Source organism: Populus trichocarpa, chromosome 1 (genome assembly GCF_000002775.5).
Source record: "Populus trichocarpa isolate Nisqually-1 chromosome 1, P.trichocarpa_v4.1, whole genome shotgun sequence".
Taxonomy (NCBI): Eukaryota; Viridiplantae; Streptophyta; class Magnoliopsida; order Malpighiales; family Salicaceae; genus Populus; species Populus trichocarpa.
In genome coordinates, this window is record NC_037285.2 from 35,379,531 (window position 1) to 35,450,559 (window position 71,029).

The 71,029-nt window shown below is 34.2% G+C and overlaps 6 protein-coding genes across 12 annotated transcripts in view; 3 read left to right on the top strand and 3 right to left on the bottom strand.

The window, feature by feature from the left end:
* Nucleotides 1-13,225: 13,225 nt before the first annotated feature.
* Nucleotides 13,226-16,400, top strand: LOC7467650 (chloroplast envelope quinone oxidoreductase homolog). The gene is made up of 4 exons (XM_024602140.2): nt 13,226-13,459; nt 13,747-13,888; nt 14,727-14,821; nt 15,749-16,400. Exons 1-4 carry the CDS (start codon nt 13,394-13,396, stop codon nt 16,211-16,213), a joined length of 768 nt encoding a protein of 255 aa, XP_024457908.1. The 5' UTR covers nt 13,226-13,393; the 3' UTR covers nt 16,214-16,400.
* Nucleotides 16,401-16,721: 321 nt separating this feature from the next.
* Nucleotides 16,722-25,422, bottom strand: LOC18095326 (uncharacterized). 3 transcript variants are annotated; one of them, XM_024602101.2, is made up of 9 exons: nt 24,321-25,421; nt 23,233-23,288; nt 23,077-23,159; nt 22,843-22,921; nt 22,054-22,164; nt 18,852-18,961; nt 18,011-18,094; nt 17,273-17,310; nt 16,722-17,100 (listed from the first exon to the last, which is right to left on the bottom strand). In XM_024602101.2, exons 1-9 carry the CDS (start codon nt 25,276-25,278, stop codon nt 17,030-17,032), a joined length of 1,590 nt encoding a protein of 529 aa, XP_024457869.2. In that variant the 5' UTR covers nt 25,279-25,421; the 3' UTR covers nt 16,722-17,029. The 3 variants fall into 3 exon arrangements, 1 of the variants encoding a protein (XP_024457869.2); XR_002982018.2 differs by lacking the exon at nt 18,852-18,961 and having other exon boundaries at nt 16,990-17,100; nt 24,321-25,422; XR_002982017.2 differs by lacking the exon at nt 16,722-17,100 and having other exon boundaries at nt 17,267-17,310; nt 18,823-18,961; nt 24,321-25,422.
* A 176-nt stretch (nt 25,423-25,598) lies between these two features.
* Nucleotides 25,599-27,471, top strand: LOC7467649 (uncharacterized). 3 transcript variants are annotated; one of them, XM_052455893.1, is made up of 3 exons: nt 25,599-26,133; nt 26,214-26,368; nt 27,453-27,471. In XM_052455893.1, the coding sequence occupies exons 1-3, from the start codon at nt 25,759-25,761 to the stop codon at nt 27,454-27,456; spliced, it is 534 nt and encodes a 177-aa protein (XP_052311853.1). In that variant the 5' UTR covers nt 25,599-25,758; the 3' UTR covers nt 27,457-27,471. The 3 variants fall into 3 exon arrangements, with proteins under 3 accessions (XP_052311853.1, XP_006369940.3, XP_002300059.3); XM_006369878.3 differs by lacking the exon at nt 27,453-27,471 and adding an exon at nt 26,626-26,896; XM_002300023.4 differs by lacking the exon at nt 27,453-27,471 and having other exon boundaries at nt 25,601-26,133; nt 26,214-26,753.
* A 1,267-nt stretch (nt 27,472-28,738) lies between these two features.
* LOC7467648 (glucuronokinase 1) lies at nt 28,739-31,888 on the bottom strand. The gene is made up of 6 exons (XM_002298517.4): nt 31,543-31,888; nt 31,302-31,451; nt 30,895-31,083; nt 30,702-30,818; nt 30,041-30,201; nt 28,739-29,276 (listed from the first exon to the last, which is right to left on the bottom strand). Exons 1-6 carry the CDS (start codon nt 31,765-31,767, stop codon nt 29,033-29,035), a joined length of 1,086 nt encoding a protein of 361 aa, XP_002298553.2. The 5' UTR covers nt 31,768-31,888; the 3' UTR covers nt 28,739-29,032.
* A 501-nt stretch (nt 31,889-32,389) lies between these two features.
* Nucleotides 32,390-40,883, bottom strand: LOC7467647 (golgin candidate 6). 2 transcript variants are annotated; one of them, XM_002298516.4, is made up of 19 exons: nt 40,644-40,883; nt 40,463-40,515; nt 40,146-40,273; nt 40,006-40,058; nt 39,420-39,566; nt 39,246-39,319; nt 39,083-39,152; nt 38,754-38,807; nt 38,546-38,641; nt 37,704-37,754; nt 37,543-37,629; nt 37,299-37,412; nt 37,143-37,214; nt 36,758-36,943; nt 36,487-36,590; nt 36,290-36,338; nt 36,043-36,108; nt 33,653-34,420; nt 32,390-33,114 (listed from the first exon to the last, which is right to left on the bottom strand). In XM_002298516.4, exons 1-19 carry the CDS (start codon nt 40,665-40,667, stop codon nt 32,563-32,565), a joined length of 2,748 nt encoding a protein of 915 aa, XP_002298552.3. In that variant the 5' UTR covers nt 40,668-40,883; the 3' UTR covers nt 32,390-32,562. The 2 variants fall into 2 exon arrangements, with proteins under 2 accessions (XP_002298552.3, XP_024437465.2); XM_024581697.2 differs by lacking the exons at nt 40,006-40,058; nt 40,146-40,273; nt 40,463-40,515; nt 40,644-40,883 and having other exon boundaries at nt 39,083-39,145; nt 39,420-39,435.
* Nucleotides 40,884-68,370: 27,487 nt separating this feature from the next.
* LOC18095324 (uncharacterized) overlaps nt 68,371-71,029 on the top strand; it is a 2,750-nt gene continuing 91 nt past the window's right edge. Inside the window, exons 1-2 of one of the 2 annotated variants that reach the window (XM_006369876.3) lie at nt 68,371-68,839; nt 69,575-71,029. The exon at nt 69,575-71,029 is cut by the window's right edge and continues 91 nt beyond it. In XM_006369876.3, coding sequence (XP_006369938.1) covers nt 68,777-68,839; nt 69,575-70,675 — 1,164 coding nt within the window. In that variant the 5' untranslated portion in view covers nt 68,371-68,776 and the 3' untranslated portion in view covers nt 70,676-71,029. The remainder of the gene's footprint in view (nt 68,840-69,574) is intronic. The other variant, XM_006369875.3, reaches the window with a different exon arrangement.

A 71,029-nucleotide genomic window follows, 5' to 3' on the forward strand; every position in this document is an offset into this window, starting at 1 on the left:
TTTTAATAAAAAAAAAAAAATGAATTAAGTTTAACTTATTTTATAACTGTCTTGACAATTTTTATTTTTAATCACTATAGAAAATAGAACCTTTGATGCTTTCAATCCAATTATAAAGAAGTACCAGGTAGATAAAAATGTGTAAATTTTGACTGATCTAGTTTAGATCATATGTTTGGGCTGGATAATGTATCAAGGTATATACATTAAATTAGATAAGATTTTTCAATTTTAAAGAATTTTAAAGTCCGGGACAGAACTCGAAACTTTTTTGTTATATTATATGTCCATAAATCAATACCTAATGGGGTTGCTAAACCTTAACACAAATTTTCTACCTAACGAAACCCTAAGGATTAATACAATAAAATAGTTTCAGAAATCCCTTGAATGGAATGTTGAAATTGAAAAAATGAAAAAATGAAAAAATGAAAAAAAAAAAATTCATTTTTTTTTTTTCATTAATTTTAATGTTTCTAAAAAAATATTACATTGAATTAACTCCTTCAAGCTCGCCGATTGAATAAAAAAAGGTTATTATAATTTTGAGCAAGCCGCCATGGTGAAATCGGTAGACACGCTGCTCTTAGGAAGCAGTGCTAGAGCATCTCGGTTCGAGTCCGAGTGGCGGCATAACATTTTTAAATTATCTATTTTAAAATTATCTAATTATTAAAAGGATAGAATAAATCCTATAATGAATTCAATTCCGTATGTAGAATTATGGATAATTAAAGTATTCCCCCCTTTTTTTTATGATATTTTTGACTTTAGAACATATATTAACTCATATATCTTTTTCGGTCGTTTCAATTGTAATTATAATTCATTTTCTAACCTTATTAGTCAATGAATTCGTGGGACTCTATGATTCGTCAGAAAAAGGCATGTTAACTACTTTTTTCTGCCTAACAGGATTACTAATTACTCGTTGGATTTATTCGGGACATTTACCAATAAGTGATTTATACGAATCATTAATATTTCTTTCATGGATTTTCTCTATTATTCATATGGTTCCATATTTTAAAAAACATAAAAATTATTTAAGCACAATAACCGCACCAAGTACTTTTTTTACCCAAGGCTTTGCTACTTGGGGTCTTTTAACCGACATGCATCAATCTAAAATCTTAGTACCTGCTCTCCAATCCCAGTGGTTAATAATGCACGTAAGTATGATGGTATCGGGCTATGCAGCTCTTTTGTGTGGATCATTATTGTCAGCAGCACTTCTAGTAATTACATTTCGAAAAGTCATAAGAATTGTTGGTAAAAACAATAATTTATTAAATGATTCATTTCCCGTTGATGAGATCCAATACATGATGGAAAAAAAAAGTATTTTAAAAAATACTTTTTTTCCTTCTTCTAGAAATTATTACATGTTTCAATTGGTTCAACAATTAGATCATTGAAGTTTTTGTATTTTTAGTATAGGTTTTTTTTTTTTTAAAAAAAAAACCATATGTATTTTAAACAAAAACCATATGTATTCTTTCAGGAGCAGTATGGGTTAACGAAGTATGAGAATCATATTGGAATTGGAACCCGAAAGAAACTTGGGCATTTATTACTTGGACCATATTCGCGATTTATTTCCATACTCGAACAAATAAGAATTTCGAAGGTTTAAATTCTACAATTGTCGCTTTTATCAGTTTTCTTATAATCTGGATATGTTGTTTTGGGGTTATTTTATTAAGAATAGGACTACATAGTTATGATCATTTAAATTAATTTCTAATTGAATTGAAGAAAGAGTTTGACAAATATAACCATAGAACATCTTAATATATATATAAAAAGCTTCAAGTAAGTCATTGAGAGTAATTCAAAAGGCTCTCGCAAATGCTAAACATATCTAATTACAATATATATATGTTATTCATCATTCATTATTCCTTGATTTCTATTTCTTTCAATTTTACTCTATATTTTTCTTTTCCCTCTTTTTTATGCTTGCCAATGATTGCCTTTTCTTCTTCTTCTTCTTCTTTTTTCTTGATACTTGATTTTTTTCATTTATTTTATTTTGATATATTTATTTATTTTTCTCATTCATTTTCCACTCACTTTTTATTTATTTATTTTGTTTTGTTTAAAAGATTGATATAAAAAATAATCTAATGTGCTAAAAAAATATGAAATGACTATAATTTTGAAAACTTGATCAAATTGCATTGAAAAGATATTTTCATGGAAGTTTTGTATATTTTTTACTTGAAAATATATTGAAAAATGAGGGTAAAAAATGGGTTATGACAACTAACTCTTCTTTATAATACTCATAGTATGAAGACATTGGAGAACTCATTTTTCTTTAACTTGTTTAGTAAGTTTGCAAAGAAAAGAAAAATAATGCAAGAAAAGAAAAATATTTTTGTATTTTAAAGTTTTGTGTGCAATAATTATATAATGAAAATAAAAATGGTCATATAAGGAGGCGACCTTAAATTTAAAAGGATCAAGTTGAGAGGTGATCCATCCTCGTAAAAAAGTAAGAAAAACCATTTTGATTGCAGGATTTGGTTTGGTATACTTGATTGGAGGGTTAAGTCTCATGACTGTAGGATTCTACTCAAGATGTCATTATAACAGGGTTGAACCTTATAATTACAGGGCAGATTGAACTTGATATCTACTTATACCTTTTTTTTATATCATCATGAAAAAACAAGATAGATAATTAGAGATAAATTAAAATATGGCCAGTGACCAACGCGAAATGATTTTTAATATGTCATTTTATAAAGTGACAAAGTCAAAGTAATTTTTATCATGTCATTTTGTAAAGTGATGAACTTGAAGTGATTTTTATTATGTTATTTTATACAGTGATGAACTTGAAGTAATTTTTAACATGTCATTTTATAGAGTGGCAAACTCGAAGGGATTTTCATCATGTCATGTTATTAAATGATGAACTGAGAGTGATTTTTATCATGTCATTTTATAGAGTGACAAACTTGAATTGGTTTTCAGGATGTCATTTTATAGAGTAAGGAGTTTGAATGAACTTTTATCATGTCATTTTATAGAGTAACATACTCAAAGTTGTTTTTTATTATGTCATTTTATAGATGATGAACTCAAAGTGATTTTAAAAATATAGTCGTTGTATAGAGTGCTGAACTCAGTGATTTTCAACATGTCATTTTATATAATGATAAGCACTACTTAAAATTAAAAAGGGATAAAATTGAGAGGTGACTAATCTAGACATAAAATTAAATGGATCAAATTGAGAGGCAACCAACCTCAATATAAAATTAATAAATCAAATCGAGAGGAGATCCAACCTTTTTATGAATTTTTTTTTTTTGAAAATTCTATCATTGGAACAAATTATGAAGCATTCAACTTGAACAAATTGAAAACCAAAATTGACAAGAGCTTTTACCAACCCAAAACAAGTTAGATAATAAATGTTTTGCAAAGCACTTAGCTTAAAAAAAATTCACTACCAGAAAACCGGAGAAAACCAACGGAATTACTGACGGAATTTTTCCGTCGGTAATATATACCGACAGAAATAATTCCGTCTCAAAATCTGTCGGTATATACCGACGGAATAAACCCGTCAGCGAAACCGTCGGTATATACCGATGAAATATTTCCGTCGGTATGTACCGACGGTTTCACCGACGGGGTATACAGTTTGTCTGGAAATATGCAACGGCGTGGTGACGTCAGATGATTTTACCGACGGAATTACCGAGGGATTCAAACTGATATAGCCGTACAGTGAGGTGGCACTTTCACCGACGGAATCACCGACGGAAGTAATCCGTCGGAAAAAACCATTATATGCCCACCAATCTACCGACACTCTCTTCCTCTGTTTCTCCTTCTTCTTCTTTCCCATCCCACCTCTCCCCTCCCAAACTGCAGCCAAACACCCATCCCAACTCTCCACTATTCTCAACATGAGCACTCAAGTTTCTTATATCTTGTATGTGGTCACAATATCCGTTTCTTATAGATTTTATTATTTTTTTTGTAAGTAAATCTATCCTTTTTAGTTTTAATATTTAATTGTGAATTTTATTGTTTTAGTATATGTATTTTGTTAACGTTTGTACTTGTTTAATTGTTATTTGTCAAAGAAACTTGTAGTATGAATGTATAATTTTGTAGTTGTTATAGTTTGTTTTAGATTTTGTCAAATTATATTTGTTTATAAATTGTTGAAATTTTGTTTGAATTACACCGAATAATTAATAGCTTGTGATGAAATAAATAATTAATAGCTTGTTTAACGAGTCTTGTTTAATTGTTATCAATTCTATTTCGAAGTTGTGATTTCTGTAAATTTATATATATATAAATTTATATGTATGAACGTTGATAGTTGATAATTGATAATGAATATTTAACATAAGTGTTGTTTTAGTTTGTTGGATAATGTCGGGGAAAACCAATATTTTTGTTATGTTTTATAGAGGTTCAATAGAAGTCATGGATGATCGTTCATGGATGTATCGGGACTCACCTTAAGGATTGCGGAGGATGGATTATTGTAACGGTGTCCAGGGTTTTATTAATTTTGCAACATCTATTCCGAGGAATTTTACTGATGGCGGTATTAGGTGTCCATGTAGGAAGTGTAAAAATTTAAAGTTTTTGCATCAAGATGTTGTAACGATGCATCTTCTAACCAAAGGGTTCATGGAAGATTACTTGTGTTGGTATGCTCACGGAGAACTATTTGTTCCTGATGAGAGCATGGAAGAACAGGTGGTTGGGTCAACTTCTAGTGCTAGCAACATGCATGAAGTTGGAAATGAGAACAGTAATCCTTACAGGAATATGGTTATGGATGCAATGAGAATGAGTGAAGGTAATGTCAGGGAATGTCCAATCGTAGAAGAAGAACCTAATGCAGATGCAGCAAGGTTTTTTGATCTGTTAAGAGATTCTGACGAACCATTATGGGATGGCTGCACGAACCACAGTAAATTATCAGTCGTAGCACAGGTGTTCACTATCAAGTCAGATCACGGGTTGAGTGAGGCCGGTTATGACAAGATTATTGAATGGGCGAGAAGTATTTTACCTGAAGGGAACAGGCTGAAAGAGAACTTCTATGCTGCCAAGTCCATGATGAAACCCCTCGGTTTAGGATACTAGAAAATTGATATATGCCCTAACTTCTGCATGTTATACTACCTTGAAAATGCTGAGATGACCGAGTGCATGACATGCGGGCATTCCCGTTACAAACCCAAAACTGGTAGAGGGAAGACTCTCGTGGCATATAAAAAACTTAGATACTTCCCAATCACACCTAGACTGCAGAGGTTATTCATGTCACCAAGGACTGCTGAGCACATGACATGGCACCAATCACACCATGCGGTTGATGGAGTGATGGTTCATCCTTCTGACGGTGAAGCCTGGAAACACTTTAACAGTATGCATCCTCACTTTTCAGCTGAATCAAGGAACGTGCGTCTTGGGTTGTGTACAAACGGATTCAACCCATTCGGGTCATTTGCTGCTCCTTATTCTTGTTGGCCGGTCATACTGACGGTTTATAACTTGCCACCGGGGATGTGTATGAGGCCGGAGTTCATGTTTTTATCTATGGTCACACCAGGTCCGAGCAGTCCGGGGCGGAATATAGATGTTTGTCTTCATCCGTTGATTGATGAGTTGACGCAGTTGTGGTCCTCTGGAGCTTTGACTTATGACATCTCGAGGAAACAAAATTTTGTTATGAGAGCAGCTTTGATGTGGACTATCAATGATTTCCCAGCTTATGGAATGGTTTCTGGTTGGAGCACGAATGGAAAGCTAGCATGTCCATACTGTATGGAGAACAACAAGGCATTCACGCTAACAAACGGGGGTAAAGCTTCTTTTTTTGACTGTCACTGTCGTTTCTTGCCACATAACCACAGGTACAGAAAGAACAGAAAGGATTTCTTTGTTGGCAGAGTTGAAAATGATGTTGCACCCCCGCGTCTTCCCGGTGAAGAATTGTTTGATGTTATGTCAGAGTACGGTGAAATTATGTTTGGTCTCCAATCAGGTAAGCAGAAGTTTCCTGGTTTTGGTTTGACCCATAATTGGGTGAAGCGAAGTATGTTTTGGGAGCTTCCTTATTGGAAGACCAATCTTCTTCGCCATAACCTTGACGTCATGCACATTGAAAAGAACGTGTTTGAGAACATTTTCAACACCGTCATGGATGTGAAAGGGGAAGAAAAAGGACAACATCAAGGCTAGATTGGATGTAGCGCTGTTCTGTAACCGTAAAAATATGGAGTTGGTTTGTGATGGGTCACGGGTCGCAAAACCAAGAGTAAGCTTCGTGCTAGAGAAAAACGCACAACTACTAGTCTACAAATGGCTTAAGAGTCTGCGTTTCCCCGATGGACATGCCTCGAACATATCAAGGCTGGTTAATACGGAGGAATGCAGATTATATGGAATGAAGAGTCATGACTGCCATGTTTTTATGCAAACACTCATCCCATTAGCTTTTCGTGATTTGTTGCCAAAGGGGATATGGGATGCACTAACGGAGATTAGTCATTTCTTCAGAGACATATGCTCCAGCAAGTTGAATGTTGATCACATTGAAAGGCTTGAAAAAAATATCGTCGAGACAATATGCAAACTTGAGATGATATTCCCTCCATCATTTTTTGACTCAATGGAGCATCTACCCGTACATTTACCGTTTGAGGTAAAAGTTGGAGGACCAGTCCAGTATAGATGGATGTATCCATTCGAGAGGTTAGATATTACAGTTGCTATGACATTTATAATTAAATATTTTTAATTGATAATTTTTTATTAAAATATATATATATATATGCAGGTACTTGTTCAATCTTAAAAAAAAGGTTAAGAACAAGGCGCATGTTGAGGCGTCAATATGTGAGGCGTATATTGTTGAGGAGATCTCAACATTTATCTCATACTATTTCGAACCTCATTTGAGAACGAGGATAAACCGTGTTCCACGGCATGATGATGGTGGTGAAGTGCATTCAAGTGGGAACTTGTCAATATTCTCCAATCCTGGACGACCCACACCTAAAAATACCGTGAGGGGAAGATATTTGTCTGAAATAGAGTTCAGACAAGCACATAATTATGTCCTATTTAACTGTGATGAGCTGAGACCTTTTATTAAGTAAGTAGATGTTCGACTTAAACTTTGTCAAGAGTGTACTATTTATGTTTTGTGATACCATACACTTATATAATTTGGAACAACCTTGTAGGCAACATCGACGATACTTACTGTCCAATAACTCACAGCTGACCGAATCCCAGATCTTTCAATTACAAGATGAACAATTTGCCACATGGTTTAGAACACATGTAAGTCCTATCACAAACTTATTATCTCTTGCAATGTAATTAATTATAGTCAATGTTACATAATATCCGTTTATTGATTATTGTTGTATTTAATTTACAAGCTAGGTTTATCAAATGGGAGGTAGTGCTGCTATTTCACTGTCTTTACTATGTCTGGGCCCTGAAAGAAAAGTCAAGTGCTATAATGGATATTTTGTTAATGGATATGTCTTTCATACTGAAGAATACGGGCATGGAAGAAAGACATACAACAGCGGTGTTTGTATTAAGGGATCGACTTCTAGTGAGTTTGAAGTTGACTACTACGGTAGATTGGAAGAGGTCATCGAACTGCAATATCATAGCGAGCAAAATAGAGTGTTTTTATTCAAATGCTATTGGTATGACACAACTGACAGAGGAATCAAAGTAGATCCTCACTATGGTCTCATTGAAATCAACTCAAAAGCTAGACACCGCAATGTAAACGACGTCTTTGTTTTCGCAAAGCAATGCCAACAAGTTTATTACACATACACCCCTTCCTTTAGAAAGGACCGATCAAGAGTTGATTGGTTATCCATTTTAAAAACAAAACCCAAGGGTCGTGTCGAGGTTGTTCAGGATGAGAACGAAGACACAAGTGTGATAGATGAAGTCTTTCAGGCTAGTGAGTTGGTTGAACCATACCGAGTTGCTCCGTCGATTGACTTAGAAGAAAATTCGAATTTTCGTGTTTTCAACGATAGTCTTGTTGATGTTGACGCAGAGGAGTTGAATGTTGTTCTGAGCTCTACTAGTGGAAAAAAGAATGTTGTTGAAGAAGATGATAACGAAATTGAAGAGTGCGATGAAACTGATGATAACAATTCAATAGAGGACGAAGATGAAATTTCCGACTAACTAAACATGTTATAAAGCCTTATTTTATAATGTAATAATATGAAACATGAAATATTTATTCTTCTTTAATGGTCAGCCCTTGTTATTGTGTTGTGTGTGCTGTAAGATTGCAATTCAAGATTTTTTGACAGGGTTACATAAAAAAATAAGAAAAATTTACGGTTCACCGACGGGTATACCGACGGACTATAACCCGTCGATATTTCACAGAGAGTTGCAAAACAATTTACGGGATTGTGCCACATTCACCGACGGCTTTTCCGACGGACAATACCAACGGTATCACTGACGAATTGTCGTACATCCCGAAGAGCACGCATGTATGACACGTGTCTGTTTGCGTGAATACCGACTGCTTTGCCGACGTCCAATACCGACGGCATCACCGACAGATTGTCGCACATCCCGAAGCGCACGCATGTCTGACACGTGTCCGTCTGCACGAATACCGACGGCTTTGCCGACGTCAAATACCGACGGAATCACCGACGACGTACGCATGTCTGACACGCGTCTGTCTGCACGAATACCGACGGATTTGCCGACGGATTGAAAAGTTTGGTGGGATTTTCGAACTTTTTTGGTGCGCATTTCAATTAATTGCCGACGGAATTTAATTCCATCGACAACAATTAATTTCCGTCGGTAATTCCGTCGGAAAAATTGCTACATATACCGCCCCATCCCCCCACTTTGTTCATTTTCTCCTCTTCTCCCTTTCTCTTCTTCTCTCATTTATATTTAGCTTTTAGAAGGATTTTATTGTTTTGGTGGTAGTTTTAAAAGGTATGTATTCTTTTTTCTTTATCTTTGTATTTTTTTATTTTAATTATGATTATTTTTTTTGGTGTTCTTTGTTTTGTGTATTGTTTGTAGATAAAATCTTAAATTCAACACACTATTAAGGTAAGCATTTTTTATTCCCAAATTTATTTTGAATTGATATAGTGTTTTTTAGTTTTGTGTATTGTTTGTTTTGTGTTTATGTTGTGTGTTGTGTAGGATATTATGATATTATTGTTTGTATTGCTATAATTGTTATTGTTGAATTTATGTTAAAAATGTTAATTTATATATATATAATTGTTATTGTTGATTTATTTTAAAAATGTTAATTTAGGATATTATAGAATTACATTTACTAAGTTTATCTTAATTTAGGATATTATTGTTTGTATTGCTATAATTGTTATTGTTGAGTTTATGTTAAAAATGTTAATTTATATATATAATTGTTATTGTTGATTTATTTTAAAAATTTTAATTTATATATATATAATTACATTTAATTAGTTTATCTTAATTTAGGATATTATTGTTTGTATTGCTATAATTGTTATTGTTGAATTTATGTTAAAAATGTTAATTTATATATATAATTGTTATTGTTGATTTATTTTAAAAATGTTAATTTATATATATATAATTACATTTAATTAGTTTATCTTAATTTAGGATATTATTGTTTCCATGTCATTGTTATTGCTTGTTATTACATTTTTATATTTATGTGTACACGTTAATTTCTATTTTGAGGTCCATTAGGGTCGATCGTGTTAGGAATGATATTGATTTAGTTATCTTTTGCTTTTGACCATGTAATTATTTATAAATTAAGAGTCTTGTCTCCTAAAACTTGAAATGTAATATTAATCCGTAAATTTGAATGTATGACTTTAATCTAATGTTTGTAACTCTAAGTACCAATTTAACAATGAATGTTCATAGTTGTAATTCTATATGATGTTATTGAATAAAATGTTGTGTTGATGATGATGAGTTGGGTTGAGATCCAGGATGATTGGATCGGGATGTGAAATAAAATTGGAAGTGTAATATGATTTTGTCGACAACTTGGGACCCCCTAGTACAGGGGAGACTCTGTCGAATTTTTTTTTAAATAATTGAAGTTAATTATGTAATTATTCGTATAAATTTGTGTAGATGCGTAGAATGAAATCTACAGCACGTCGTCAGAAGACGGTTGCAGCTAGTTCTTCTAGCAGCGAGGAGGACGTATCCTTAAGTGCTGATCACGGCGAGGAATCTACGCCAACTTGTGATGCTGTCTCTTCTAGCGTGGTTTCACAGCGCAGAAGCGGTGTGCCTTCACAACGGGGTCAATTCACCCGCAAGTACCAGGCACAATGGAAGGATGACCTCTCAATGTAAGTTTGTTTAGGTTTTAGTTTTTTTATATATATACTTATAACATAATTTATGAACAACTAATTAATATTACTACTTTTATTTAATTTCAGGTTCACAAACATTGAGGCTGCAAGGACTATAAATTGGCGTTTAAATCGTCGATGGAGATTCTATTGTTTCAATGGAGCCAGGTTTCCAAACATCCTGAGTGGAAACCTAATATCGATGCATGGTTTAAGCGATTTCAGGTCGGTGTTAATTTTTAATTTCCAGCTTATTTTTAATAAATGATTTTTATAATTTTATATCTTGTACTATTTTTATTTTATATGAATTATTTATATACACAGAACAAATTTGAGTGGGATAGGGCGGACAACAATGTTGTGAGAAGGGTATAGGAGAATCACGCGGCAACTAGGTAACATCGAAAATAATATTTATTTTTGTTTTATAATTTTATGTTTTAAATTCTAATTTGTTACTATGGAAGTAGGTTGCGTGATTTTTGGTATGACACCCAAAAAAAATCAAAAAGACATGCGAGGGATAACGATCTTGAAGGATGGAATGAGGTGGCGGTTTGGCAGGAATTCAAACCGCCATTCATCTCGGGGGAAATATGGACGGCATATATTGAGCACGTGACCTCAGAGCGGTTCTCACGGCGCTCACAGTCCGGCGCCGACAACCGGAACCGGCAAATTCATGGTTCGGTGACCATGCACACTGGCGGATCCGTCCCATTCAGCGCACATGCAAAGCGGATGGTAAGATTAATTTTAATGAAATATATCGTTAATTAATTTGTCGTTCCTTATAATATATTTAACTTTCAACCTATTTTTTCCTTACAGGCTGCGTCTCTTGGACGTGAACCGAGTCCAATGGAGCTGTTTGTAGAGACGCATGTGCGGGGTCAAGACCGCCAAAAGGGGGTGCAGCAGTTCGTGGACAACCGTGCTCAGCACTTCGTGGTATGTTCGTTCATTCATTTTATTTTGTAAGTTATTATTTTCTTGAATTGCATCTTGAATTGCATTTGATGATTTTTTTACCGATGGAATTTTCAGGAGACCTATAATAGCCGGTTGAGGGAGAGATATGGGGACAATCCGTCGACCCATCCAGATTTCGATCCAGATTTGTGGATGGAGGCGGGATTGTCTGGTGGACCTGATAAAAATAGGGTCTACGGGCTCTCCAACACTACGGCTGAAAACTTGCGTTCGACTCGTAGTGTCTCAACTGTTGGAAGCTCTCCATCAGTATCGAACACCCAGTCTGAGGAGTTCATTGCGTTGAAACAACAATATCAACAACTCTCGACGAATTATGATGAGCTCCGTCAAATAGTCATGGAGATGAGATCAAAGATGGGTGACGATACTTGTGCAACTTCTTTTTGGCCGTATGGTCCCGGGAACAACCAGCCTCCTCCTCCTCCTCCTCCTCCAGCTCCGTCGCTATTCTAGTTTAATTTTGTTTTTTAAACACATTAAATTTGTAATGAATATTATTTAACATTACTTTTATATTTTTAATGTTTAATCCATTTTTATTTGTTTATTAAGGTTTTTTACAATTAATAAATTATTTATATATATATTTTTTAAATACCTACCGACGGATATACCGATGGATAATATCCGTCGGTATTTCACAGAGAGTTGCCAAACAATTACCAGCCATGCCATCATTACCGACGGAATCACCGACGGATAGTATCCGTCGGTGATTAAATGCAGACGGATTTACCGACGGATAATATCCGTCGGTATTTCTCAGAGAGTTGCAAAACAATTACCAGCCATGCCATAATTACCGACGAAAATTCCGTCGGTAATGCCGTCGGTACTTACCGTTGAAATTGCAGACGGATTTATTCCGTCGGTAATGTTCCCGCGGGAAACTTTTTTTTGGCGCGCGCGTATCCGTCTGTAAGACCGTCGGTGGGTGTTTTTTTTTTATTTGCGACAGACTTAGCGACGGAAATGGAAGTTACCGACGACTGTTATACCGACGGACGTGTTCCGTCGGTAATTATTTCACCGACAGATTTCATTGCTTTTACCGACGGAATTAGTCCGTCGGTAAAACTGGATAATGTTGTAGTGATTGTTTAAAAGGTTAAAGGATATACTTGTAACCTCAACTTATTCTGGTTTTAGTTTTTAATAGTACCTCTTGAAGCCAAGGGAAAATACAAGTTACATATATTGAAAGCTTAATCTTCTTTCTTGACATCATCTGTATCTTTAAAGATTTATAACTTGGAAGTATATTAACTCTACTTGTCATTATCTCAGGTGTAGTTTAAGCTTATCTTTCCACTGCCTATTTTTATTATTTTATTGATGTTGTTACCTCTTTTTATTCTTAGTTTGTAATAAAGTTTTTCAAGTCATCATTTAAGAAATTCTAAAAACGGTTTTAAAATACAAAATCAAATTAGGTTATATTTTTCTTCCTCGACTTCAATTTATTCTTTAGGTAATATTGAGATTTTAAACAACCACAATCAAGTTATTCTCTATAATAAAACTCGTGGACATCAAGATAAATCAATTTGATGGTTGAAATATATGAAAACATCGATTTTATTTTTCTATATCGGAATCTGGTAAAACTCTCTCTCTTTCACAAATTAAGAAATTAAAAATAATAAAAAATAAAGTTATGTCAAAATTGAATTTAAAAAAACATAAGGGACTGAACAACTAAGAATTTTAAAATTGAAGAACTAAATTGTATTTTCCATACCAACTTTAAACACACCATCTATTTTCGACGTAATTTTTATGTTGGTCATCTTTCTTTTAGCTTTCTTCAAGTATACTTGTTATGTCATTTGTGACACAGTAGGTCTCTGTCGTGTCTCTCTATTAAGTTTAACCGCGAAGCCACACCTGCTCTCCTGCCAGTTCCTTTTACATTACACTACTTTACCTCTCTTCTGTCCGTGCCCAGCTTTTTTTCTTCTGTTTCTCTGATAACAACGGCGTGGCTTCTATTGGACATGGCAGTGAAGTTGATGCATGCCGTTCAGTATAGCAGCTATGGTGGAGGCGCCGCTGGTTTAAAGGTTAATTGTTTTTTAACCAAATTTCCACTTTTTGTTAGTGTAATTATATGTCCCTTTTCTTTGATGACCATTTAGTTAGTTGGTAATTGTTGAAATATGGAGATGAATTATAGATTGTTGCCCCCATTTGTTTTTGTTTCTAAATTAAATAATAATAATAATAATAATAATGGATTAGATGTGATGTGAGGTTTGCTTTAATTTTTGGTAAAGGTAGCCAAATGAAAAGGCATTGATGCACCTACTGTGAGTTACCACTATTATATAAATAGTTTTGCTTGTTGCAGCATGTTGAGGTTCCAGTCCCTAGTGCCAAGAGAGACGAGGTTTTGCTCAAGTTAGAAGCAACTAGTCTAAACGCAGCTGATTGGAAGATACAGAAAGGCATCTTGCGCCCCCTTTTCCCTCGGAGATTCCCTTACATCCCCGGTGATTCACTTCTTTCTTTATGTGGATTTTTTGTGTACAATCTAATTCAGACACTATCTTACTGCTTGTTGGGGCTTTTAATTGTACATAAATTCCGCCGTATAGCCTAATCCACAAGGAAATTGTTCTTTGTAATGTTAGTTGATTGCATGATTTTCTTCCTTTAGGTGCTTAAGCATGATTTTGATTTTGATTTAAGTTTGTGACGGTGTCGTGTTGCATCTAAGAAACTTTGGAAATGGGCTTTGTTGTTCCTTCGCTTAACATTCAGAATGCGGGAACTTGGAAACTGACATGTCTTTGTAATTTTTTTTATGGTATATGACAACGCAATGCAATAATCTGTGCTTACCATTTCAAACGTTTGCCTTCAGTTCAGTTATGTCAAAGTTTTGGGAATTTGTGTTTGGGTGTTGTTTGGCAGAAGGTTTCCTTTCCATAGTTACTCTTTCAGTTCAAATGGCTTGTGGGTTCTTTACTTGATCTGGTTTAAGCAATGTAAAGGCTTAAAAAGAGGGGTTCCTTGTTAAGATTAGATGGTTGTTGCAGTCACTGCTCTAGGACTTGCACCATTCTCTATGTTCAATGAATTTCCTCATTTGTCAACTAAGATCTACAATTTTTAAAACAAGTTACAAATGGAGAAACAACTGTTCTAAACTTCATTTCCAGCTCCCTTCTGAAACATAGCTTGTAATCCATGTGGTTAACATTCTTTCAATCTAATGCTGATATATTAATTTCATAGTTTTAGCAATACTGTGTGTTTGCCAAGCACGCATTCACACACGCACACACTGCGTTTACTTTTTGGCTGAAGAAACCTTTGTCGCAACAGGCACTGATGTGGCAGGAGAGGTTGTGGAGGTTGGACCAGGAGTAACAAATTTCAAAACTGGTGACAAAGTTGTAGCTGTTCTTACCCATTGCCTTGTAAGTGCTCATTCAATATTTTGGTGTTTTTTATTTCCTTATCTTTGTAGTTTTTCAATTGATTTACATTGGTGAGGCGACCTCTTGATTATCTTTTTTGGTTTAATGGCTATGTACACAATTGGGGTCAACCATACCCTCACTTGCGCCTTAAATAATGTCATATCAAATAAGACAGTTTGCATCAACACGGCCTGAAGGTTACATGACATGGATGACTGGTTATAAGTTAAAAAATCAGCGTATTGAAAGGGGGTTGGGGGTGGTTAGAAGAGAGAGATAATAAAATTGTTGCGTTCATCATATTAGATAAAGCACAAGTAGAAAATTGTTTCCAGGTATTGACAAAGGCATGAGTCAATAACAAGTGTGTGAGTAATTTATAGCTAAATCTGTCTATCGCGTGAACAGCCAACCTTCATGCCCTCAATATCTTCCATGAAAGTGACCGGTGAAATACAACTTTTATCAAGTACTAATTGTTGTTTCTTTTCTCCATGGACAACTTAGTTTCCCCTGAAAAGTAAAATCTGATAACTCTATTTTGGACATTTACTCAGCTTCAATGAAACACAAAAGCGATACCTTAATGTCATCATTGTAGCTACTTTTTTTTGGAAAGCAAACAGGTCAAAGCCTTTGATGCTTATGAATTTTTTTTGCTAGTTTGTAATATTGCCAACTTGAGGCGCATTATAGAGGTTAGTTTGCTTAGATGCCTTGCTCATGGATCTTGTGTACCATTAAGTGTTACATAGGAGTACGGACCTGGGACTTGGCTCATGCTATCTACCTGGTTTCAAACATATGAATAGTACATTATAGCATTTGGCAATCTTATGTGTATGGAGGAATTTTACCATTGGTCTCTGAATTTTGTTTTGTTCTGTTTCTTTGATTAATTGTTGTGTGTTCTACAAACAACAGAGTGGAGGTGGACTAGCTGAATTTGTAGTGGCTAAGAAGAGCTTGTCAGTTGCAAGGCCACCTGAAGTTTCAGCAGCTGAAGGTGCAGGCTTGCCTGTTGCTGGGCTCACAGCTCACCAGGCTCTCACTCAATCTGCAGGGGTCAAGCTTGATGGAAGTGGTAACCAGAAAAATATTCTGATCACTGCTGCCTCAGGTGGTGTAGGTCACTATGCAGTTCAGCTTGCAAAGCTTGGAAACACTCATGTGACTGCCACTTGTGGGGCTCGTAACATCGAATTTGTGAAGAGCTTAGGTGCTGATGAGGTTCTGGATTACAAAACCCCAGAAGGAGCAGCTCTGAAGAGCCCATCTGGTAAGAAATATGATGCTGTGATCCACTGCGCTGCTGGCGTTCCTTGGAGCACTTTTGAGCCAAATCTGAGTGCAAATGGGAAGGTTATAGATATCATTGTGGAGCAGTGAATGAAATTAATGTGCTTGAATTGCTAAAATTTCTGTAACTGTGTTCTTGCCTATACCATGTGGATCCGATGCCATACACAGCTGAAGAGGCATTATATGATGTGTGATCTTGTAAATAATAGGGTTTGGGTTGAGTTTGATAGCTATTGATTATGTTTGTTCTTCAATATCAGATGCTTCTTTTTTCGTTTTGGTGTTATTTTATTTATTTAATGACGTGAGACTTCCATTTATGGGCTAATTCTAGGTATAGTTTGTCGTCTGAGAGTTCAATGTTGCATGAGTAAATAGAAAGAATTGAACTTGTTATCTGCTTATATCTTTTTCTATATCATCATGAGAAAATAAGATAGATAATTGGAGATAAATTAAAATATAGTCAGTTTATAGACTGACTAGCTCGAAGTAATTTTCAACAGGCAAACTCGGTGATTTTTATCATTTCATTCTCCGAAGTAAACCATTTGCTAAATCAAACATTGATCCCCATGATAACTCGACAGATCACTCATAGCCAATTAGCATGCCTGATGCATTTTCTGTCATTTCATTGTTCTCTCCAGTTCCAGAATCGAATTAAGGTTTTTATCACATACATAAAGGCCCTCAAAATTCTGAGGGGACCTATTCAATCATACTTTGGCTCCAAAACTTTTGGGAGTCTGATATGAACTGCCTAAGCAGTTAAAAATAACTTATTGCCTCTTGCAGATCTTTGAAGACAAATGAACTGATCATAGCTTCAGTATATGTCCTCTCCTGATCACACTGTTCGTCCTGAACTTTAGTGATCGCGCAACAGATTGCAATCAACAGTTAGAAATAATTTTTAGTTATTGCCTCTTCCAGTTCTTTGAATTCCCATGCATCTTCTGCTGAATATTCACCTGCCAGAGAGAAAAAGCGTGTTACCAAAATCTCTCTCTCCCCTCTCTCATTCTTTTGATTTTGTTTTCCTTCTTTCCCCTGATGTCTACACGATATGATGAGTAAATTAAATGCAGATTACATGCTTGATCATCAATTTAAACTTCAAGAAAAAAAAAGGAAGACTCTTACCAATTGAATCTCTTCGAAGAGCAGTTAAATGAGCACAACTGCAAGTGAAAGGTTAAGTTAGAAACATAACTAATGTTAGCACCATATTCCTCATAATGCCATTTCTTTATCTAAGAAAGAGGATGGAGAACTCTGATTATCTTCACTTGAGAGCTTAAATGGTCTAAAAAAAGTCAAGAAATTAGGGTGAAAACACAGATTCTGATTTTATAGGCGTTATCAATTTAGAAATTTCACCAACCATGCGCTCAGAGGTATCCAGAACCTGTTCTTAAGGGACAATAAAACCTTGGAGCTTAGATTCCTAACTTTGAGGTTCTAGGTTCAAATCCCACAAGGAGAGGACAGTTTTTGGGATGTAGAAGGGCTACCAGCCATTTTGTAGTTCAAGACAGTCCTCATAAGCTACCATTTCACAAAAATAGAGCTATTGAGATTGTCCTTGTTCAGGCACTTCGGATGATTCTGGATGCTCAAATGGTTGCAAGTTTTCATGTATTTAAAATGTCAAAGCATAAGCGAAGCTGCAATTTGAAACAATAGGGTTTCTATTTATAATATAGGTTTCATCAATGACAAACTGTCAAAGCCAACTGATTTGGAATTCCTTCTGGAAGTTGGAAGCCAAAGACTACAAGATTTCAGAACCCCTGAAACTACTGGCCATAGGATAAATTGATGAAAGAGACCATTGACCAACAAAATATAAGGAGAGATGAACCCATCAGAAGTCATTACCTTCCAAGAGCCTTTCCAAAATCTGCACAGAGTGACCGAATGTATGTTCCTTTAGAGCATGTCACTCGGAAGATCAAATTTTGCCTGCAATAACCACACAAAGTCGGCTCAGGTCAGAATACCAAGAAATATGATTGAACCTAGTTCTCTTAGATATTGTCAAATCAAACCCTCCATTAGTTTGTTGGAAGTTCTCCCATCATGAAATTTATCATCCAATGCACAAACTCATAAACCCAATATTTTCAAAGAAAATAAAATAAAAGCATTTCTTGAAAGTGAAATTTTGGAAATGAAATTTTATGCTAGATGTCATCAATTTTTTTTAATTGTGAAAAGATGGACCGAATTGAACATTGGCATTCATTTAGTTTAATCATATGACCTACCCTATTGAGCCTCAAAATAAGCTTGAACTTTTAGTATTTAACCTAATACTTTCAAATAATGGAAAATAAAAGCATTTCTTGAAAGTGAAATTTTGGAAGTGAAATTTTGGAAATGAAATTTTACGCTAGATGCCATCAAATTTTTTAAATTGTGAAAAGATGGACTAAATTGCACATTGCAATTCATTTAGTTTAATCATATGACCTACCCTATCGAGCCTCAATAAGCTTTAACTTCTAGAATTTAACCTCAGGTATTTTCAAAGCTCTAGATATTGTTAAGCCACAGTTCAGTGATCAAGTGACTTTTATGTTGACTCATGGATGTGTAGAACCATAGGTATAAGGTATGGTTTCATAAAGAATCAACAAAAAAATAAATTAATTATGAAGGGACAGACTTGCAAGTGGGTGTGTGCCTACATTCATGCATATGCAACAAGATCTATGACCTGTCCTCTAAGCTTCGCTCTATGTCGAATTGAAAAATTGAAATTCTTCTAGGCGAGAGCTCAATGCTTTCTCCTTTCCTTGCTTTCTCATACATCCTTTCACCTCCAACCTATCACAATGCAGCAGAACTCTTAGGAAATAAACTGAAGGCCTGTAACAAAAAGTCTTGAATTTGTGTATGTATTTACAAGTCACAACAAGATCTTCAGGTAAAAAAATCCCATCACTCTAGAGTTTCTAAAGGAATATGAGACCTTAAATTCCCCTGATCATAGTTCGAGCAAATAGGCCAAAATGAACTTGAGCATTACCACTCACCACAATTGAGGAGACATTTAAGAATCTTAGGTGCTCATACTAGATAACTCACTCACCATTTGATCCCTTAACAATGATACATTTTCAATTTCTAAGGAGTAATTGATTACAGAAACAACCAGTATATGATGAATGATGTGAACAAAATCTAGAAGCATAACTAAGAAGACGATAGCCAATTTTTTCCCTGGGAATAGATTTCCCAAGTTCATGGGAACGCGGATATATGACACTGTATTATGCCTATGGCGGATTGGTTGATATTATAATACACATACACATAACATGCTCTTAGCCTCTAAGTGCCTAAGCCCAACTCTGTTGAGCCTTCAAGCTAGCTCCAAGAATCCTTTTCCTCCATTAATATAATGATATGGGGCACTTTCTTCATTATTCTTGGCCTAATAATATCTATTGTTTTATTTCCTTGATTCTTAAGATTTTCTAGGATGTGAAGAGTTTGAAAATAGTCCAAGATGCAATTTGGTAAAACAAGCATAATTTTTAATTTAACCATTGAATTGAGCTGAAAAATTTTGACAGAAGATTTTGAAAACTCTTATTAGGTTAAAATTTCATGAAAATCGAAGATCAAGAAGACCTTGAAAAAAAAATAGAAGTTATTGTGAAAAATTATCTTTATTTATCTTATTGTATCTGGATTACTTTTTCTATTTAGATTAGGACTTCCAATTTAATTATGATTTTACTAGTTAGGAATCCTAATGCTAGATGAATTCTATTAGTTATGTAAGTTTTAATTAAGAATAATTTTTCTATAATGATTTTAAGTCAAACTAATTACTCGGATTTTTTATAAAATATTGGAGATTTTCTCTATTCCTCTACAGTGTTTAGGGCTATAATTTTTGGGCTTGAGAACCCTAATTTTATTCACGTTATCCGTTGTGTCAATTGATATTAGAGCAGGTTGACCTTTATTATGGGAAGCAACCCACTCTGCAGTGCAGGAGTGAAGGACATCTGGAGTACTATGAGGGCTTAGGAGGCAACGCAAAAAGCACAAACACATAGGCTGGATCGTTTGAAGCAAACTATAGCAGATCTAGCTCAGCTGATGAGAGGTGCAAATAGAGATCATGAAGAGGTGAGGAAATTGCCTGTAGACTTACCTCAGAGCACGCATAACCCCAAACCCATTCCTGAATTCGATTAGATTCCTTTAAAAGATGAGAAATTTTCGAAGAAAATATTTATTAACTGGTTGACAAAGGTAAAAGCTTACTTTTATTTCAACAAGATTATTTGTTATAAAAAGTATGGCTTGTTGTACACAAAATTTCTTGTGGTGCCCGAGAATAGCGGTATGAAGTTCTAGAATATAGAACTCGTCTGGTTAAGCCTTTAACTCCATCATAGAAAGATTTGAAACAATCATTAATTATGGAGTTTATACAAGATGATTACGAAGAGATTTTATATTGGATTGATAAGCAAACAAATTGTTGTTATTTCAACCTTCTCAAATAGTAAGAGAAAAAAATTTGTAGGTCTCTTCAAAATAGACAGTGTCAACATCACCTCGGTGATAACAACAACACTGCTGCAAATATTATTCTACTTATCAATGTTTCATTTACTAATGGTAAAGAAGAAATCAAAGAAACTCTTAAATTAGTATCATTTAGTGATTCTCAAGGTCTTGAAGCATTAAAAGAAAAGTTGGAACAAGTAATTGGAATTGCTCAAGAGGCTGAGGTTGACATTAAAAAGGACTTCAGTGTGGATGTGTTGTCCAAACCAAACTAGATCAATATTCTGAAATTATCAAATCAGCTGATGGTCAAGACATTACTGGTAGGGATGACCAAACACGTGAACTAAAAATGCCTTCATTTTAAAAGATGGTTTTATGCGAGGTTTATTTTTTAGGTCTTGAGAAGTTCTGCCTAAATTCAAAAATTCTACATGAATATATATTTGTTGAAATTGGATTTAAGATATTTGCAACAAGCTATCTTGTGCATGCATTGATGACAGTGTTATATTTGAAGTATCTATTTATTTAGAGTGGTCGAGTTTAATTTCTAATAGTTAACTCGAGGGTGAGTTTTTCAGAAGTAGAGGGGATTGACGTGGGGCACTTTCTTTATTGTTCTTGGCATAATAATGTCTAATATATTATTTCCTTAATTGTTAAGATTTTAAAGAGTTTTAGAAGAATCCAAAATGCAATTTGGTAAAAAATAAGCTTAACTTTTAATCCGACAGTTTGATCAATTTAAAATTGTGATAAAAGATTTTGAAGACCCTATTTCCTATATGGTTAAAATTTCGTGATGATAGAAGATTGGGAAGACCTTAAAATAAAGGACAAAAGTTATTGTGGGGGATTATCTTTATATACCTAGTTGTATTTGGATTCTTTTTTCTATTTATATTAGGACTTTCAATTTAATTAGGATTTTACTAGTTAGGAATCCTAATACTAGATGAATTCTATTAGTTAGGTAAGTTTTAATTAGAAATTCTTTTCCCAATAAGGATTCTAGATTTAAAACTAATATAAATAGAGATATCTAATTTATTTTGAGAACATTTAGATTTAGATTATTATTCAGATTTTTTATAAAATATCAAAGATTTTCTCTATTCCTCTACAGTGTTTAGGGTTATAAACTTCAGAATTCTAGTTTTATCCACTCTATTCACTGCATCATATACCCTACCTAGCAGTTTAATTACCTTCGATTTCCATTTTAGCTGCACCATATTAAGTTTTTCAGCTTTTTGCACATATTTTAAGATAAATATGGATTTATGTATTTAAAAAAAAAAAAAAGAATGATCAGTCAACATAGCTACATATCTCAGGCTACTGATCCAGTACAGATTATCATGAACTTCAACACAAATTCTTACTTTGATTGCAGAGAACATCGGTGGAACTTGCCATATCTCCCCACGAAATGATGCAGCAGCTTTCTTAATGTCAGCATCTTTAATGTGCTCCCAAGGCTCACGTTGAATAACCTGCATAAAATGATAGTTTAAAGATTCACACAATGCACGAACATAAATCGGAAATTGACCAATCACAATCAAGTGTTTAAAAAAAATTATGAAACTGATCACCACCACACCAAATGATGTCAATGAAGCAAGAATCTAGAAAAGTTCAAGTGAAATTATCCAGTATAGTGACCATGGAAATTATTAGCATGTCTACTGGAACTGGAAGATAAAATGTAATGTCTTCTACTGTTTATCATGACTTCAACTTCTTCATGAATATATGCACATGTATAATTTCTATCTGCAAAATAACCATTCCTATTAGGTTCTAATCCATATTGAACATGTTTTGAGTGCTCAGCCAGTGCCACAGTTAATGTGAACTCATTTTCCTCCATTAGACCTCTCCCCAATTTCTTTCACTAACACCAGTAGTTGGACTACAAAAGGAGTGAACTAGTTGGTTAGCAAATCATTGAGCAACCATCTCCAAGAATCTACTGTACATTTCACAACTGATGTTGAATGAAAGGTATAAAGATGGATTAGGAATGTTCTTTTTTCCTAAAAGGAGAAGACATGGTAATATAAAACAAAAAATGCCTTAATTTTCAGGGCTTCAGGAAAAGAACATGCATATTTCAACTGGCATTAGACAGGAAAATAAAAGCGCAAGCTGCCTTTGAAAGTACATACCGGTGAATCAGCATCCCAAGTTGAAGTAGCCTCCCCTAAACGGAACGCTCCACTATAACCCTTAACCATACCTTGATATCTGCATTAATAAAAAGGCCTTGAGGGGAAATCCATGTTCAAAAAAGAAAAAAAGGTCGCAGTTTGAGTCTGTGGGTGAAAAAAGGGAACCGTGCATAAAACCTACATAGAAAAGTATATATAATGCTTAATGAAGTGATTCTATTTCAATCTTACCTATCTACCAACTTTGTGGCTTTACCAACACACACAATCAATAAACCAGTTGCCATAGGATCAAGCGTCCCAGCATGCCCCACCTTTAATCCAAAATGAAAATAATTAGAGAAATCTGTGACTAAATGCAGATGCAATGATATCAAAAAGTTGCACCTTTTTCACTTTGACCAGGCGACGCAGCTTTCCACAAACTGTAAATGAAGTCCATCCTGTTTTACATAAGGACATGACTTTTCTTTAATAAAAATGAAGCTTATGTGATTCACAATTTGACATTATAGGTTTAAGTGTTAAATTAGAGAAAAAATTAACCACAGTCGGACAGGCATGTGGGGATAATCAAGAAATTTAATGAAAGAATGCAGTCAACTCTCAAACAAATAACCAAGACAAAATAAGGATTACTGGGTTGTGCGGTAAGTATGGAATTACCCTTAGCCATATCATGCTACATAATCGCATACCCAATTGCAACACATTATAAAAGGATCAACACTGTTTTTTCTTATGGGAAATAGATAGATGCCATATGTTTTCAACATGCCACCTTTCTCTATAGAGAAAAAAATACTTTTACATCTCCATTCTGGCCGCAAAGGAACTTGCTTAAGAACCTAGGAGGTTAGCTGCAAAAATGACATACTGTCAAAGCCTGGTATAACCAACTTCAGATCAGCAGACAAATCATTTTCTTTTTACTTGAATGTTAGGTACATAGATTCTACTATATCGAAGAACATAGTTTCTCTCTTTTTTGTTCTAATTATTGGCAAATATGTGAAGTATCAGCAAAGGTGAAACGTAGATCCTCTCTTTTACCTGCATCTTCAGCCTCCAATCCAACCCCAAATAGTTTGTAGCTGTTTAGTTTATGACTGGTCCTCAAAGCATAGAAATAATGGTGCTACTCAGATTCTCCGGGAGTGAATTCCAATCTAACTCTATCCTTGTTCACGTTCTTCTAACATGATATTAAAACAAAAATGCAACTTCCCCTTTGAACTAAATCCTTTTGTTCAATTAGTGTTCTGATATTGGGAAGGAATGGCCATCATGGCAGCAGTGAACAAATTCATTAGCAATCGTTTAGTTTTCCACAATTGTGCGCTGGAACCGATGTTTCATTCTTTACTAGTTTACTTTCCTAAATTCCAAAATGTTAATTCAAACCTTCCTCAATTTATATATATAAAAAAATCATAACCATGAAACCAAATAACAAAAATAAGCTATCAACTCACCTTTAGGCTTATTCACCAAAACCACAGTCCCATAAGGACCATCCCACCTTGGTGGAAGAGCATTCCTTGTAGAAAGATAAGGATCTCCAGTATCCACTTCATTATCCTTATTGGGAACTTTTTTCAAACACTTAAAGAATTCCTCGACTTTCCTCTCGGTAACATCCTTCTTATCATTCAAATCAGTCCCTCTCTCACCCTTCTCCTCTTCGTCAAAAAAAACCAACCTTTTATCTTCCTCTCCCTCTCCAACCCCACTATGATCTCTCTCCTTCTCTCCTCTCTTAACCCCACTCTTGGTCTTCTTTGGTTTCCCACTTTGATTTACATTATTTGAGTCTTTAGGATCAAGAAATGCCTTATCAAGGCATTGGTCAGGGAAATACTTTTTCTCCAATTGATAAACCATCTTATAATGCTTATCTTTCTCCCATGGATAAGCAAAAGCATCATAAAAATATAACTCCTCCTCTCTCTTATGTAACCTATGAAATTCTACAACTTCAGGCTTCAACTCTACAAAACCCTCTTCATTTTTCTTATTTTCCTCATCAGAATCTGACCCATACATTCTTTTCCTCCTCTTTCTATAATACTTTCTTTTAGACTTATCCATCTCATCTTGAGACAGTTTTCGATCAACCCATGAATCAAGACCAAGTTCTGCATCTGGGTTTTGAGTTGAGTCGGAGTCTGAGTCTGGTCTAGTGACTCGAGCAGGTTGTGGCCGAGATTGGGGGCGTTGGGGCTGAACTGGGCGGTTAATGATCATCTCATATTGAAGAGGGTATCTAGTAGAAGTGGTGGAGAAGAGATTTTGATATAGAGAGAAGATAGGTTTGTTTAAGAGAGTGGGTCTTTTTGAGGGAAAGAGAGAAGGATAGAATGTTGCTTTCGTTGTTGTTGAAAAGGCCATTGGTTTTGGAAGGAAGCAGAGCAGAGAAAGTGATTTAGCCATTGATGATTAGATCAGTTTCTTCTTCTTGTTGCCGTCGCTGCTGTTCGTTTCGGTGGTGTTTGGGGTTTTAGCATGGTTTTAGGATTTCGCGGTTGCTTCCTAGATGTGTTTCTGCGGTTGAAAAATGTTCTTGTATAAATTTGATTTTTAAAAACAATTTATATTCTTTATATTTTTGAATTATTTTTATCTGTTAATTTGAAAAATAAATTTTAAAAAATAAAAATATATACTATTTAATTTGAACAGGCTTTTAATTAAATTCAATTAAAGGGATTAAAAACTTTTTTAGGAACTTAAATGAGAATTAATATATAGTTGGTGGACTTATTCGAGGTTTGCCGAAATCCTAATAACAAGTTAAAATTTTCCTCTCCGCGCTCAATTTCCTCTCTCTTGCAATTGCATCCTCCTTGAATCCCACGGACCCTTCCGTTTTGCAAAATTTTGGTTGGAGCCCAGAATTCGCGCTCCAACAAAATGGACTTGGCTTGGGCTCCACAAGATGGCGAAGAGTGGGAGCTCCGCCACGACGACGACGGCTTCACCTACAAAATCCTCAAGCGCCAACGCCTCACCGACCCTTCTGCCGCTGTTTCACAACTTCCATTCACAGATCCAAAAGTTGAAGCGAAGCGAAGGAGAGAACGCAAAAGAAACACACTCTTGAAACTTAAAAATCAGTACCAAAATGAGATCCACAAGTGGGAAGTTTTATCGAATACCTTGCGTTCAATGGAAGAAAAGACCAAAGAAGTGAACCAAGCTGTCTCGTATTTGGGTTCCAGTAATTCTTCTGTGGTCAAAAAGAGCGAGGATTCTTCTGGGTCGTTAGTTGATGAGCTTCTCTTGCAGGTAAAAGAAATGGGTTGTTCTGGTTTTAGGGTTTTATTTTTCTTTCGTTCTTTACCCTGTTTGGTTTGTGAATATTTCAGGCAGAGACACAAGAGGCAATAATCCGTGACATATCGAATTTATGCGATGTAGCTGAAGCAATGTGTGATGCCCAGCAAGAACAGTTAGTTCAATCATTTATTGATCTGCCAGTCTGGTCTTCACCGCGTGAGCTCATGAAATCCCTCTGCGACGAGTAAGTCTTATCTTGGGGTGGTTAAATAAGTAGTCTTGTGAAGTTGATGCTCACGTAGTGAAATATTTTGTCTTGTAGATCTCTTTGTTCTTAATGTAAGTCTTCTTGGTGCTTTTCTAATGTTCTGTGATCATGTAAATTAGTAGAAATTGTGGCTTAGAGAAATTTCTGTGGGAGAACGGTTTTTAGCAAGTTGTGGTATATTCGAGTTAGTGAAATGTTTGTTTGTTAACCTTGAGCACTGTTTTACTTTCCAGTGTAGAAAGATGTCAAAATTTCTTTCACTATGGTTGCAATGATTAGAGATGGTGAAAGAATGTGGCCGGATCTCATGCCTACGATTTTTCCATGCAGAATGAAAATTTCAGTGCAGTTTGGTTTCGAATTAATTGTGTGACACTCTTGATTTCCAAGTCTCTCATTTTATTAGTTCGTATGGATGAATTTTGGTTCTATGACTTGTTGGTGAACTTCAGTTCCGTGGTCTGTAGACATGTTGTGTTTTAATTTCAGGAGTGCTTGTTCTTATCCCTGATTTTGCCATGATTTGATGATTATTTTGGAGAGAAATAGTTTAATATGGTATAAATTGATTTGCCTGGAACTAGCCGGCAGCCTCTTTTTTACCCATGAAAGGCATTGCAGTTAAAGAGATGATGTACATTTGCAACTGTAGATCCTTTATTGCATTGTTGATACTTCTGGATCCAGAAACTCACTTTTTCATGCAAGATCATGTTTCTGAAAATTACTTGCATTGAACATTGGATGTGCATTTACTTTATTATTTTTCTTCTGAAATGATTTATATCCGACTACATGAAGCTAGTCGGTGCTTGGTACTCAATTTATGAGCTTCGGATTACTTTAGCCTTTAGACCGCAAGCATGTATCACACATAATCTTCTAATTCTGAGCCTGCATATTACAACAACAAAACTTGATGACAGTTTGATTTCACAAAGTCTCCCTTGGAGAATTGTATGGTGGATCAAAGTATGCATCTTTTTTCTTGTCGGAATCTCCTCACACAATGCTTTCTTGCTCATTTGGATCACATTGGGAAAATGCCATTGTGGAGTAGGTAAATGTCTCACAAGAGACCACGAGAAACCAAAATTGATCGTATAGTTACCATGAATCATGCGCAGCTGGGGCATAGAGATAAATGATTCACAGGGCGTGGTAGGCAAGGGCTTTCTGATCAGGGGATGGAACAATCCATGGCTGTACCCTCCTGCAGTAAGACAAGTGATCATCAGAATAGTTCCCATCTAACTAAGAATTCACCCAAGTTTAGATTGAGAGCTGCATCCCATGGATCTGAATACCTTCCCATTGCGTTCAATTTGTTTTTAGTAACACTAAACAAACTTGGCTCCAAGGATATAAAAAAGAGGGCTATTTTCCAACTTAAATCTATGATTCTGAAGAAAACGTGATCCCAATATGGTAAGCTACAAGCCATCATCGGACTCGGAAATTACTGAGCTCTATAGCATAACGGTGATTCTTCATCTTCTTCTCCTCCTCTCCATCCTGCATGCAACTTGTCATCACTCCATAGAAAACAGAGAAATTAAGCATGAAACTGAACTGTACATTCAGAGCATTAACGTAATGGTAACTGCAACACAATCATTGGAAGAGGGAGAGGAAAAAAGACAAGGCACCAGTGATAGGCATGCATTCCAAAAGCCCTTAATGCGTCAATAACAAATCTGTCACAAGAGAGGAGTTGCGCCTCATTGACCGTTAGCCATCTCTGTCAAACTAGAGCACGCAGACTTACTGTTGTAGATAAAGCTGTCTTCCATGTTGTCATAATCCCACAGCGAACACAAAGTTTGACGATCAACTACAAGAAGATGTGATTTTGGCATGCAAGTCCAAGCAACATTGGGCGCAAGTAACTTGGATCAAAACCTTCAAGAGGGTTAGAGGACGAGTTCGTATTTTTAAGTTCCATAAAAGAATGGTGAGGGGAAGTTTTCAAGAGCAAAATGACATGGCAGAAGAGTAACAGAGGGCTAATAGATAAAACCAGCAAAGAAGATCCTCTGTGTAACCTTCAAACTCGGATTTTTCTTGGTTTGTTAGCCAATAACTTGACCATTAAAAGCAATTTTGATGATTTATTAAGCTATCAAGTCTCGGTTGCTGTATTGGTTTTTGACAAATCCCAACATTATTAGTGCAACGGATCAAGTAATTTGATTGATCTGATCTATCGTCCGCGTGGACAAATTACATGTAACAATTACCTCGGAGTCCAAGAAGAGATCTGGCGGGGTTGATGAATCCAGGATTTGATTTGTCAGGCGCACAATTACTTCATTTTATGTAATCCATTACAGAACTCAGACCTCATAATATGTAAAATGCTAATATTTCAAACGGATAAAAATTGTGTAAAATTCTTTTAAGAGAATTCACTGTGCCGCAGCAAGATCTGTTTGCATTTCGAATTCCAACAAGTTCAAGCACCCCCAAATGTGGTGGCAGGCCAAAACTTCAGGTTCTATCCAATCTGATATTAGCAAGCTGTTCAATGAACTATAGATAATATCTGCCCAACATAAAACTTTTTTTGTTATTATTATTCATCTTAATGAGAGAGCAAAGAACAATATCGCCAAGACTGCTGGTGAAGACTGAAATTTCTTAGCCTGGCAGGGTTTTGAGATCATCTTCATTCAGATATGAAGGAACAACTTTCACAGGTTGAATAACAAAACCGGCTTCCTTACAAGCATCCTCCAGAAGTTTTACTTGTGGAGGCCCATCAGGGCAGAATACAACCACAGCTCCTCCACTACCTGTAAATTTTGAAGCAGCACCCACCCTTCGGGCCACCTCCACCATTTCAATGTTTAAAGAACCAAGAGCATCATCTCCAAACATGCTCCTATAAAAAATTTCCGTACCAGCTAGGTTAGTGTGGCTATAAAATGCCTGAATCATCTTAAAAAAAACAGAGACACCATTTGTTCTGGAAAGTAAAAGGTAACAGCAAGAGCATTTAAAAATTATTGAAACAAAGATATCAATTCTTTTCTTTGTTTCTTACTATTATTGAAACAAAGTTAATATTACACATACGGCCAAGATAAGGAACTCCATTGCAACCACTTTAGCACAAAGACAAATAATTCATGTGCTAAGACATGAAAAGAGCAGAAATAACAGGATTTGTTTGCGTCTAACGATGTAAGGATTAACAATTTTAACAAGGAAAATCTTCCAAAGAGAAATCATCACCAAAACCCAATTAATTTAAATCTGTCAATTCAGAGTCATGGTCCACAAGGTCGTGAATCATTAGCAACCCTCATCAAACTTTTAGTATGAAATAATTTTAGTGATTGAAAAATAACAGCCAGGCACACACATGATGGCAACGATGGTCGTCATGGTGTGAAACACCATTATCAGCATTATGAAAATGGTAATGGACTCTTCCTTTTCCAATAAAACTATGGTTGGCATAAACAAATGATGCTCGTAAGAAGAGCACTTTCGTTCCCAAAACATTTTTTCATTTTCAAAGTGCACGACAAACATGCAAATATTGTAACGTGAAAGCTTTAATGGTATTGAGACACAACATCCCTGAAGAGCTAATTTCTCTTCAAATCTGATCTAGGCCGATTAGAAGCAGAAACATATTACCTTCGAAGGTCAAAATTGCGATTCATCAGGTCTGCAAGTTTGGAATAATCCTTTTCAAGTATTGCAGTTTGTCCTTGTAAAGCTAGATCTGCAACTTCCGCCATTGATGATACAATAAACTCATCACCATCAAGCCACCTTTTCTGAACTGTGCTATGTACCTGCACTTAAAACAGACAGAAGATATTACCAAGTTCAAAAAAAAAATCATCGAATGAAATATCAATGCCATGCCATTAAATGAATATTATACAAAATCACTCTCTTGCATAGAAGCTCCTGGTACAAGCTTGTAGTGCGTGGCATTTAAAAATGTCTGAAAGATATCTACATATAACTAGAACTTTAACAAAGAAAGGAGTTGCTAACACACGAAAGAAAAACAGAGGCATTGCTATTTTACACACAAGCAGGCACACACAGCTGTTTGAAATTGCTGGGGCCTATAACACTATTCATGAGCACCTCGTTGCACTTTCAAGGCATGCTGTCCTTTGTATAGAACAAAAACTACATCTGGGCACAAAACCAGAATCATTCATGGCCACATCAGCAGGAATGATAATTCCATGCAGCCACCAATTCATGTATATACCCTGTGAGGTAACGGAGAGAGTATCTAAGTCAAGGGTAAGAAAAAAGTCTTCAAAATAATGCTAACCTTCCCAGAATCACTTGGATTCTCAGCATAGATGAGCTGGAGAGGTGGGAGAAGACTGGTATCCATTGGTGTATAGACACCATGGCCCAACTTTTCCATGTGATCTTTATTAAAATCCTGCAGAAGAGTATGTAACATATGTGAATCATTATATTTTAACCAATTTGTTTAACATGTTTGCATTAGCACCTACCATGTAAACAAGGCCCCCGTAGACCTGTGCCACTCGATCTTGAAGACCAGCAATAATTCCAAGTTCTTTCTCTGCACTTAGTATAAGGTCAGGCCTGATTTCTACTTTGACCAAATGCCTGACTTTGTAGAAGTCAAGAAGGCAGTTTAAGGCTGCACAAACAATTGCACTAGAACCTGAAAGTCCTGTCTGAAACGTCAAAATTATAACTTAAGCGCTGTTTTGCAAAGAATTTAGAGGAAAAAAACAAAGAAAAAAAGAAGGAAATTGCTTTCAGTACTACTCTACACGATCTGAGATGCATATATGACTGCACCCCATTTTCATTCGAAAGCAAAACAATGGCTTAAAACATAGATCTCAAGCACAGATCAGAGAATAAATAGGATGAAGAAAAGTGGATGCACCTGGCGAGGAATGTTAGTGTCATATGACAGAGTAAAGTTCTCCTTACTAAGCTCAATATTATTCTCATTGCAATAGTTGTAGAAAACCTTACAGATTGACATAAGCAATCTTACACCTCCATAGTAACCCTCACTTTGCAACCGATTCACCTAACAAATAAAATGGCACATACACATCATTAAACAGCAAGATAAAAATGCAACAATCATAGCACAAAAATAGAAGAGAAGAGAAAGAAACCAGGTGATCAAGGCCTGAGAACTGGACAAGATCATGAGTAGGATGCGGGGTGATGATGAGATGATGAGAGGGCTGCAGTTTGACAGTGGCCCAGAAATTGGCAAGGCTGAAAGAGATAGTGCGGCCATAATAAACATCGCTGGGATTACCTAAGAGACCCACACGTGCATACACTTTGTGTTCGATTTCATTGCTTTTTCTTGATGATGGTGATTCCTCGTCCATCGCGTCTTTCTTTCTCTCCGTCTTTTGGCAGATCCACAGGGAGAGAGTTTTAATGTTTATCAAAGTGTTTCAGTTTGAGTTTGTGTTGTGTCCTGTTGCCGAGCTGTTTGCCTTGAATGATGTTTCGTTTCTTTTAATGTTTAATTTAATTTATTCTATTGTTAGGATTAGGACGTGACTTTAAGGCATGACTAGATAGATGATGAGGTTGGTGTGATTGATTTGGTTAGTCGGCCAGGCTGGCCCAGTCGAGGAAAAGGCACCGCTTTTCTCTCTCTTCCAGGCGCCATTTTAAGAAATCATTTTCCACCGTGTTTTTAAAAAATTTAATTTTTTTTTTAAAATTTAATATATTTTAAATTATATTAAAAATAATTTTTAAAAAACATTATTGACATGAATTTTAATACAAAAAAATTATTTAAAAAACAATCACAACTATAAATACACTCATCGGTAAATTTTTTATATTTTTTAATTATTTTAACATGTAAATAATAAAAATAATTTTTTTAAAATATTATTTTTATATATTTCCCAACAAAAAATAATTATTATAAAAAAAATATAAAATATAACAATTAAGGTTATATTCAACATAAAGAATAAAATTGTGATGAGATTATTTTCCTGAAATGTCATGCATTGCGAGAAAAATTAAATTAATTAAAGACATTCACAAATTCCTGCACCACAGGCAATAATTTAGTTACTGTACAATTCACCAGGAATGTACAAATTGAGTGTCGACTGAAAAGGAACATGCCATGATTTCAAACATTAAACAAGGAAACATTAGTCTTCCTCCTTTTCGCTGTCTTCGGGCAGCCCCATGTCATCTCCAACACCTTCAAGTAGTTTATCCACATCCTCCCCGAGCTCCATTAACCTTGCGCTCAGCTTTTCGACCCTGCTCTGTTCTTGCCCAAGGCACACTAGCAAATCATTCAGCTCCGCTTCGCTCTCCTTCTGGGCTTCTTCCCTGGCTTCTGCTCTTATCGCCTCAACATCTGGAGGTGTTGAGGCTCCCCCACTCTTCAAGGCTTTCACTTCCTTCTCCAGATGGAAATTGGCCTGTTCGAGACTGTTATAGGCATCGGATAGGCTCTTCAGATCGGACTCCATCTTTCCAGCTAGATTCTGGTACATGGAAGCCTCTGATTCTATTTTGGCTTTCTCTGCCTTGAGCATCTCTATTCGTTGAGATGCTTCCTGGAGATCTCTCCGGAGTGTCTCTGCCTGGACTCTGTCTAAGCCCCCACTTGTCCTTTGTTCAGGTTGAGATGAGACACTCCCACCTGTCTTGGTCAAGTTCTCAGCCAGAGTTGCATTCCGACCAAGAAGATTCTAAAGAAACAAGAAAAATATAAACTGATAAATCAAATACATTTCCCTGCAGCTCTAAAATTCTTTTTTAAAAAAATAATAAATAAATAACAGTTGCATCTGTTACGAATCTCCCTGCAACACATAATGAATGACATCACAGGTTACCAACACATATTAGAATGGCTTGAAGCAATCGACAATGGCAACCATGGTACAATGACATTAATTCCCACGATAGTAATGTGTAAGAGCAATACTTTAATTATGGGAACAGAGTGACGTTCTGGTCCACGGGTTCTGATCTAAATAATAGGGATGGTCAAAGAAACCAAAAGCCTAAAACACGTTTTGGTGTCCATCATTGCATCCAGCTGAAGGATTAAGATAAGACTGCTGAGAACCCATGACAGGCTCCAACTTCATTTAAATGTAAGGAAAGATATAACTAAACAAGGTAGCTCATGCTTAGCCATTTCCTTTTGTCTTTCAGGAGAATAAGCTGTATCCAGAAACGATTGAATAGAAAAGGTAATCAGCTCTAAGACATAAAAAGTACCTGTATCTCAGAGCATTGCTTCTGCACAAATGATTTCAGCCGTTCTATGTAGTCTTTGTCACTTTCTCCTCTCTTTAGCTCCAATTCTGCAGGTACAACAGCCACCTCACTCTTTGGACGACTATATACATCTACAATTGTTTCTCTGATATTTCCTTCCAAACTCTTGACAAAGTTGACAAAATGAGAATCAAATAGTGATGAAAGTATAGGATGATCCTCATTCTTATGGTCAGATGAATCCTGCTCATCAACATCATCAATCTCTGCCATACTAGCAGCAGCAGATCTCGTCAATGGTTTATGAAGCTTTGTTGGCTTAACAGAGGAGAAAAGGAAGCTCTTCATCATTTCATCAAACTTAAGAAAGTATGATGTGAGTCCAATCTTCTGACTTATGGCATCAACTACTGTAAAAGCATCCTTTCCACTCTCACCAGACTTGTTGTAAATAACACACTCCCCTAAGAGAACTGCTCCCAACCCCCTTATGCACATAGTTGCAGACGGATTTGACACCAACTCAAGCAAATATGTTAGATGGGGACGTGAAGCTAGGAAGCACTGAATTGCATTGGGGCAGTCAGCTAGCCAGGTCACCAGCAATTTCAGAATAATTGGTTGAACATACGAGTTCTCTTTTGTACTTGTTTTTCCATCTTTATTTTTCATGTTGGAAGCAAGGGCCAAGTATTTAACCATGCGGTGCATTAGTGGCTCTGGAGCTCCTAGGGATGGCGTGGGCGACTCAAGTTCAATGCGCAGAACCTGCAAATGTTTTCTTAAAATCAGATAATCTTGAAAAAGACAGGAGGGGAAGGGGGTTCACATTTCTCTTGAAGAAAACTACATGCGATGGGGGAAAAACCAAGTCCACTCTTGTTTATATCCACTTACCTAATTTATCCAAATTTATCCAAACCCATACTCATTATCTCCACTTACCTAATTTATCCAAACCCATACTCATTATCTCCCCGCATGGATTCTTGATCAATAGTATCCATAAATAATTGTGTTGGCTTAACAATCAATCAAAGGCGGTAAAAAGAACATTCAAAAAGCAGACCCTACATTTCTGGTGTATGTTGAAAGGGAAGTGGTTGCAATAGACAGAGTAGCTAAACTTGCAAGGAGTTCATTTCCAGGTGCTTTTAAGCATCAATTTACCAACCCCTCACAAAAGGAATACATTACAGGGGACACTTGGAAAAAGAAATACAGCAGCAACCATATAAAATGCAACTCTTGCAACCATGAAAGCAACAACTTTCACAGGTTATATGTTTCATTAAAGATGATGTTTGAATTTTCACTTCAAAAGAATAAAACATTTATCAGAATTCAAAACAGGAATGGAATGTGGAGAACAGGAACTCAATCCATGGGTCAGATACAGGATAACATACTTTGAGATGCATTTGTATCATGATAATTTTAAAAGAAACAGTCTAAATCCATGGAAACAAAGCCTATAATTCATGAAAGACAGATAAAATTACAAACACATCCCCTCTAGCCATAACTGCACCCTTGATTTGTTTCAAAATCAACTCATTGACAAGCCTCAATTTACAACTGCTACGCCTCCAACAACACTTCTTGAATCCATCTCTAGTCACTCCATTACCACTTCTTAAATCCACTTCCAACCTCCAGTATATCCGGTCAAACCTTTCTGAATTGGCCATTCCATACCAACTAAGACCTATTCTTAATCACCTTACAAAACTGCTCATTGAAAGCAATCAAATGCTAATGAGTACAAAAGAAGCGCTTGCTATTCAAGTTGTTAGTGTTTAGCAGCATTATCTGATAACTCATCAAAAAGATAAATAAAAAGAAAGAAAATGAAACCAGTTGGTCTAGTTCAATCTCTCTTCTTAAGATGATTCAACTTTTAAAGCAGGAAATCTATTGTTCAATTTTCCCTCTCAGTTTTTTCACTTTCTGAATAATTTCAGTAACAAAAGGTTTTTTTTTTTTTTCATTGGGAAAAATTGTTATTAAGTCAATTGTTTGGAGCCTTTTCTTTCTAATGATTGTATCTTGTGACAACAAATCTTTCCTAGGAGAATTAAAAAGTATGTGAAAGGGGAGTCAAATATGAGCTAGAGAACAAGAGTTTTAGTGGTGATGGTGTTTGAGACGATTTTGAATTTTTGTGGCAAATGGAGAGGTATGGGATACCAAAAGTCTGAAATATGAAAAGAGAGGCAGAACTGAGATTAAAATAAAATAAAAGAGATATAGTTGTAAGTTTGACTAACTTTGCATGGATGCAAGCTTCTAGCTGGTGGATTTGAGACTCTCATTTTAATATCTTGAATATCATTTTTCAGTCCCACATCCATGTTAAAACAGAAGAAGAAAAATAAGAGATTGCATACCCTTTCCTTGCACTGGATATTGTCCCTGAGTATATGAGAAAGCACACTCGCAGCCCTGCAACAAGTCTGGAGTTCAAAAGATTAGATTGATGGTTAACATGCAGCAAGTACCAACAAGTATATTTAATGCTCCATAAAGTGCAAGCAACACTTAGGAGCAGATGCAAATTTGATGAGACCATTTCAGGCATTTCTATTCCTATTTCTTTTTCATTGGATATTATGCAATACCAAAACACTGTATTACCTCAAGATCACCATCACTTTCACCCAAAGTAAGACCATGTAACAGCATGCTGTGGAAAAATTAGAGATAAGCCATAAAAAAATTATCTGTTAGCGTGGCAGTGGAGTTTAATTAAGGCAATAAAACTTGATACATATCCTGGTTCAAAATAAACTAATTAAAAAGTGCACTAGTAAATGCACTAGAAATATACAAACCTTCCAAATGACATTCTCACATCCTCTTCAATGGGAGCATGAGTCATTGAATATGGTTGAGGTATTAATGTGGATGCTAACATTGTTTGACCATCAGAATTTCTCTGAAAAAAAAATGCAAAACAGTCAAATAAGATTTGGAGACAGTAATGGATTACACTTTTAATAACACACAAATTAAGAATGTAAATAACTGATAGAATTAGCATAATCATCAACTACATTAACATAACCCAATAAAGGATATTACACAGCAAATACATGAATTAACCTCACAAAAGCTCTTAAAAACGTGGTCAGCTTCAATGAACTCTTGCACACTGGATGTCCGCAAAATGATTCGAAGAATAGAATTCAGAGCCGGTTCTACTTGTGGCTGCTCACCAAGAACTTTGCTTGCAAGAGTATCAAGATTCTTTGGGTGTCCAACAATCAAATCACCAATGCACCGCAATGCCTGCCAAAGTGAATAATCTTCGAGTAAATGAATAAGCTTTGGTGACTGTTAGGAAATACTTAGAATAAATCACCATCCAGAAGAACCAACAAAGCTTTATCCCATATGACAACCCATAGTCTTTCACAAATTTTCTTCATTTGAGATGGCTATAGTGCCTTATTTTACAATGACAACAAGAAGAAGGTCCAAGACTTACCGCACAACGTACAGGAATAGGAGCCCATTGGCTTTCGACACCCAACAATAGAAGATAGTCAAACACTTTATTCTGCAATCAAATCAACAGATTTAAGATGGAGTGTTATTATACTATCAGAAATTATTGGTGCTGATAAGTGAGCTTGTAACAAACCTGAACCAGGACTGTTCTATTTGTCAGCTTATTCATATCTTTTCCAGGATCAGATTCTGAACCTCCCATCAATAACAAATTAATTGTTTCCAAGGCACTGAGCAGATTAATTGTCTACTGGCAAGACATTTGTATCAGAAACAGCAAAAATCACTGGTAAGGCTTCCAAGACAACATGCCCAAACATCTAGAATGCTCAAACTACAGAAGAATTATTAGCATTTTTGGCAGTCAACTGTCTAACCTTCTGTTGGGTAAAACTGTAAGCACTTCCACGTAGCTTCAAGATTGATATTATAGCATCAAAGCCCAACGTCTCCCTCAGGAGTACCTAAACCACACGCAAACTATTAGTGGCTCAACTGGAACACGTGCATCAGAAACTATACCAGAGAAGCTACAAACCTGATTGGAAGCATTGTTGCGAAGAAGATTGTTCAATAGTTCAAGACAGTCCTGTGTAAAGACCAACGTTAGATTACATTAGCAATGTGTTAAAAGATTTCTTCAATGCTTATAAAAATAAATTAGACTATACTACAGATATAACGAGGGCTGTTTTCGTTTTATGCTCCAGACATGGAGCAAAAAACAAGGTCACAATAATATGTTAGAGCATGTCTTCTGATAAAAGACGAGCTGAAATTCGAACCTTTTCCCATCCCTATCCCTCATCCCAGAGGGGAAAAAACAAAAGAAACTAGATAATATATATATATATATATGTTATTCAATTTCAGCATCTCATTAAAGAAAAATGAAACAATATTTTTTTAGTTTTCAGTTTTTCATCATTTACTGAATGCATTTCTCAAAATTCTCGCAATGGAAGCAAATACCCCAAATATCCAAGGAAGATTACTTCAGTCCATTTCTCAACCAAAGCATTGGACAGCATCACCAGGAAACAAGCTAAGACCGGTTCATGGTTATGAGAATCCTACCAACCAGTTCAATTCAGGTCACAAAACATTGGCCACAAATGCATGTGAAAGTGGCCTCTGTAATCAATAGCTATGATCAGAATGTGATGAAGAAAATGAAAAGTTAGACTACAGAGTCTAGAACTGCACATGAAAAGGGGGGAAAAACTTGAGCTTTAGATGAGAGTTGTGCAAAAGAACTACATAATTTACATAAAGAGCCAACAAAACAAAAGGGTCTACGTACAGGGACAAGTGATCTAGCAGCAAGCAAGCTAAACAAGTTAACAGGACTAAATTAAAATTGAGATGAATGTGAATCACCTGCACAACAACACCGCCTTCTGAACCTCCTTCCTCTTTGATAATGCTAAAAATTTTCTCAAATGCACCTTCAAAGACTAAAATTTTTTGAATCTCCTAGATATTACAAAAATAAATCAGCAAGTAACAGAACAATACGCACACCAGTATGTATTCGGTTATAAGAAAGTAAAAAAGTAAGAGATGACAAAGAAAGAAAAACCCTCACCTCAGCTTCTCGAGTCAGGTGGGTAAGAAGCAGCAAGGCCTCATTTCTTATAACCTGAAAGCAGACTAGAAATTATTTCACAAAAAAGCACAATGGCATAGTACATATATAAGAAGAAGTGAACAGCACAATAAAAAATCGAAACTAATTTGATATTCCCACCTCCTATTTTAAAGTTTCATAAAGCAAAGAACAAAGGGTTGTTTTTAGTGTCAGGTCATCGCTTTACTCTTTATATGAATAGCTGAAAGTTCTACATTGAAATGAAACCCTAGGCAACTATGAACTTCTTAACAAAGAAATAGCTGTTCGGTTAAAGAGTTTTGAACCTCACGATCCATAAGCATATCCATGAGCCGAGTTATACCACGTGGAATGGTCAGAATTGCTTCCTGTAACCTGAAGAGGAACTCAGAAAGAGTCTTTCCAGCGTAACTAGAAAAATGAAATACACCAAGGTATATAAAGAAGATATCTGTTGTGAATCAATACCTATTTTGAGAATTTGTGAGAAGCGCAGTCAAAATTTGAAGGGTATAGTATCGCACATAGAAATCTTCTTCTGACTGCCAAAAGAAACAATCAAACAAACAGCAAAACAAATTGCAATCAGAAAGGTTTCATTTGAACAATAAATGTTAGAAAATACATATACAGGACTCTCACCAATAAACTGAGAAGGAGAGAGATGTTTTCTGCTTCCCGTGAAAGCAAATCAGTATTCATTAAAGCTGGTTGGACCTCGTTCTGTGGCCCCTTTGCATGATCAATAGGCGTCAATGCACTAACAAGAGTTTCTAGGGCACCTCGAATCTGCTCAGAATAACATTCATTTTAGTTCATAATGAATTCGACCAAGCAATTTATAAAGATAAAAAAAAAAATCCATAATAACCAATCAAAGAGGCAAAGAAATGACCATATGGGCGGATTAGGCAACCAAAAAATTCAAAAAAAGAATGAATAAGCTTCAGCTAGCAGAAGAGAACCATCAATCCCAAAACTTTATAAAGATACAGATCAGATTACTGGAAAATACAAGACTATCACGGCCAAACACTATACAATTCAATGGTTTAGTAAAACACATCCTTCATTTTATTTTTTTCCACCAAAATATTGATAATAAATGCATTCTTAAGCAACATGTCAACCAAAAAGGGCAGAAGGACAAAAAGAAGGAGAAAAGGCAAGAAAGAAAGAAAAAGAAAAAGAAAAGGAAGTAAAGGATAAGGAAGAGAAGATTGGAAACCATTTCAACATCATCTCGCTCCTCCTTTAAGACACCCATAAGTACAGGAAACCCTGCAAGAGAAGTAAACGAAGCAACTTATCATATGTCAAAGGTAATTCAAAAAAAAAAAAAAACCTAAATGAGAAAGAAGCACACACCCATTGCTCCAAAAGCTAGCTGCGCACCCCGACTTTCAGCAACAACAGACTGAAGCTCAGCCATAGCATTCCTCCTGTCGTCTGGTAGGACACCATTGCTTATCCGATCAAGTAACCTTTCAACATAGCTATGGACACAAACCATGTCAGAAAGACATCACCCAACAACCCCAACTAATAAAATAAAAGCAAAACCTATTGAAGACAAGATGCTACTCCATACAAGATAAAGCAACAAGACCAAAGCAGATACAGCATGAAATTCTCCAACATCAACTCAAAAGGAAAAGGTAAGGAAAACCAGTTAATTTTGTTACCTGTCTTCATTAGAACCAGAATTGTCGTTGCCGAAAACAAGCCCAACCATTCCCTTGATCATCAAAATAAAAAAGATTTATATATCAATCAATCGAACATGCATTATAACAATTAAAAAAAGCGCAAGTGCAGTAATAAAAATTGGAGGAAGCAATTAGGAGAGAGAAGGGCGATCATGACCTTGTAACCGGACACCAAATCCATGTCTCAGGCCTATTAGCTTGATAATAACCAGAGCAATACCTCTCTCTATTAATGATAATAAAATCGATATAGATATTAAAAAAAAAAGGAAAGAAAACCCTAGTGCTCGGGCAAGGAGAGGGAGGGAGATCGAGTGAAGTGAATAGAGAAGAAAAGGGAAAGGTCAAAATTGGATCTGGGCGTCGTTATTTCACTTGCGCTTTCTTACCCCTTTTTGTTTTTACTTTTTTATCTGAGCGAGAGAGCTGAAAAATGATCTAAATGGAGTCACGTTGACCTTTATCACAGTTTTTTTTTTTTAAATAATAATTAAAAAAAAAATAGCATGGTCAAAAAAGTCATAGTTCTAACCCGCGAGCTTTTAAAATACTGCAAGTAAGAACTGCGGTTTTTTTAACATAGCACAACAGCTGTTAGAAGTAAAGGTGTTTTTTTTTAATACCACAAATTTCTTTAAATACTACAATTTTTAATTGTTTTTTTTTTTTGGTTAATTGCCTATTTTCTAAAACATTCTTCACCTATGATATTTTCTCAAAACTTTTGAAATTTTATGTTAGTTTAGAAAAACACTCATAATTGAATCAAATTTGTTTTAATACTAATTTAGGTGTTGAAGGGCTTAATTGCCATTCAAACCCATTTAAAAACTAATTTGTAATTAAAATTATAGAAAGAATTTTGAAAAAGTTATCTAAAAATAAATTTTAACCCTGTCTAACTAACAATATAGCTTACACTGAATATAGTGATGTTATAAAACTCGGATTAACTTAATGAGTTAATTTGAAGCTTGAATTAGACCGAGTTCATATAAAAACTAGTTATAACTCTGGTGAAATCTAGTTCATTTTTGTTTTATTAAAAGTAAAAATAAAAAGCATGATGAAAATCTACAAAGCAGGTAAGCCCATGAGCAGGCAAGCCCATGAGCAGAAGAGTTTTCAAAGAGAGGCTTTTGTATTCTTGTATGGGTTGGTTTTCAAGGCTTTGAATAGTGAAGCCCACTGCAAGCCCATGGCTTTAACTATACGTTGCATTTAGCAATGGTTGCTCTCTGCATAACATGAGTGGTGAAGTTTTTTATAGCTAAAATTCCTGTGAAATTACGAGGTAATCCTATACGAGGAAAAATTATATTGGAGCATATCCTCTCTTTCCTTTCTTTCTCTAAAACCTTGAGACTCGTTTTGGTCCATTAGAGAGAGCATGGAGCAGCAGCACGAAGGTCATGGTTTTACTGGGGGTCGAAAAAGAAATTTTATACTACTAGAACATGATTCATGTTTATACAATGCATTGATTTACCGAGAGACTAATGTTTCACATTGTGATCGACTAATGAAAATACAAGAGTTCATAATCTCACAATATCTTGCTTGTTGTTTTGTTAATTAGATCATTTTATATTTGATCTCGTTTAATACAGGTACTTAAAATATCTTCTAATAGTTGTAGTACTTCAAATAGTGATCTTTCAGTGACTTAATTTTCTCGACCTTTAGTTTCCATGCCAAGAAGTATAAGAGGAAGAATAGATTTAGCATGGGGTCATTGGAGAGAAGCTCATAAACTTAGTGTGAGATATATAAAAAAATTGAATGCTTATATTTTGCTAAAGTTTTTGCGAGAAATGGTATCAATTGATTCAAAAGATATTTAGTTGGAAGTAAAGGAGAAATGGAACAATGCCACAAACATCCTCCTAATGTATATCATTAAATTCTTTTAAAATCTTTAAAGGAATGTTGAAAAGAAAAGGAAAGGTAGAGAAATGTATGCATGTTTCATTCTATTTTGTGCACAATAAAAGAAGCATGAAGAGATGATAATTAGATGATTAGAAGATGATGATGATAATAGAGATGACGACCACGATGTCATTTCTAAAAGCAAATGTTACCACCAAAAGGATGCCAAAAAAAAAAAGAACACTAGTAGCAGTTATGGAAAACATAAGGAAATTGCAACATTAGAGGCATATTTCATCTCGAGAACAACTCATAGTGCTTAAAAGTATCTCTAAAATTGCTGGCAAAACAAAGTAGCAGTTCAATGGTGTGATTTTTCTATATAGAAATGGATGAATAATGCATCTATGCCATTTAAAATTGTTGACGCTCTTTATTATCAACGTGTTATAGAAGCTGTAAAAACTATGGGTCCTGGTTATAAAAGATTATGCTTTCATACTCTTCGTGGTTATTACTTGGCAAAGACGGATGATGAAATGAAAATATATGTTGAGAGTTATCAAGAAACTTGAAAGAAGATTGGTTAGACACTAATAAGGATGGACAAATCAAAAGAGGAGGATTTTAATTAAATTCTTAGTATATTATCCTAAAGGAACAATTTTTATGAAGTTTATGGAGGCATCAGATACCTCAAAAACTATTATGTTGTTGCATAAGTTATGTTATAATAACCAGGCTGAAAATTTATTCTGAGTGGAAATTAAATTATTATGCAACCTGAAAATAAAATTGAGTTGAATAAATAAAATAACCTAAAAGAAATAATGAGCGAGGTGAAATTGAATAAAGAAAGGGTGGTAAGGCATGAATTAACTAATAAGGAAAGCTTGGGGATGAAATGGGAAAAACTTAAAAACTATGGGTCAATGTGCAAAATTAGAAAATTGGGCAATATAAATGCCTAATTTTCTTCTCATGACTGACGGCATTTCCAGCAAAGAAAGGGGGAGGAAAAATTGATTTTTTCTTTCAAGATTCTTGATAAGCAAAACATCTGAGACCCGTTCCTTTCTAAACCACTCAAAATTAAAAGAATTAGTGTATGTAAGAGTTAGATAAGGAATCAAAAGGGAGAAATTAAGTGTTCTGTGTAGTTTTTGGGATAGATTAAGGGTTAGGGTTTTGAAAAAAAAAGGGAAAAAAAAGGGATTAAAGTAGGCTTTGGTTTTTTTAAGATAAGGAATACCTTCAAATAGATTAATGTCATTGAAATTGTGATTTTGTTAATGAATTGAAATTGTTAAATATATATGAGGATGAAATTGAATTAATTGTATGATGAATGGATGTAATTGTGGTTTATTTATATTTGTATGCATGAATTAGGGTTGGGTAAAGACTTATTTTCAAAAATGAAAAGGATAAAAACCCCTCCCTAATTGTATTGAATTTTGGCCAATAGAAAGAAATTTGTAAATTGAGAATTTTGATAAAATTGATTAGGATTGTCGAGGATAATGGTTAGATGAATGTTATTGGATGAAAGTAGGAATAAGAAAGGAGAAAAGAATTCATATTTTTTTCATTCCTATGTTTGACCAAGGAAGTATTGAAATTGGGAGGATTATAAATTTTCTTAACTATTTATTATGAAAAATATGTTTAAACGAATTTGATTGAGTCACCTGAAAGCTAGAAAAAATAAAAATAAAATGGGATTGGTTAGATTAAATAATAAGAAATTTATAAAAAGATGTGTCGATTAAAAAGAAAATGGAGAATAAATGGAAGAAAAGAAAAGAAAATTTTACGTAAAAATGAGAATTATTGATGAAAATCAAGTGAGAATTCAAAATTTTATTTGAAGAATGTAATTGACTAGTATAATGAATGAATGACAATTGATGTAATGATTTAATTGGTACATGAGAGGTTCTTGGACCTAATCAACAACAAGGGATCAGTTTGTGCGCACAGACACTTTCGCACCCTCTCGAGAACTCGACGTCGAGGCGACCCTTCCCGGAACCGGGAATTGATTTCGGGGTCTTTGTTTTTGTGAAAAAGGGAGTCGCCATCTAGTATTATAGTCACTAGGAAACCTAACTGGTCTTTTAGAGATTCTAAAGCAAGGAACTGGTTGCGTAAAGGGAAGGTTTTAGCACCTCTAATACGCCCTACCTAAGGTAAGCTACTCAGTGTTTGGTTTGCCTTATCATTGCTATGGTGTTGGTGTTTTCTAATCACTTTTTCTATGATGAGTTTGCTATGATGAATGGACTTGGGCTCAAAGTCTAAAAGAAGAAGAAAAAAACACTTGGTCAATATGGATCATACCTATAGATATGTCTATAGTGTGCCAAGGAGAACCGATGCAGATCTCTTGAAATCCGTGTTTGATTTGAAATAAATTTACAACCTATGAATTAAGAGACAACTAAAATAGAAATCTAAAGAGATTCAAAGTGCTTAAAAGCTCATTTTTCCCATTAGTATTTCAAGTGTTTGCAACTTGTAAATCGCAAGGAAAAGAACAAAAAAAACTAAGTTAGAAATCTAAGGAAATTCAAGGTGCTTTAAAAGCCCATTTTTGCCTTAGTATTTCATACTTTCACGACCCATAAACTGTGGAATCAAAATTTAAAATGTCCCCAATTATAATTGAGACTTCTTTTAAGGATGTGCAATTAAATTGTTCAAAATAACATTTTGGGCATAAACCTACAATTATGTTAAAAATGAATAAATTAGATTACTCTTAACAATATTTTGAACATTTACCTTTCATAGGTTTCTTTGCCCTTATATTATTAGGGGATAAAGACTTATTATTCCTAGAAAAGTATTTTGGATATTAACCACTTAGGGTTTCTTTATCCAAATATTAATAGTGAATAATAGCAAATTATTCCCAATAATATTTTGGATATTAACCCCTTTGAGATTTTTTTATCCAACTATTAATGATGAATAAAGACGAATTCCTCAAAAATAAGATTTTTATATTTTTTGAATATTGGCCAACATCCTTTGGAGTTTTACAAACATGTTGTAAAATCCAGAATGCAAGAAAATATTTTTTTGTGTTTAAGAAATCCATGCGAAAACACATTTTCAAAACTTCAAATATTTTTTTTTTATAAAAGGAATGTTCAAAATATGTTAGGGTATTGGCCGTATGAAACATACAAGAAAATATTTTTATATTTTTGATAAAAAAAAAGAATGAAATCGCAACTAATCACAATTAAAAACAACAAGCTATACACATGTATTTCATCATTCTCAGGAGATACCTAAACAGTTCATATAATTCGAAAAGCAAAAACCCCAAAAACGGCCCTCCAAAGCCAACTCATCAAACAAAATTAAGTTCGTCAACTTAAACTTAAAGCGTAAACATAGCCTGACCCATCGCTTTCAACAGAAAAGATGAAGTTTGCGTACACATGAAAGCTAATGTTTGAAACCCAAACCTATAACAGAAAACGTTGCTCCCGCCCACCCTTTTTATAATCTCTGACACTATCATGGTTGTTTCATAAAAAGGAAAGAACTTAAAGAGTGTGCCTTTATACCATGTATATCAAAGACACTAAAATAGAACCAACAAATCAAATGGCCCGCTATCTCACTTTCAAAGAAACAGGAAGGAAAACATACTCCAGAACCAGCCGAAGTATCACCTCAAATGAAAAGGACCTTCTCTCATTTTTCTTTTTTTCTTTTTTTAACAGAGTTTTATTTAGGAGTCACACTCATCCTATGCAACATTATAAAGACAGAGAGTACTCGAACAAAGGAATGGAGGAATAATGAAGACCTTTAAAGTTCATAGTTCCTCACAACAAAAGGGGCAAAACAAACGTAGCTCTAACATAAACAATAATCCAAAATCAAAATCATGGAAGGAACACTAGGCAAATATAACACCTTTTGTTCAAACAGAAACTGAATATCTAGAGCAAAAGAAGAAACGGGTTTTGGAATAGAACAAACCACAGATGCCAAGTTTAAATATAGCAAGGAAGAAGAAACTAGAAACTATACCTGTGGATCCTGCTTATTTGAATGCAAAGGATGAGGTGCAAACAGGTGAAAAACCTTTGCCTTTCTGCCTTTGAAAACCAAAGAAAGCCTTCCTTTTTTGTCGTTAGGAGTTTCAAAAAACCCTTAGATTTTGTGAACTCATTTTTGGCAGTATAGGATAGACTGGAGATAATCTTCCCTCTCGTTCTTGTTGGTTTTCCTGTTTCTCTAACCTCAGCCTTGTGCTAGCTCTCTCTATTTTTCACTCTTTCTTTGCGTCTCTCTCTACTTTCTCCTCTCTCCTTCTCCCTTTCTCTGTCGTTTTTTAGCTGCACAGCCAACTAGTTTATATAGCCAAACCAAGCTTGTAGACCACCCTAAAACCCTCTCATCCCAGCCATTAGATGATAGTGAGGCTCCTCTCTGCGTCTTTTTCAAAAGCTGACACAGAGGAGGCGCAAAACCGTTCCCTTGCTAAACCGTTTCCTCTCACAACATCAAACCTGGCATGAAAAGAGGGGTTGTCTTGTACAATGCAAATATGAGAGAATTCAAAAAACTTAACAGGAAACGGTTGCAGTTGCAGACGGGGTACTGCTCTAAAAAATGAAAATGAAAAGTACTGTCATAACCCAATTCTGGGTTATTCCCTAAAATTCACTTTTTTTTAAATAAAAAAATAAAATAAAGGCTAGCAACGTGGAGAAAGCAGGCCGGGAAATCAAGCTGTAATTTTTGGAGGAAATTCAAGGCCTAATTGTACCCTATTATGCCCCAAAATTGAGAAAAAAAATGCAAATTTAAGGTCAAATTAAATGATTGTTGGACGAATTTGCATAAAAATTAAGTCCGATGACATAAATAAATTTTAATAGGCCAATTTGATTTAATCATGGGCTAAATTAAATTTTAATTATGTTTAAGAATTAATTTGGGTCCAATTGAAGGATTTAATTAAGTGTAAGGACTTAATTATACTTTAAATGAGTCAAATTAATTTTATTTGGGACTTAATTGGTGAAAAGTTAAGTTTGGAAGCCTAATTTGGGTTTAATTGAGGAGATTGAAATTTTAAGAAATCAAATTTCATTTTTTCCAAGTTAATTGATTGAAATTAGGGGCCAAATTACAAGAAAATTAAAGTTTTGGGGTCAATTAGGGGTTAAATTGACAAAATTCACAGCCAAGGACCAATCTGTAAAATGGGCCAAAATTGAGGGGCTTAATTGACAAAAACTGGGTGAAATTGAAGAAATTGAAAGTTTAATGGTCAATTAGGGGTTAAATTGACAAAATCCGAGACCAATGACTATATTGTAAAAGGCGTGTAACTTCGGGGTTCCAATTGAAGTTCATCAGGGACTTAATTGCATTAAATCAGAAGTTTAGGGACAATTAGGGGTTCAATTGAAAGTAATTTAAAGAGGGAGGACTGAAATGAACTTTGGCCAAAATCAGAACTTTGGTACTGTTCATCTTCTTCTTTAAATCTCTGAAATAACTGCTCAAGTTACCTACTTCGCAGGTGCATTTTGTGCCTCTACACTCCACCAAATTTAACCAAACTTGCACGAAAATGATCCTCTACAGTTTCTCTACAGATCTATGTGAATAGTCCATTCTGAATTACAACCCATCGGTGCTGACGCCGGCCTAAACATGCCAACTCAGGTAGCCTGCAGCTGCAGATTTGACAATTTGACAGTGCACCATGCCTACTTTGAGCCAACGGTTGGGATCCTTCCCATCTGAATCAAGGGCTGAAATTTTACCCTTGTGTAGACGAGATTACCCTCTTCCATCGCCTATAAATAGAGGCTCCGTTGATGACCTCAAAGAGGAGAAAATGGGGTCCAAAAATCACAAAAAAACCAGCCCCCCCTGTTTCCATTTGCCTTCTTTTCCCGTCAGCCTTCTGCAGCTCTCTCCACCTCTCCACTGCTGCCTTCTCCAGCGAGAATACCAACAAACCCAACCTATACACCACCACGAACACCAGCTCCACCACAGGAAGCCAGCACAACCACCAAGCAGCCACCGCGACTCTCTCTCTCTTCTCCTTCTGGCCTTTCTCTCTCCTCTGCAAACTTCTTCTTCCTGCGCAGTAGCAACTCCAACGGCTAAGCTCTCCATCAACGCCGCCACCAACCTCTCCACCAGCACGACCACAGGCCTTCACCACCTCCGGTGGTTCTCCATCCCTGCCTTGCATCAACCGTCCCCGTTGTTCACTACTACAGTCGCTGCATGCAGAATTCATTCTGCATGCAGCGACCAAAATAATTAGCTTCCCACTTTGGGTCGGGCCAGTTCAGGCCCAGCCCAAATGGATGAGTTGGATCCGGCCCAGCCCTCATTTTAAAAAAAAATTCAAAAAATTTCAAAAATCATTTTTAAAAAAAAATATGATTTTCTCAAATATTTTTCTACCAATTTTGCATAATATCGGGTTGTATATTTACACTATAAAATACAAATCCGGTATTAAAATACCCGGTTTTTTCCGAAACATTTGAAAAAAAATCAAAACATTTTCAAAAAAAATCTCAAAAACTTTTAAATCAATTTCCCTTTTCAAAAACAAAAAAAAATATTTTGTTTTCATGCATACAGCCAAATCCTAAAAATTTTCCAAGCATATTTTCATAAAAAAAATTGCATCTTTTCCATGGTTTTTTAAAAAAATCCAAAAATGGATATCATAACTAGTTTATGATTATCCGTTAGGATTTGGCCAACATGTCAAAAATCTTTTTTCCAATTTTTTTTTAGGATCCAGATGTAGACTTTAATATTTTTGAGGTGTAAAATTACACGATAAAGTATATCCTCAGGTATTAAAGATACAAGATGTAAAAATACGATGCTAAATTTTAGACTTTAGAATGGTTAGGATTTAACCCAATAAGATAGAGACTTTCTCATGAAGAGAGATTTGCCTTGAGCCTTATAAAAGACCAACGAATAGAAACCAGACTTAGAAAAAGCAATCAAACAACAATGCAGCTTACCTTAGGTAGGGTGCACTGGGGGTGAACCGTCTTCCCCTTGCACAACCAGTTCCTTACTCAGACTCTCGCAAACCATAGGTTCCTAGTGACCATAATACTAGGTGGCGACTCCTAAACATTAATCATAATTTTATGATTAAATCCAAAAAACATTCCCAACACACCACACCTCACATAGGAGGCACGACAAGAGCCTCCGCCGTCACCAGAAGACGTCGCGCCGGCGCTCGCGCACCCCGCGACAAGTACCATGCTAATTAAATTAAGATGGGGTTGTCTTATATCCTTAGCTAAAGAAGAGAATTAATGTATAAGAAGGATGGTGTCGTTTTGTTGTTTTAAAAAGAAAGGCAAAGGCAACAGCAGAAATGTAACCCGGGCCAAAATTCTTTTCGCGATAGGATTTTCAGCTTTCACACTAGATATTCAAATAAGAATATCTTGAGCTTCTAATATCAAAATCAGGCTATTCAAAAACCCAAATTCATCTACACGTGCAGGACTACAACTTTCATGAAAGATTCAAAGTTAGATAAAATCGTTTGGAAAAACAGAATCTGGTCGCAATCTGGTTGGTCCAAATGGGTCTCCTAATCTGATTCAGAGACTGACAATGCCGAGCATCTTGATATGACTGAGAGTTTGACCTAAGAACAACGGGCAACAAAATTACAACGGCAGGAGAATCAATCTTTAGTGCAAAAACTCGGGCTGGAATCCTTCTCGCAGTAGGATTCTCTACTTTCACACTAGATTTTCAAACGGGAATATCTTGAGCTTTTGATATCGAAATCATGCAATTCAAAAACCCATATTCATCTATATGTACAGAATTACAACTTTCATGAAGGATTCAAATTCAGATAAAATCATTTTGAAAGACAGAATCTGGACGTAATCTGGTTGGTCGAAATGGGTCTCCTAATCTTATTCAGAAATTGACAATGCTGAGCATCCCAATACGACTGAGAGTCTGACCTAAAAATAGTGGGCCCTAGGACTCACTAAAGGTGCATATCAATTCTTTAACATGTCATGAGTGAAATAATATAGCTGGGATGGTCGGATATTACAAGAAATCTAGTCAGAATCAAGGTCGAAGTTGAAACAGAGTTGTTTTACAACAGAATTGTGACAACAGCAGAATCAGTTTCTAGTACAAATTCTGAGGGATTTTTCTAACCTTAAAGACTAGATAAAGAATGAATGAATTTAGCATTATAAAGACTCCTAATTAGCCTAAGAATCCTGAAGATTTTGGCAACAAAGAGGAAGGATAAAGAGAGCAGAAGACGACTGAAACAGGGTTCGAAAAACATTTCTTTTTTCTCTGCTTTTGTCAATTTCCCAGCAACCCTGAACTAAAGTCCTGCTTTCGATTCAAGAGGGATACACACCATCTCCATTAGCACGTAGGGCCAAAAAATAAGTAACAATAGACACCATGTAGGTGTTTGACACCTTAAAACAAACTATTAATTATATTAAATTTTAGATGGAATTTTCTTTATTTTGTATCTTAGTGTGAATTATGAAAGAAAAGGTAAAAAATTAATAGATAGACTAATCCCTAATTAATGGTATTAGTGCCTGGGATATTGGGTGAATGGACAAACTATTTCCTGGGCTAATGGAAATAGTGCCCTGTTGAATGGGCGGATTGAGAGAAAACAAATCCTTGGTTAATGGGATCAGTGCTCGAGTTATTAGGCCAATGGAAAACTATTTCCTAGGCTAATGGAAATAGTGTCATGTTGAATGAGCACATATAGAGACTAATCCCTGGTTAATGAGATTAGTGCTCAGGTTCTTAGGCGAATGGACAAATCATTTCCTGGGTTAATGGAAATGGTGCCCTGTTGAATGGGCGAACTAAGAGACTAAATTTTTAGTTGATGGATAATTAAAGAATACAGATCAATTTTACATAAGATATATATTTGAGTTAGCCTAGAGACAGTTTCAGTATACTTATAAAGGTTGATATTATTATTAATATTATGCGAAGATGTTAGTAAAATAAAAACAAACCTTCTCATTAAAGGATGTTGTGATTTAAATATATGTGTGCGTGAATATATGTAATTCTTAATAGTTAATTGTTATAATGTGTAAAGTTAATTACACCTATATATATATCAAATGATATTTCAAGTAACTCGCACACTTGAGCTGAGTAGTAGTTTCATATATAGGTGGCTTTTCGTCTAAATAATCCATGTATTTTGAAGAACTAATATTTTATTGTAATATATCTTTGTATTGTTGTAATATACCTTTGTATTGTTTAACTTACTTAATTATGGATAATGTAATTAAGTGTGTGTGTGTGTGTGTCTTCATTTATGTATTTTGAATTATGTTAATTTTAAATGTTTGTTCTATGATATGCCATAATTATGAAATGTCAAAATGCTAATTCTATTTAGTGTTTGTTAAGGGAAATGTAAGTTGATGTTATGGTCAAGATATGAAAGTCCTAGATGATGGAATAGATATTGCAATTGATGTGCACATGTTGTGGAACTATTGAGTCGATAACTTTATACTAAAAATATAGAGGAAACTTTGCTAAAATCTTGATAAAAAATTTATATGAAAAAAATTGGATCATTATAGTTGGTATTTTTTTAGATATAATTGGTATTTTTGGGTTGTTACATATTTATAGAGGTTTTTTTGTATGTTAGGCCTAAAAAAATTATGCATATGATAATTGATAATGTTTGTAATTAAGTTGTTGCTGGCAAGTTATTGATGAAAGAATTTCCTTTAATATTTTGATCTTCTTGTACTATTTATTATATCAACCTCATACTCTAGAACATTGGTAATTGCAATCAGTTTGTTCTGTTATCAATCATGCTTCTAGTATTACAGGGCATATTTATATTTATTGTTATTTGTTGCATTTGATAAGGAAGTTCACTAGAGAGAAAGAAATACTTCATCCAGCTCCTATTCAGAGGCGGAGCAAGAAGAAAAAAGTAAGGGGGGCCAAATTAAAAGAAATATTTTAAAAAGAGTAAAATTTTAATTATTTTACAAAGGGAGAGGCTGGGAAAAATTTCCTTGCAAGGGCCCGGCCCCCTGCCAGCCTCCCCCTGCCTCCGCCACTGCTCCTATTTATTTTGCTACTAATTTCATTGTATTGTAAAGCATTTTCGTGCACAAAGATGATTTAAGAGCTATAGAGACATTTAGGAAATGAGTCTTATTTTCTTATGTTAAAGATAGGAAATGAAAGAAGTTTATTGAAAGTGTGTTGGACTATGTGTTTTGGGAAAAAATATACAATGATTTTACAAATGACCAAACTTTTAATTGAGTTCTATGAATTGTGAAAATTGATAATAGGCTTTTAATGAGGCTATTTAATATGCAAAGGAAGAAATGTTGAGTAGATTTTTTTTTTTTAAAAAAAAAGCTAGTTTCATGGACATTATCAATAAGCAATGGAAGGAAAACTATATAGGAAAATTTATATGGTGGAATTTTGGTTGAATCCCTAGTTTTAATATGTAACACCTCATACTTTAAACATGATTTTTATCTTTCTAATTGTCTTGTATGTGAAAATTAGAGGTGTTTTTTTTATACAACCATAAGAATTGTCTTAATTTAACATCTAAAAATTTAATTAAGAAATACACTAGTACATAATCTCTATTTACACTTTTGTGTTAGTACATCACTTTCCAATTTATTTACATGAAATTTATTTACAAACATTCTCCGGACAATACTAGAAGCTATTCAATATAAAAAGACTAAGTAACTCGATAATGATTCATGAGGAGTCGTGATATCCTAAAGAAAATACTTGTAAAATATACAAAATCACAAAACTCATAATGAATATTTGTGTCATCAAGGTTACTAACAATTATCAATGATACAAGTAAAACCAATTTCACTTACTTTTTTTTATATATAGATACATCAATCTATGCTACATTCAAATTTAATACATTTCCATCAATCATTGGTGAACTTTTATTTCATCATAGTACTCATTTAACAATCATAGTCACATCATAGTAACTCTTATTCACAACAAATTTGACTCATACTTCGATTCACTTTCTTAAATACACTTAACTTGTATGCATGTGTGTGTGTGTGTGTGTCTGAACCATCTCTAGTTTACACCATTGTTTCAATCCCTAATACATTTAATTTATGACACCTTTTATTTTACAAACATGTTTATGCCGTTTTAGCTTCTCGAGTATTAAGTTTGTTCTAACCAATACTCATGTTATTTTAACTCATTATATACCATTTTGGCTCCCTCTTGTGATTCATTTCATATGCACAATCATGTTCTTTTAGCATATATTTTTTCGTGTTAGCTGTTTGTGCGATTATTTGTCTAGCTCAATCTCGCGCAGTCTGTATTCATCATCATCATTTCATTTCCTTTTCACATAGATCATGCACATTATTCTTGAATCCTTTCAAAAATATTTAAGGCTTGCACTTTACCACTTATTACTTTTAAATGAAAACTTTCTCAATGAATACAAAAGACCAATCCAAAACCCATCACTTTTGGGTTTGGTTGTTTAGGTTGTGCCCATTAATGTCGGATGCTACTACAGAAACCAAAAGCCTCAATGCGATGAGAGTAACAGAATTCTAGTTTCTTAATAACTCAAGGCACTTTAAGTACCACTAATGCGAGGTTCCACTAAGATTAAAAGAGAAGGCTTATGAATAGACACTAAGAAACGGCAGGCAGGAAGAAAATGTTTATGACCAACTCCCTGACAATTCCAAATCTGAAAGCTAATCATTAACGAAAACAAATATTGAGAAGGCTAGACCACAATGTAAGGAAATCAGACAGAGGGAAGGGCTTTATCAAACACCCCGTCAACTTCAATACTTTTAGAGTCATATAAGACACCACCATCATCAAGATTTTTACTGTGCAAAGCAAGAACCTGTAATGCTTTTGTAGCCTTATTTTTACTTGCACCAAAAAATTTTACAAGCAGCGTTTTTTTTTTTTTTTAGATTAATGCTTTGGTCGAGTTCCTCCTTTCTTTAAAGACGATGACAGGAGGGACATGCAAATCCTAAAAATAAATATTAGCACCATGTAAAGTTGTTTTTCTTGTGGCATATGCCTCAAAATCTTATTTTCTCTCCATTGGATCATCACTATCAGACTTAGATTGTCCATATTAGCATGTCATTGAAACTTTGATGGTTGATGTTCATCATCAATACAACCATTGTATGAGTTCTAGAAGCAGTAGAGAGGTTTTTTAAGTAAGAGGTTGAGGTAAAGGGAACTTCAGTTGTAATTAGTTGAATTAACATTAGGCTAGGCTAGGTTAAATGATTGTGGTTTCATGAATTTGGGCTTTAATGAATTCAAAGTGCTAGCATAATTGTTGCTCATAAGATTATCCAAATTGTTTCTAAAACCACAATTGACTTGGGGCACCTGAACTAGGCTTGATATAGGAAGTAGAAGTAGAAGTAGAGGCACTATTCCTTCCAATCACAGGTAACGTTCAACATAGGAAAGTCTTCGGTTCTTTAGTAGCATCGCATCAATGTCTTTTTATGATTTCCTTCACGGATTTGTAGGGGTATGGATCCAGTTTTTTTTAAAAAAATTAGCACACAAGTTTAAAATTTTTAAAGAATAACGTCGTTTGAAATTTTTTTTGGTAAAATAGCACAATATTAATTAAAATTTTAAAAGAGCAAATCAAATACACAATATTGTTTCTCTTTCACGAAAAAAATCATTGACACCCTCACATATCTCTTAAAAAACTCGTTAAGCACTTCGATGCCTATAAATCAACCAAAAATTGAACTCATCCTTGTCTCTAAGTATCATTGTGTTAAATCCACCGTTCCCTTTGTTGTCATCTCTGTTGCTGCCGCCGCCCCAGCCATTCTTGTAGTCCTATAAGCTAGGTAAACATGCTACATTGGTATTAATTTGTATTTGGTTTGGTTGAAATCAAATAATTGTATAGGTTGAATTTAGAGTTGATGGTGAATTTTGGGTTTGTTGAATCAATGATAAATTAGTTAAAAATACATTCAATTAGAGTTTATTTGATATAGTTGAACGTGAAAATAAGTTGAATTAATGATGAATTAATTATTTTAATTAATTATGTGTTGCGTTTAATTTAGGTTAAGTTGCCATATTAAAGATTTTTTATATATTGTTGCAATCGACTAATAATGTAATTAAATACGCAAACACGTTCATGCAATACATCATAAATGTGGTTGAATTATGACGAATTTCTTGTTTCATTGAATTGTTGATAAGTTAATGAAATTAGTATTTTCTTGGAATTAAATTAATTTACTATGAGTTTGCGTTTGATTTAATGCAATTGAGCATGAGAAATATTAATTGAAATTGTATCATGAATTATGTTTAATTTTTTGTTAAGTTTGCTTTAGCGTTAAATTTTTAGAATTTGATTGAATTTGCTATGAATTTTTCCAATTAAAGTTGAGGTAATGCAATTTAGTTAAAATTATGTTAAATTAACTAGAATCCAATTTTTTATACATAATGCCTAATAACATATTTATGTTATGTCATTATGATGATAATATTGTGCCTAAAATGAGCAGTAGTATCACATATAATGACATGAACAATTTGTTGTTAACTTATAATTTAAGCATGTCATATATAGAAATGAAAGAAATTATTTTTCATGGATTTGAGTGGAATTATAATGATATTGATGTTGAAATAACTTGAAGGTGTCAAATTGGTGAATAACTATATTATCTTATACCAATTGTGTGTGATGATAGTTTTAAGATAATGATTGATTTTTTCATTCAAAATGGTTTAAAACATGATGATATTGTATATGAGTAGTCGATCAAAATCTGTGTGTCCCAACTTTTGCTGCTCCTTTAAAGTAGTTAGTAGAGGTAAAAATAGTTTATTGTTGGATAAGTTGCTGTAAAGGATAAATGATACTATGTTTGATAATCCTTTTGCTAATCAACATAGATTTGAATATTTTGAGCCTAGTGAAAATGAAGGTGATGTTGTTAATGATGATGAAATTATTCCTCATGTTCCTGAATTTGGAGATGTTTCTAGGTCAGTTTTGCTACATGATTGGGCATTTAGTCATAAACGTATGTCAGGAATGTTTGATTTGGAGGTTGGTCAAACATCTAATAGTAAAAATGAATTAGTTAATGCTGATAAATGGTGGCATATTACACACTCTGTTGAGCACCGACTTCAATGGTCGAACTTAATATTTGTTCAATTACAATATATGCAAGCACCAAAATATAAGTGTTATTTTTGTAGGGAATATCATAAAAGATCATATTCATTTGAGATAGAAAGTTAAAAGGGCCACACATATGTGTTTCGACCTTTGTCCAAAAATATCACATCAACTTGATGCAAATTTTGTTGTTAGTGCTATATCAACCATTGTAATGAATAATCTTTCAATGATGGTTGTAAGCATACGAGATGAAATAAAATTGCATTACAAGTATAAAATATCATATGACAAAGCATGAGTTGCAAAATAAAACGTGATTGAGCATCTTTTTGGTTCAGATGAGGAGTTTTTTTGAGAAATTGCCTAGGTTGTTGTTGGTAATAAATGAATTAAATCATGGAACAATTATTGATTGGACACCTGAAGGATATTTTGATGATAGTACAATGGTTTTTGGAAGAGGTTTTTTTTGTCATTTGGACCTTGTATTGAAGGTTTCAAGTAATATAGGCCACTTATCAGTGTTGATAGGATATATTTGTGTAAGCGATATGATGGGAAGTTATCGATTGCAATTGCTTTTGATGTAAATAATTGGATATTCCAGTTAGCTTTTGCAATTGTTGATGAAGAAAATAATGATAATTGAAGATGTTTTTTGCTATGTTTATAAAGATACATTATTGATAGTAGAACCAGTATATGTATATTATCAAATAGACATGCAGGCATCAAGAATGGAGTAGCAAAAATTTGGTGTCAACCTTTAAGATACCATAGGTATTGTACCAGATATTTTGTTCATAATTTAAACCATAAATTCAAAGTCCCAGCTACCAAAAAAGATTTATTGAGGATGTGTTATGAACCTTTCAGACGCAAATTTGATTTGTGGTATGAAAGAATGTTTAACATGAACCTAACATATAAATAATGGCTTGAAGGGGAGCTAAAAGAAAAATGAGCTTTATATTATGATAGTGGTCACTGGTATGATAATATGATAACTAATCTTTCATAATCATTTAATCATGTTCTAAGAAATGCTCGTGCAATACTTGTTTATGCTCTGGTGCAATTAACATTTTACAGATGTAATGGTTATTGGGTCAAATAGAGATATAAAGCTAGTGATGTCATTTAAAATGGAGTACTCTGGCCTTCAATAATTCAACTTGAATTGATAATGAGTAGTGATAGATATATGGACAACAATGGTCCCACTAATATGTTTTGAGATGGTCGAGCTACATTGCTCAAATCAGGTAATGCGACAGTTCAACTACAGATAACACATTCTAGTCGATATTAATATAAGTGATGCTTTGCACATCATTACTTGTAGGGGTAAAAATAATGATTACAACTAGTTAGGTCGGCACAGTGCTTATGTATCACAAAGGGATGCATAGAGGAATGAGATATTTACAGATATGCATCCTATGATTACTAATGAGGAGTATATGTTTTGGTATACAAGTATAACAAGACAGATCATTACTCCAAATCCTGAGCAGGTTCTTCCACTTGGGTTTACTGAGCTTAATTTAGGCCCATCTGGTTATTCAATGACATTGCTTGATAAACCATCACTGATTATTGTTCTTGATTGGGAGTAATTAGTCTTAAATATATCAATACATCAGTCTTTGTTAAAGTGAATAGACCTTCACATTTTGGTACTCTAGTAATGATTAGGAATAGAAAAATAACTTAGCTTTTTAAAAGGATAGGTTTTGGCCTAACTAGATATTTTTGGTTCTAACCTCTTATATTAGACCATCTATTGACCATAGATACACCATTTTCAATGTAGGCACCATATATATATTAGGAATAGAAAGACAAGTAGCGATAAAATTTACCTTAAGTAAGATGTTTTAGGGCAATAATAACTTCTTTTTAGCATAACCAACCCCTAACTTAGAGTTCTAAAAGAGCAATTAGAATTTTTAATGTCATAATACTAAGTGAAGACTCCATCATATATCACATTTCTTCTACAAACCTTCTCTCTCTCTCATCTAGTTGCTAGTATCATAACCAATTCCAATTGGCCTCCTAATACTCTTTCTTTTCTCTTTTTCCTGTCTTTTTCATCTCTACTTTCCTCGTCGTTGTCAACCTTTTTACCCTTTCGTAATATTGAAAAGCCTTTTCTCTTTCACCCATCTTATTTTTCAGTAACATGAGTCATCATTCTTTCCCATGTGACATCAAACCTAAACCTCTCTCTTTGTTTTATAATATGGTAGCGATTTGGAGCACCATTAATGATAACAACTCTAATAATAAAATAAATAAGTCCATATATGGCTTGCTCTGATCTTCCTCACCGAATGGTCGTGTTTTGTTGGCCTCTAGTGGTAGGTTGACAAGATCCTAAGTTACATGATTTACTTTACACACATTAAAGGATTAGCCGAAGTAGTCATTAATGACGAGGTACCGACGATGTATGACATCATGCATTAGGTGTTATTCTTATTTTGCAATTTTTCATGGATATTCTTATTTTTCTCATTACCCTCTTACATAATATGATCATTTTATAAATCTTTTCATATTATTATTAATAAAGGGTGTTTATGGATGTACTTAGTCAAGTTTTGACCCATAATTGTACTCAACCTAATTCTAATATTTTACAAAATATAAATTCAACCTATTCAATTTGTTTTTGACTAAAGCGAGTTAGATATATCAGGTTGGGCTAAATTTTTTATGGATATTACAAATATCTGCAGTTTGACCATATTAATTCTCTTATTATTTGACAATCCTAAAACAAATATTGGGTTACAACTATTGGAACTAGATAAGACCCTTAACTTTCATATATTAGGACAATATAAAACTATTATAATTTTCATATAAAAACAAAAAAAAAATCACAATTAAGCATTTTATCAAACAATTAGGGTGCAACTGATACAAAGATACACTAGTAGGAAGAGATTATAAAGTGCTTTTGGGTTTGTGATTTGACTATGAAAATAAAAGTTCAATATGGAGTCCTTAAATTTTTATTTGTTTTCTCATGATCTCTTAGTTACCAAACAGAAAATATTAGAGTTGTAAAATGCATTGTCACTTCATTAGATCAAACTTTAAAAGGAACAATTATAATTTCTGTGAAATTAAGGAATAAAGAGAAGAGAAAAAATATAAAGAGAATGAGAGACGACAATTGAGTGTGAAAATGAGAGAGGAAAAAAATGAAGAGAGAAGGGAAAATATTATTTATATCAAGGACTTAAGTTACTTACATTAAGTTATACGAGTTGGATTGGGTTGAGTGAGGTTTTAAAATCTTAACCCATACCTGACCTGTAATATCCATTTACTAGGGTTTTTTTACCCACTATCATCTGAAATATCCATATTATCCAACTTTGATGGGTTGGGTTAGGTTAGGTCAGATAATGCAAATATTACAAATGAGCTAATTTTTTTGAACACCCCTAATTATGGATATTTAAATGTTGGATCATGTTGTTATGTTATACCCTAAGGGTATGATGCCATTGAGGAGCTTGTAAGAGCGATACAAGGTTGATGGTAAATTATTCCATGTGTGTAATGGTATAGTACCTATGTGAATTTATATTTTTTGTGTTGTTTTGCCAGGTTTGATGATTGAATATTTATTAACATGATCTTTGTTGAATTTCTTAAAATGATTTCTCAAAACATTATGATTTGGTTTTTCCTTGTTACATGAGACTTCCTTTAAATAATTTCTCAACTTCTTGTTGATTTGATTTTGTTTTCATTGTAAGAGAATTCCTTTAATGATTTCTCTAATCATTTTTTATTTGACTTTTCACATTGCATGAAATCTCCTTGAAATAATTTCTCAAATCTTTGCTAATTGATTTTTCATTGTTATAAGATAATTTCTTAAATGATTCCTTAAATTATTTTTTATTTGATTGTCTATATTATGCATGAGTTTCTTAAAATGATTTTCTCATTCATTGTTAGAATGTTTTTGTTTATTTTCAAGTGGAGATCTGAACTTTTTTTATGATAATTAGTGATGTGATACCATTCATTTTTAAATTTTCAAATGATTATTCAATTTATTACTAGATTGTTTAGGCTTATTTCAAGCAAAGTTCTGAATTGTTTTTTTTATGATTGTTGTTGACATGGTACTAATTGTTTTCAAGAAGATATTTTTAAATGATCTTCAAAATCGGTTGTTAAATTATTTCTATTTGTTTCAACAAGATATTTGTCATTTAATTCCTTAAACTATATTAATGTTTAAATGCAATTGGTCTAGAGAAAACTGGTTGACCCGCCGGGTCAACCCGAAACCCAGTGACCTAGCAAAACCCGATAGAGACCCTTTTTTTTTTCTAATGTGTTTTTTCTCCTAACCAGAGACCCCTATTTTTTTCTTATTTTTCAAATAGTTACTAACCCATTTCAAAGTTCACTATATAAATACTAGAAGAATGTTTTATTTTTCCAATGTGGGATTTGAAGCCCTTTAGTATATATACTTTATGTTCACAAGAAAAAAAATTATGTTTTTTTGATGTGGGATAAAAAACCTTTTGAAATAATCTTTTAAACTTTATTATTTACAACATATATAGTTTATATCCACATGGATTGTTTTTTAATTTTTTCAAATGAAATATTAAAACCTCAAATATTTTTTTTTAATTTTTCCGAGTTAACCTGGTTCAACCCGTGTAACCCGGGACCCGCCCCCTTGGCCGAGTCAACCCTCGGGTTGAGTTTGATAACTACGGTCTCATGGTGTATTTATGCTCATGAGTCTTGTTCTTTTGTGAATAGGAGGGTTTGGAGTGTAATTTTACTCTAATAACATTTAATGAGGTATAAATATCTCTTATATCTATTTAATATTTGAAAGAAATATGGTGGGTCCCTAGATAACTTTTATACACCTAAAAGGTGTAGAGAGATTAGGGTACAAGACGTCAGATGTAACTGAGCCCATGAAAGTTGAGCTTTTACCGTGGGCTAAACCCAAAAGAGAAGGGTCATCTTTTTAGACGTACCTCAGGTAGGATGGTCATTTCATTGGACGTGCCAAAGGAGAATAGTCATTCCCTTGGGTGTGTCAAGGGAGGATGATCATTCTCTTTAACGTGCTTGGGGCCTAACACACTACCAAACCTAGCGTGGTCGGAGCTTGGCACATTGCCAAGCCCATTGTGCCTAGGACATGCCACAATGCCAAGTCCAATCACATCTAGGTTGGCTAGTGTCAAACTCAGCATTCCCGAGGCTTGGCGCACTACTAAGCCATTCACGTCTGGGTCTGGCGCAATGTGCCCGAGACTTGACACACTGCCAAGCCTAACGCACCTTTATTAGGACGTACTTGTTTTCCTGAAAATTTATACCCGTAAATTTTTCTTGATCCGATGTTTTTTTGGTAAAGATATACTATTAAAAACTTGGTTCATCAATTGTCTTCAACCTTTCTTTTACCATCATTAGTTCTTGAATCCAACTTTTTTGGTTCAAAGTTGATCTTCAATTATATTTTGTTATCTAGATTGCTTTTACAAAGAAAAGAAAGGAGGAAACCTACATGCCTATTACTTTATGTATGTACTGATTATTTTATAAGCCAAGGTTTTTTAAAATAGATATAAATTCAAGAGGATTATGAATTTCAAAGATCACAACTTCTATGTGCATGGTGTTAGCAAACAAGCACAAACAAAAAGCAAAAAAAAAAACTAAAATATAAAAAATGAAAAATTCATCTATGAAAAATAGATTTAAATAGCAGTGATGAAATAGATTGTTCATATTTATAATTAAAAAAAAGAAAAAGATAAAACAATTAAGGTAAATTAGAATTGTGGGATAGAAATAATACGCAAGAATTAAGAAAAGATAAAATGGAAATATAATAAAAAGCACATAGAACAAAGCAACCAAAAATTAAGAGTTTGTACGGATCCTTCCTCATGTATAAATACATACACACACACACACACACAAAAAGTTGTGGTTATTATTGTTCTATATGCATGTATTACTCCTAACGTTTGTGTTATGTTGCACGTCGAATCAAAAGTGAATGCAAATGTAAAACGAAACATGTGGGTGTCATTAATGTTTTTTGTCAATAATGAAAAATCTCAAAATATGCATTAAAAGCTTGATTAGTGTGTTCAATAAAATTAATCGATCACTATATATGTTGATAAACGTTAAAAAGAGTTGTTAATAATAAATAAAGATTGAACCAGGATGTTAAATGATTGATGCGGATAAAGAAACATGATCTCATGACATGTCATGCTATGTATCATTTTTATTTAATTATGTGTCAATATATTTGAAAACAAAATCAAAACAAAATATCTTATTAGCATAATTCCTTTGTTTTTTATTTATCTAGTTTTACTCTATGTCGTGGTTCCTTACATGACATGGATTTCAAATCAAACTATGTTGGGGTTGTTGGCTCGACAAGGTCCATTTGACAAATCAGGTTCAAACATGACCCGGTCACCCTGTTTAAAACCTGATCTGGCTCTAAAAGAATTTTCAAGTCGTCGTCGTTTTAACCTTTAAATAACTCGATTAGGCTAAAATACAAAACAATGAACTATTAAATGATAAAATTAAAAAAATATATTTACACAATGAAACAAAAAATTGACGTCATATTGGATTGACCCCAATCAACCCGGATTAAATTATCAAATTCATAGTCCAGATCATGGACACGACCACAATGAACTCATCTTGTTTGGTCATCTGTTTCTTTCATTTCCTTTCCTTTTGCTTACCACTAATTAGGCCTTCATTCGGATCAAATGAGATAAAATATGGGACTAAATTGAAGAGCTATTAAGGAATTAGAGACCAAATAAAAAAAAAACTTTTTATGTGCGGCTTTCTCTTACCAAATAAAAATCGGGACTAAATTGACTTTTTTTTAGGTCCCAAACTTAGACTTTGATTTTTGAATAACAGAAGGTGATCGAAAAATGAAGAAACAGATGACGAGCATATGCCAAGTCAAACAACATATCATTCATTAAATAAAAAAATATATAAAAAAAGAGAAGATGACGACATATTGTCTGCTCTTAAAAAAAGGCTAGGCGAGCGAATCTGAGTTTTTTCTTATAAGATAGACATAACAGTGTCTAGCCTCTTTTTTCTATTTATAATTTTTTTTTCAATTTTTTATTTCTTAGATTATTTAATTTAATTTTTTTAAAAAAATATTAATTGATTTTTTTTATTCAATCAAAGAATATTAAGTAAAACACGAAAAAATAAAAAGGAAAATTCAGTAAAGATGTTTTCATGTTTTAGCAATCCTCATCATTGTATACTTGTTTTTTAAGAAATTTTTTAGTATTTTATGATTGAAAAAAAAAAGTATTTAATAAATGATTATGTTTATCTAACTTTTTTTTTTTTTTTTGATAAACTCATAGAAATTTCCATCCCTCCTATGTCATATTTTCGTCTCCCCTAGTGGTTGTGAATTCAATCATAGCGGAGAATTCCCAATACTCTATGCAGAAAAGATGCCTTCCACTCGCCCAAAAGTCGTTGGTTTTTTAAAAACCATCTTCATTTCTTCAAAAGATTTTTTACTTTTTTCTCAAAGTCTAGAAAAAATAAATTAATTAAATATTAATATAATAATAGGATGCCAATTAATTCTATAAAATCAATCATTTTAGTGACCCTTGGGGAAAAAAATGGTGTTGTTCATTTGTGTCTACGCAGTTCCATTAAAAGACAGAAGGAATATATATATATATATATATATATATATATATATATATATATATATATATATATAAAGAGAATATGCTGTGTGATTCGGCATTAACCTCTGAAGCCAACAAACAGGTGTTAGTCCGTAGCTGAACTTTCGAGGAAGCTGCAAAGAAACATCGCCTTGGAAGCATTGGGCACTTGGAAGCATGCTTGAGAGGCACCTTCCAATCTCGTTTCTTTCTCTTGGATATTTTTAGCTCTTTTGTATGCTTCCAACTATCACTCTTTGAGTTTTTTTTTGTTTTTAAGATTGTGGTCCAGATAAAAATTGATTAAAATTTAAATTTTTTTTTTGTTTGTTATTGCATTTTAAAAATGTTTTAAAAAAAATAATTTTTTTTATTTTCTGGCTTCAAATTAATATTTTTTTGTTGTTTTCGGATTGTTTTGATATACTGATATTAGAAATTAATTTTTTTTTAAAAAAATATTATTTTGATGCATTTCTGAGTTTTGAAAAGCAACCACAACCACACTCTCAAACACCATAACTAAGAACTCGTTTGCTATTATAGTAATGGTTAATGTTTTTTAAAGTATTCAGAAATGTAATAATATATTTTTATTTTTTCAAATTCATTTCTGATATGAGTACATTAAAACAATCTAATACATCATAAAAATTAATTGGATCTTAAAAATTCAAATTAAAAAACGATGGAATTTCTTCAAATTCTGATTTTTCTTTTGGTTGGAAGATGCTACTAATAAATAAATAAATAAATAAATGATGATACTGTCGTAAGCCCTTGTTTCTTCCAGCACGTGCTGCCAAATTCTTTTTGCAACTAGTTGTCATGTTTGACATGGAGCCCCTCATCATATTTATCTTTTGTACACAAAAGCTGGAAGCATGATAATAACAATTCAAATCAAAATAACTTAGCTGAAAAATGTATTCCTCGAGGCATTAGCTGAGAAACCCTAGGCTATCTCTTCTAAAACTAGAGACAAAATAACTGCCATCTTATGCTGGCTACAAGAGAATATTAGGAACAGGGAATGGATATATAAATAAATAAATTAGTATTTAGCTATTTTTTTAGAATAATTTTGAAATAAATTTTTATATTTTTAAACACTTTTTTTTCCCTACTATATTTATCTTTTCTATCCTAAAACAGTGAACAAATATTATCCAAGAACCAAGTTATAAAGCGAGTCAGGATTTAAATAGAATACACATAATTAAAGGGATAAAAACAAGTTTAAGAACTAGATATTCTAAAATTAGAGAAGAAAAAAAATGGACTTCTAACACTTACACGCTAATCCTGTTTAAGAAATATGATGGTCACTGGAGTCTTACATGATCGTTAATTTCAGGGCCCGCGAGATTAGTCGAGATGCACGCAAACTGGCCCGGACATACATGTTAATAATAAAAAAAATATTAACCCTAAAAACCCACAAGTATAAATATAAGATCTCAAGATTTAGAATTGAGTTAGCGGTCATCAACTGAAGATAAAGAAAGAATTAGTATTCTTTGTGTAACTAAATTAATAGTAAGAATTCTAAACATTGATTTAATTACTGCTAAAAGCAATGAATTTTTTTTAAAAAAATAAAGAAAATAACTCATTAATTGTAATTATAATTTATTATGAATAATTAATCCACTGCAATGAATAATTAGTTATGGTAAAATCATTTTGACCCAGTCTTCCTCCTCTTCTGTATTGTTTTTTTTTAGTTTAACGTGGGTGTCCGGACCAGCTTGCGCGTACCTCGACTAATCCCACGGGCCCTGAAGATAACAACCATATAAATCTCCAGTGGCCATCATATAAGCAATCACAAAACTCGAATCTGAGCATTTTCTGTATTGTTGATTGGTCTCCTACTTGATAAGCATAGAATTTTCCCACGTATATAAAATAATAAAGTCCTTTGAATCTGTCTATAGAGGCAACACCATATATATATATATGGACTGAACTGTCAGGGTGAATGTGACTGTATTTTAAAGCAATTAGGGAGAGCATATTCTACGAGGCACATGGCATGGCTATTTGAGGATAAGAGGAGGAGAGGAGAATATTGCATCTTAATTTTGATCCCAGAATAATGCCTGCCCTTGCTTCCTAAAGATGTATTTCCAACACTAATTAACAAATGCTTATGGATATTTGACTTGTGATTTGCAGCGGATTTAATAATATTTTTTAAAAAAATTAATGTATGTAAAGATTTTTATAATGTGTTTTTGTATATAAAAAACTCATAAATAGAATTCAAAAATTTCATCCATATATCTAATTAAATAAATAAAAATTTATTTATACAATAAAAAAATTATCGAGCTCGATTTTTACCTGGCCAAAGTTAATTAGCCAAATAAGTGACGTGGGTTGATTTAATTGGGATTAATATTTTTTTTATTTAAAATAGACACTTATAAAATTAAAAATTAGTAAAATATCATAATGATTGAAAAAAAATTCCAGAATTATTTATGAAAATTAAAGAAAAAATATAAATAGTAAAAAAAGGTACTTATCTTTTCCATTAGAGAGGACTTCTCTTTTTAGAACAATAATCCAAACTGATCACAAACCAGAGAAAAGGCAATCCCCTTTTCCCCGTAACGAGGAAAAGATTTTTCCTTCCAATTTCAATCCTAAACCCCCAAATAATAATAATAATAATAATAATAATAATAATAATAAATATTTGAATTTAGAAAGACACAGATTCTGGCATTAATTAGTTAATTAATCGACAGCGGAGCCGCAGAAGCACCTAAATAACGGCTGTCTTGAGTCTTGACCGCGTCCTTCGACGCGTGCCTCCAATTCCTCCCTACATTAAGCAGCTTACCATTTCTACCCTTCTGTCTCTAATCCTTAAATCAAGGTCATCTATCTTACTACAAGGATTTCTAACCCTTTCTTTTGGACCAACTTGATTTCACCACCGGTTTTTTTTTAAGGAAAAGCCGATTTTGTCCTCTAAAATTTCATTTTCTTCAATTTCCCCCCTACTCTATCACCGCAACCGGGCAGAGACATAATATAGTGGGCACCAAGTGGTGATTTATGAGTCAATATAATTTAATCTCTGCATTATAATGTCTCCCAAGTCAAGTCAATTGCATTGATTTGATAAATAGGTTTATGAAGTCAAGTTCCCCTACATTTGTAGCAAGAAGACTATTTCTCCTGCATTTAAGAGTATATTTGAGTTAAAAATAAATAAATTTAAATTCTTTCATATATTTTTGAATGATTTTGATTTATATACGTTAAAACATATAAAAAAATACTTTAAATGCGTATGTCATTTCTGTTTAAATGTATTTTTGTAAAAACATTTTTCATTACTAAACACACATTTACACGGTGTCTGGGAAAATGGTAACTTTTGCTTTTTAAAGTGTTTTTGTTTGGAAATATATCAAAATAATATATTTTTTAATTTATTTTTAAAATCAACACATCAAAACAATTAAAAAATATAAAAAAATTCAAGATTTTTGAAAACTCTGGTTGAAACACTGTCCCAAACAGACATTTAATTAAATAAAATTTGATGGAGGCCATTATCAATTTGGCATGATCATAGGGGAAATTAATGAAAATGAAACAAAAGGGGGAAATTGGCGAACATAGGGGAAAAACAAGGATTATTATTGTTATTATCCTTATTAGTTCGTTAATGACAGCAGTAAAAAGAGCGGGGGGTGGGGAGGTAAAAAGTAAAAACCTCCTCCTCCTCCTCCTCCTCCTTGTCATATATGGTAACAACAGACAGGTTTTTTAAAGGCCAAGGTCACTTCAAATCCTCCTTAAAAACACAATATAATAACCTCAAGATCAAAAAAATATCAACCGTCAGATGAAGAAAAAAAATGTATATATGAGAGGAGGGACTAGGGATAGGGATAGGGAGAGGGGGAGGGATTTTTGTTAATTATTGTTATTATTTATCTGCTGTAAAGAGAGAGACCAAAAAAAAAAGAGGAAAAAATAAATAAATAAACAGAGCAAAATAAAAACCACCAAACGGCTATAATTGTCACTGCAAGGCTCTGTTTGTTGCTCTGTTGGGGAGAGAGAGAGAGAGAGAGATTTACGGTTGTGGGATTTTACGGGATTGCTCGAGGAGATATTTTCCTGGGCAAATTTTGGCCACCAGTTTGTGTATCAGGAAGGAGGGAGAGGCTTAGTTTGATCTTGGTTTTAAAAGATCTCCCTCAAAGTTTGTGTAACTTTGAGAGAGAGAGAGAGAAAGACCGAGAGGTTTTTAATCGAACATTTATTTTTGTTAACTGTTGGGATTTTGATTGATTGATCGATCGATTAATCATGTCTGTTGGGTATTATAGTTCCAAGAAGACTGATGATATATGTGAGGATGTTTGTGGCCAGGTAATTTATTCTTCTTATTCTTCCATTAAAGTTTTGATTTTTTTTTCATTTGGAGTAATGGATGTCTTGTTGTTTTTAGATAATACGCTAAATTTGTAATCATTTATGACTCTTAAACTTTTGAAGTTGGCTGCTTTCTTTTTGATATTTGAATTGTTGATTTTAAGATTTTGAATTTGTTTTTGTTCTTTATAAAAAAAGGAATTCCCCTTCTCTCCTTCAATCCTCTTTCAGAGATTTGTGGTTTCTTATACTTTGGGGTGAAAATGCGTTGGAATGAATATCAGAGTTAGTGATTTTGGGTTTTCTTTTTACTTCATTTTTTTTTCCTGTATAATTGGAAGTGAAGGTACGTTGAGCAATGGATACGAAAAATAATGATGTGGGTTCTAATCAAAAGGTTTTAGATTTTGTAACTTTTGGATTCATAGAGGGTAATATTTGGCTGTTTTGTTACTTTTAGTAACAGTGACAATTTATTTTTTGTTTTTGTTTTTTTGACATTCAATGAACTGGTTCTAATTCTCTATGCACCTGCAATCTGTTAAACAACAACCACAGGTTCAAATGAAGTTCTTGCGCTTGAACTGCCTTTTTTAATCTATGGTTGTTGTTTTTGTGTTCTTGCTGTGGATAATGTTCTACTATCACAGGCATAGTGGGTAGATGTTGCTATTTATTCTGCAAAATCTTGACATCTTAGTTTTACCTAGAAAGTTTTGTTTTAATTTGCAGCAGTCGTCTCGAGCAGCTCTGAGCATGTCTAGGCTGAAGTGTATCTTGCGAGGGTTGGATTTCAAGACCTATATATTCTTGTTGGTTCTTGTTCCATTAGGAATACTCGGTGTGTATCTGCATGGCCAGAAGATCACCTATTTCCTGAGACCTATATGGGAATCTCCTCCAAAGCCCTTCCAGATACTTCCTCACTATTATCATGACAATGTATCAATGGAGAATCTTTGCAGGCTTCATGGTTGGGGGATTCGTGAATCCCCAAGACGAGTCTATGATGCAGTATTATTTAGTAATGAAGTAGACATTCTCACGATTCGATGGAAGGAATTATATCCTTACATAACACAGTTTGTTATTCTTGAAGCAAATTCAACATTTACAGGTATACCCAAACCATTGCTCTTTGCAAGAAATCGGGACAGATTCAAATTTATAGAGAATCGGTTGACTTATGGGACAGTTGGAGGGAGATTCAGGAAAGGGGAAAACCCATTTGTAGAAGAAGCATACCAGAGAGTAGCACTGGACCAGCTTATTAGAATAGCAGGGATTGAAGATGATGATTTGCTATTAATGTCCGATGTTGATGAGATCCCCAGTGCTCACACAATTAATCTATTGAGGTGGTGCGATGACACCCCCCCGGTTCTTCATCTTCAGTTGAAGAACTACTTGTACTCTTTTGAATATTATGTTGATAACAAGAGCTGGCGGGCTTCTGTTCACAAGTTCAAGACAGGGAAAACCAGATATGCGCACTATCGTCAGGCAGATGTCCTCTTGTCAGATGCGGGTTGGCATTGCAGCTTTTGCTTCCGCCACATCAGTGAGTTCGTATTTAAGATGAAAGCTTACAGCCATTATGATCGGGTTAGGTTCTCTCATTACCTGAACCCTAAAAGGATTCAGAATGTGATTTGCAAAGGGGCTGATCTGTTTGACATGCTACCTGAGGAATACACATTCAAGGAGATTATTGGGAAGATGGGTCCTATCCCTCATTCGTATTCAGCAGTCCATCTACCGGAATTTTTGTTGAATAATGCTGAGAAGTACAAATATCTCTTGCCTGGTAACTGCATAAGGGACAGTGGGTGAAGTCTCTTGCAAAATGATGAATCCTTGTAAATTCTGGATGCATGTCGTCCTCTGCACCAAAAAGGGCTGTATTAGACAATTGATGGTGATGCGTAGCATTGGTACAAGCGTCGCCTTTGTCGGTTGAATCCATGTCATTCTTAGGGAGATGGGATGAACTTGGAAGTTTCTCTGTGTATGAAGGGAAATTCTGTATATTCCTTTTTGCGGAACTTGGGTTTCTCCATTATGAAGAAGAGGTATATTCAGTTTTCCAAGGGGTAGCTCGTTACTAGAGGTCCTTGGTATGTATGCACAGACCACTGCTAGTTGGTTTGGCTTATCCTACCTGAATTGCATTGGAGTAGAATGACA

Coding starts and splice junctions, on each gene's coding strand:
- LOC7467650 (XM_024602140.2), top strand. CDS start 13,394: ATGGCAGTGAAGTTGATGCATGCCGTTCAGTATAGCAGCTATGGTGGA. Junction 13,889..14,726: donor GAGATTCCCTTACATCCCCG/GTGATTCACTTC, acceptor TTGTCGCAACAG/GCACTGATGTGGCAGGAGAG. Junction 14,822..15,748: donor CTGTTCTTACCCATTGCCTT/GTAAGTGCTCAT, acceptor TACAAACAACAG/AGTGGAGGTGGACTAGCTGA.
- LOC7467648 (XM_002298517.4), bottom strand. CDS start 31,767: ATGGACGAGGAATCACCATCATCAAGAAAAAGCAATGAAATCGAACAC. Junction 31,452..31,542: donor TCTCAGGCCTTGATCACCTG/GTTTCTTTCTCT, acceptor TTTATTTGTTAG/GTGAATCGGTTGCAAAGTGA. Junction 30,202..30,701: donor ATCCAAGTGATTCTGGGAAG/GTTAGCATTATT, acceptor TTTTAAGTGCAG/GTACATAGCACAGTTCAGAA.
- LOC7467647 (XM_002298516.4), bottom strand. CDS start 40,667: ATGGATTTGGTGTCCGGTTACAAG. Junction 39,320..39,419: donor CTCTCCTTCTCAGTTTATTG/GTGAGAGTCCTG, acceptor TTCTTTTGGCAG/TCAGAAGAAGATTTCTATGT. Junction 37,413..37,542: donor ACAGTTTTACCCAACAGAAG/GTTAGACAGTTG, acceptor TCTTGCCAGTAG/ACAATTAATCTGCTCAGTGC.
- LOC18095326 (XM_024602101.2), bottom strand. CDS start 25,278: ATGGCTAAATCACTTTCTCTGCTCTGCTTCCTTCCAAAACCAATGGCC. Junction 22,922..23,076: donor GCCACAAAGTTGGTAGATAG/GTAAGATTGAAA, acceptor TTATTAATGCAG/ATATCAAGGTATGGTTAAGG. Junction 17,311..18,010: donor TTTGGAAAGGCTCTTGGAAG/GTAATGACTTCT, acceptor TTTCACTTGCAG/TTGTGCTCATTTAACTGCTC.
- LOC7467649 (XM_006369878.3), top strand. CDS start 25,759: ATGGACTTGGCTTGGGCTCCACAAGATGGCGAAGAGTGGGAGCTCCGC. Junction 26,134..26,213: donor TTGATGAGCTTCTCTTGCAG/GTAAAAGAAATG, acceptor TGAATATTTCAG/GCAGAGACACAAGAGGCAAT. Junction 26,369..26,625: donor ATGAAATCCCTCTGCGACGA/GTAAGTCTTATC, acceptor TTTACTTTCCAG/TGTAGAAAGATGTCAAAATT.